The sequence below is a fragment of the Loxodonta africana genome, chromosome 4 (genome assembly GCF_030014295.1).
Source record: "Loxodonta africana isolate mLoxAfr1 chromosome 4, mLoxAfr1.hap2, whole genome shotgun sequence".
NCBI lineage: Eukaryota > Metazoa > Chordata > Mammalia > Proboscidea > Elephantidae > Loxodonta > Loxodonta africana.
This window is the reverse complement of record NC_087345.1, coordinates 168,310,117-168,382,205: the sequence shown is the minus strand read 5'-3', so window position 1 is coordinate 168,382,205 and position 72,089 is coordinate 168,310,117.

Sequence of the window (72,089 nt, the reverse complement as noted above, 5' to 3'; positions counted from 1 at the left end):
TTACTCAGTGAAGATGGGTGTTTGGGGGAGTAGGAAGTAGAGATTTCAAATAATTCCTGAGAAGAAAGTTTTCTTCTATGGAAAGTTAAACTGTCCAGTACTTTCTACAATGGTACGCTATGATAACAGAGATTTCCCAGAGGTGCTAACAATATCTGAATTGAGTCCCAAAATACACCTCTAGTTGAAGGGGGTGGGGGAGACATTCCAGAAGTAGAGAGCTGAATTAACAAAAAAGGAATAGGATTTGTAAGGAATATGGCAAGAACATACAGTGAGATGGGGAAATGCAAGATTATGAGGATGAAGAGGTAGCTAGGAGTTATATCATGGAGGACTTTGTTCTTAGACCTTTTAAGAAGGGGTTGACAAGGCCATTTTAATGGGACTTCAAACTCAAGGGAGTCTCAAATTATGGGCAGTAAGTTTGGGTAGAGGAGGAGAATGAGTTTCTGTTATGTATGTTGATTTTTGCCTTCATCTCTATCATGTTCTTGTTGTTGTTCTTAGGTGCCACCGAGTCGGTTCTGACTCATAGTGACTCTACGTGCAACAGAACGGAACACTGCTCAGTCCTGTGCCATCCCCACAACTGTTGCTATCCTCGATCCTTTTGTTCCAGCCACCATGTCAATCCATCTTGTTGAAGGTCTTCCTCTTTTTCACTGACCCTCTGCTTTATCAAATATGATGTCCTTTTTCTAGGGACTGGTCCCTCCTGACAACATGTCCAAAGTATGTGAGGCATAATCTCACCATTCTTACTTCTAAGGAGCATTCTGGTTTTACTTCTTCCAAGACAGATTTGTTTGTTCTTTTGGCAGTCCATAGTATATTCAATATTCTTCGCCAACACCGCCATTCAAAGCGTCAATTCTTTTTCAGTCTCCCTAATTCATTGTCCAGCTTTCACGTGCATATGAGGCAACTGAAAACACCGTGGCTTGGGTCAGGCCCACCTTAGTCCTCAAGATGACATCTTTGCTTTTCAACACTTCAGAGGGATCTTTTGCAGCCTGTTTGCCCAATGCAATGCATCTTTTGACCTCTTGACTGCTGCTTCAATGGGTGTTGGTTGTGGATCTAAGTAAAATGAAATCCTTGACAATCTCAGTCTCCTCTCCGTTTATCGTGATGTTGCTTATCGGACCAGTTGTGAGGATTTTTGTTTTCTTTATGTTGAGTGTAATCTATAATGAAGGCTATGGTCTTTGATCTTCATCAGTAAGTGCTTTAAGTCCTCTTTACTTCAGCAAGCAAGGTTATATCATCTGCATGATGAATGTAATTAATGAGTCTTCCTCCAAACCTGATGTCTTATTCTTCTTCATATAGTCCAGCTTCTCAGATTATTTGTTCAGCATACAGATGAACAAATAATCTGAGGTATGATGAAAGGATACAACCTTGACATGCACCTTTCCTGACTTTAAACCATGCAGTATCTCCTTGTTCTGTTTAAACAACCGCCTCTTGATCCACATACACATTCCTCATGAGCACAATTAAGTGTTCCAGAATTCCCATTCTCTGCAATGTTATTCATAATTTCTTATGATCCGCACAGCCAAATGCCTTGGGATAGTCAATAAAACACAGGTAAACATCTTTCTGGAAACACTGGTGGCGTAGCGGTTAAGTGCTATGGCTGCTAACCAAAGGGTCAGCAGTTCAAATCCGCCAGGTGCTCCTTGGAAACTCTATGGGGCAGTTCTACTCTGTTGTATAGGGTCACTATGAGTCGGAATCGACTTGACGGCACTGGATTTGGTTTTCTGGTTTTTAAACATCTTTCTGGTAGTCTCTGCTTTCAGCCAGGATCCATCTGACATCAGCAATGATATCCCTGGTTCCACATCCTCTTCGAAATCCAGCTTGAATTTCTGGCAGTTCCCTGTCAATGTATTGCTGCAGCCACTTTTGAATGATCTTCAGCAAAATTTTACTTGCATGTGATATTAATGATATTGTTTGATAATTTCTGCATTCAGCTGGATCACCTTTCTTGGGAATAGGCATAAATATGGATCTCTTCCAGTCAGTTGACCAGGTAGCTGTCTTCCAAATTTCTTGACACAGATGAGTGAGCACTTCCAGTGCTGCATCCATTTGTTGAAACATCTCAGTTGGTATTCCGTCAATTCCTGGAGCCTTGTTTTTTGCCAATGCCTTCAAGTGCAGCTTGAACTTCTTCCTTTAGTACCATTGGTTCCTAATCATATGTTGCCTCCTGAAATGTCTGGATATCAACCAATTATTTTTGGTATAGTGACTCTGTGTATTCCTTCCATGTTCTTTTGATGCTTCCTGCGTCATGTAATATTTTCCCTGTAGAATCCTTCAGTATTGCAACTCAAAGCTTGAATTTTTTCTTCAGTTCTTTCAGCTTGAGAAATGCTCTGCATGTTCTTCCCTTATGGTTTTCTATCTTGAGGACTTTGTGCATGTCATCATAATATTTTACTTCGTCTTCTCAACCTGCCCTTTGAAATCTTCTGTTCAGCTCTTTTACTTCATCTTTTTTTCCTTTTGCTTTAGCTACTTGACATTCGAGAGTAAGTTTCAGAGTCTCTTATGACATCCATTTAGGTCTTTTCTTCCTCTCCTATCTTTTTAACTACCCCTTGCTTTCTTCATGTATGATGTCCTTGATGTCATTCCAGAACTCATCTGGTCTTTGGTCATTAGTGTTCAACACGTCAAATCTATTCTTGAGATGGTCTCTAAATGCAGATGGGATATACTCATAGTCATATTTTGGGTTCTGGTGAACTTGTTCTAATTTTCTTCAGTTTCAACGTGAATTTGCTTATGAGTAACTGATGGTCTGATCCTCAGTTGGCCTCTGGCCTTCTTCTGGCTGATGATATTGAGCTTTTCTATAGTCTCTTTTTACAGATGTAGTCGATTTGATTCCTGTGTATTCCATCTGGGGAGGTCCATGTGTATAATCACCTTTTTTGTTGCTGAAAAAAGGGATTTGCAATGAAGAAGTCTTTGGTCTTGCAAAATTCAATCATGCAATCTCTGGCGTCATTTCTATCACCAAGGCCATATTTTCCAACTACCAATCCTTCTTCGTTTCTAACTTTTGCATTGCAATCATCAGTAATTATCAGTGCATCCTGACTGCATATTTGATCAATTTCAGACTGCAGAAGTTGGTAAAAATCTTCAATTTCTTCATCTTTGGCATTAGTTGCTGGTGTGTAAATTTGAATAATAGTCATATTAACTGGTCTTTCTTGTAGGCGTTTGGGTATTATCCTATCATCGACAGCATTGTACTTAGGATAGATCTTGAAATATTCTTTTTGATGATGAATGTAACACCATTCCTCTTCAGCTTGTTATTCCTGGCATAGTAGACCATACAATTGTTCAGTTCGAAATGACTAGTACCAGTCCGTTTCAGCTCACTAATGTCTAGGATATCGATGTTTATGCATTCCATTTAATTTTTGACAACTTCCAATTTTCCTGGATTCATACTTTGTACATTTCACGTTCTGATTATTGATGGATGTTTGCAGCTGTTTCTTCTCATTTTGAGTCATCCCACATCAGCAAATGAAGGTCCCGAATCCTTAACTCCATGCACTTCATTAAGGTCGGCTTTACTTTGAGGAGGCAGCTCTTCCCCAGTCGCATTTTGAGTGCCTTCCAACCTGACGGGCTCATCTTCTGGCACGTATCAGACAATGTTCTGCTGCTATTCATAAAGTTTTCACTAGTTGATGCATTTCAGAAGTCGACTGCCAGATCCTTCTTCCTAGTCTGTCATAGTCTGGAAGCTTGCTTATCCTCTCTATCATATATATGAATGATCTATATGTATACATAGATAAATTTATTTATGAGTAATAAGACTGCTAAGGAGCCTTGGTAGTGCAACGGTTAAGCACTCGGCTGCCAGCCTAAAGATTGGCAGTTTGAAGCCATGCAGCAGCTCCACGGGAAAAAGACCTGGAGATCTGCTTCTGTAGATTACATCCTGGAAAACTCTATGGAACAGTTCTGCTTTGTCACATGGGGTTTTTTGAGTCAAAAATTAGCCTTATGGCACCTAACAACAACAATATGACTCCTAGCTACTGGTGTTGTTAATAGCTACTCATAGTTACACAAAGGAAGTGAATTAGCATTGTGAGTGAGAAATGATGTTACCTAGTCCTTACTTTAAGGATATTTGGTATGACCATGTTATAAATGTTTCTACTCACAAGGATGTTACTTATCCAGTGCAAACAAACTGGGCTGTTCTAGTTATTAAAATGTCAAAATAAGTCTGTACTGGTTCCATTAACAGCTGTTACCATAAGATTCCTGCTGGCATTTGCTGCCCTTACCCCACTACAGGAAGTCCTCTAGTTCAGTGAATAAAGGGATCATGCCAGGACAATTAGGATCCTCCTGAACCAGCTCCTACACATATCCTTCTCATTGATTGGTTATCATGCCATTGCTAATACTTTTGAACACCACCCCTGCCTACTCATTCCAGAGAGCAGAGTGAGATATTCTTTTGGAAGGTCATCCATACTACTATGTTTATTCGAAAAAGATTGTTTATTAGTTTCTGGGACATGTATATTCTAAGGACATTACCTGATGAGTCACCACTTAAATAATTTCTTCACGATTACTTTGCATTTCTTCATTTCAACCTCTTTCATAAATTGTCCTGGCCATTTTGATATTTTTATGTTCTTCATGTTCATAAGTTTCACCAATCTCATGTAAAATACACGTTGTTTACACTCAGGTATTCAGAACATCTCTCTCTTTTTTTCTTTCATTTTTTAATCAGATCTAATGCTAGTATTTTAAAGATTCATTTGTATTTTTAATGGCCACATTAGTTTTTGGATATTGAGTTTCCTGAAATTAGGCCTTGTTTGGAAAATGGTTTAGATAACATCATAACATTCAATTCATAAATATTTTAATATGTATCTCTAAAAAACAACATACTATAATACTCTTATCACACCTGAAAATAACAATATTTAAAAAAAAAATACAGTCACCTATACAGTCAATGCTCACCTTTCTCCTGATTGTCTCTTAAATGTTTTGTTAAGTTTGATTGCTGGTTTAGCTTGATTAAATTATTTTAGTATCATTATGAACAAATGAATTCTTAATATAGTTTACATGTTAGTATTTTTATTGTTGGTCAAATTGCTCCATCTCTGACCAATGGGAGCCTCTTCAAGTTCTCTTATAAGTGATTTGATATATGGTCAAATTAACTGTATTTTAAAGTCTCTTGAAATAATTTCTCTCTTTGTAAGTCACCAATTTGAAACATACCAAAAACAAACCAGTTGCTCTCAAGTTGCTTTCAACTCATAGAGACCCTGTAGGATAGAGTAGAACTGCCCCACAGGGTTTCCAAGGAGTGGCAGGTAGACTCGAATTGCCGGCCTTTTGGTTAACAGCGGAGCTCTTAAACACTGTGCCACTGGGGCTCCATTTGATACATAAATAAAAAATACATAGCTGGCTTAATTTGTTTCATTTTGCTTTTGATATTTAGAAATGATTGAAATATCTTTATTTGTTTTTAAATTAAGTCAAATATTTACATGATTCCAAAGTCAAGACTGTAACACACGTTATGTTCAGAAAAGTCTAGTTTCTGTCTTTGGTGCTTCCCTCCCCCATATGTAATCCTTTAATTTATAATTGATCTTTAAAAATATAAGTGTGTATGTGAGTGAGTGTGTGTGCACTTACTTATCTATTTTTGTATTCTCTGTTCAATAAATAGTATCAGGCTATACATACTTTATCTTGCTTTTTTCACTTAATGTTATATATGGATGATCACTTCATAGTGAAAACAACGGAAACCCTCAGTGAGATGAACTGGCACAATAGCTGTAACAATGGACTCAAACATACCAACAATCAAGAAGGCAGCACAAGACAGGGCGATATTCTGTTTTTGTACATAGATTGCCATGAGTCGGAGCCAACTCTCAGGCAACTAGCAAAAACAACAATATTCCATTCCGTATAAATGTCAGTCATCTCCTGATGCACATTTGGATAGTTTCCAGTTTTTTGCTATTACTGACGTGCTGCAATAACTAGCCTTATACAGACATATTTTCATGTTTTTGCTAGTGTATCTTTGAGACATATTCCTAAAAGGGGATTCTATACAACAGGCAAAAAAGAAAAGACCAAAATGGATGTCAGAAGAGACTCTGACAGTTGCTCTTGAATGTTGAGTAACTAAGGCAAATGGAAGGAATGATGAGGTAAAAGAGCTGAACAGAAGATTTCAAAGGGCAGCTTGAGAAGACAAAGTAAAGTATTATAATGACATGAGCAAAGACCTGGAGTTAGAAAACCAAAAGGGAAGAACACACTTGGCATTTCTCAAGTGAAGGAACTGCAGGAAAAAAACTCAAGCCTCCAGTTGCAATATTGAAGGATTCTATGGGGAAAAATATTAAACAACACAGGAAGCATCAAAAGAAGATGAAAGGAATATACAGAGTCACTGTACCAAAAAGAATTGGTTGACGTTCAGCCATTTCAGGAGTTAGCATATGATCAAGCACCAATGGTACTGAAGGAGGAGGTCCAAGCTGCACTGAAAGCATTGGTGAAAAACAAGTCCCCAGGAATTGACAGAATACCAACTGAGATGTTTCAATAAAAGGATGCAGTGCTGGAAGTGCTCATTCATCTATGCCAAGGAATTTGGAAGACAGCTACCTGGCCAACCGACTGGAAGAGGTTCATATTTATCCCTATTCCGAAGAAAGGCATTACAACTGAGTGCAGAAATTACTGAATAATATCACACACAAGTAAAATTTTGCTGAAGATCATTCAAAAGTGGCAGCAGCAGTACATTGACAGGGAACTGTCAGAAATTCAAGCTGAATTCAGAAGAGGATGTGGAACCAGAGATATCATTGCTGATATCAGATGGATCCTGCCTGAAAGCAGAGAATATCAGAAAGATGTTTACCTGTGTTTTATTGACTATGCAAAAGCATTCTACTGCGTGAATCATAACAAATTGTGGATAACATTTCGAAGAATGGGAATTCTAGAACACTTAATTGTGCTCATGAGGAAACTGTACATAGATCAAGAGGCAGTTGTTGGAACAGAACAAGGGAATACTGTGTGGTTTAAAGTCAGGAAATGTGTGCATCAGGGTTGTACCCTTTCACTATACTTATTCAATCTGTGTGCTGAGTAAATAATCCCAGAAGCTGGACTGTATGAAGAAGAACACAGAATCAGGGCTGGAGGAGGAATCATTAGGTACCTGTGATATTCAAATGACACAACCTTGCTTGCTGAAAGTGAGGAAGACTTGATGTACTTACTGATGAACTTCAAAGACCACACCCTTCAGTATGGATTACATCTCAACATAAAGAAAGTGGAAATCCTCACAACTGGATCAACAAGCAACATCATGATAAATGGAGAAAAGATTGAAGTTGTCAAAGATTTCCTTTTTGCTTGGATCCACAGTCAGCACCCATGGAAGAAGCAGTCAAAAAATCAAGCAATGCATTGCATTGGGCAGATCTGCTACAAAAGACCTTTTTAAAGTGTTAAAAAGCAAAGATATCACCTTGAAGACTAAGGTGCATCTGACCCAAGCCATGGTGTTTTCAATTGACTCATATGCATGTGAAACCTTGGACAGTGAATAAGGAAGACCGAAGAAGAATTGATGCCTTTGAATTGCGGTTTTGGCAAAGAATCTTGAATATACCATGTGGTGCCAAAAGAATGAAAAAAATCTGTCTTGGAAGAAGTACAGCCAGAATGCTCCTTAGAAGCAAGGATGGTGAGACTATGTCTCACATACTTTGGACATGTTATCAGGAGGGATCAGTCAGTCCCTGGAGAAGGACATCATGCTTGGTAGAGGGTCAGCAAAAAAGGGGAAAACCCCCAGCAAGATGGATTGACACGGTGGCTGCAACAATGGGCTCAAGCATAAAAGGACCAGGTAGTGTTTTGTTCTGTTGTACATATGGTCGCTATGAGTTGGAATCGACTCAATGGCACCTAACAACAGCAGCAATATAGGACATTTTTGAAGAAGAACAAAGTGAAGGTATCTGCTCTACGAGGTATCATGCCCTATAAAGCTATAATAATATAGTATGGATCTGAGAGAGAAATGGACAAGTGGCCCAGTTGAACATCAAGGAATCTAGAAACAGACCCATAAACATATGGAAAAGTGATATATGACCCTTAGCATTGAGAATCTGAGGGAAAAAGATGGCCCCTTTAACAAAAGAAAGCTAGATCCGCAATTGACACCATAAAAATCCGTTTTAGGTAGAAGCAAAGCTTATACATGGAAAAACAAAACAAAACTCTAAACCTTTTAGAAGGCAATAAAGCCAATATTGTGGGTTGACTTGCTCAATATTTATTCTAATCTTCTTCTATGGGGCCTTCCTGTACTGCAGAGTTCGGAATGCTAAAAACATTTCCAGACTTCTCTGCAGGTAGGTTTCCAAATGTAATTCAGAATCTGTTAATGGGACGTACTTTCCCAAAGCTTCCATTTGAAACTGAGTAGAGTAGGAGGAGAGTCAAGGTGCAGGACATCACTTTTGCTGATGGGGATCAGAGCAAAGGCAATCTGGTTCTGGGTCTGGCAGCTCTGATTTACCAGAGGTGACTTTTATCATACAGAAGGCAATGTGGTCCTGGAGTCAGAAACTGCATGAATCGTTTCCAAGTGAGACAGCTAGTTCCCTGATCCTGGAAGCAGCTGTAGCTTCCTTAGGGGCTCACTGCTGGAGCGTGTCTTTGCAAGCTGTAGGAGAAGCTTAACTTGTAATCAGCTTCTTATGTTGTAATAAATCCCTTTATATTTAAATTATATAGTATGGATTCTGTTCTTTTTAACTGAAGCCAAACCAGTAAAAGACCCTAGAACAACTCTTTTTCATATGTGCAACAAAAGACATTAAAAGAATATTCAAAGAACTACTGTTTGTAATGGCAAAACCAAAAACAACCTAAAAATCCATCAGTAGTAGAAACAATAAATACATGCTGGTACAGTCATATGATAGAATACTGCACACCAGTGAAAATCAATGAACTATAGTTATGTGCATTCACGTGAATGACTCTCATAAATATTATGTCAAACCAAAAATGCGAGTTACAGGACACACATGATTCCATTTATGAAGAGATAAAAATATGCAAGATGAAACCATATGTTGTATAGAAATATGACCATATGTGCTAAAATTGTAACTAAAAGTAAGGGAATGAGAAACACAAACTTTAAATGGTGATTACCTATGAGAGTGAAGTGAGGGAGAAACAGAAGCAATGAGATTAGGGAGGGACCTACAGAGGGCTCAGAAGTACAGGTAATGTTTCATTTCTTAAGCTAGGGGTGGGGGGCATGACTCTTTTTTTTTTTTTTAAACTTGTGAGTTTTTATAACTCACTTTGTTGTTGTTGCTTGCTGTTGAGTCCATTCTGACTCATAGTGACCCTATATGACAGAGTAGAGCTGCTTCGTAGAGTTTCCTAGGCTGTCATCTTTACAAAAGCAGATTGCCAGGTCTTTTCTCCTGGGAGCAGCTGGTGTGTTCGAATCATCGACCTTTTGGTTAGCAGCCAAATGCTTAACCATTGAACCACAAGGGCTCCTTTATAACTCATACATATGTTATAAATACTCTATATTTACTCATTATTTAATATATTTTTCTAAAGAATCATATATCAAGTGGTAGTGTTTAGAGATAAGAATATGAACCTATAAGATAAATGAAAAAACTGACAATGTTCTGCAAATGATTATTTGTAGTTTGGAATAAAGATTCCAGAGACAGAACAATATACATAAATATGAGTAACAATAATGTGCTCTGGAAAACTGTGTTAAATGACTCCAGATGTGACTCCAGTGATGATGAAGACAATGATGCCAAAGATAGATGTGAATAATTTGAATACAATTTGTTTATGGAATGCCAGAGTGGGAAAAAGCGAATATTGCTAAATTAAAAGACTTTAAAATAATATATGACACAAATATGTATTTGTAACTAAGTGAAAAATGAATTATTATCAGCTGGTAGACATTTGACTCTTTCATATACGTCCCTAGATGTTTCTGGATTCAAGTTGACAAAAAAGTCTTTGTTAAAAAACCTCTGATGATGTAAGCATGGCATAGGGTTGCACTTATGAGAGAAATCATAACTTCCCTCTTCTTCCTTCCTTTCCTACAAAGCAAAACTTTGTTTCAGGGTGTATTGGTTATTTAGTGCTGCTATAACAGAAACATCACAAGTGGATGGCTTTAACAAAGAGAAATTTATTTTCTCACAGTCTAGCAGGCTTGAAGTCCAAATTCAGGGCTTCAGCTCCAGGGGAACGCTTTCTCTCTTTGTCAGCTCTGGAGGAAGGTCCTTCTCATCAATCTTCCCCTGGGCTAGGAGCTTCTCTGCTCAGGAACCCCGGGTCCAAAAGATGCACATTGCTCCTGGCACTGTTTTCTTGGTGGTTTGAGGTCCCCCGTCTCCCTGGTCGCTTCTCTCTTTTATATCTTAAAAGAGATTGGCTCAAGACACAACCCAATCTTTAGACTGAGTTGTGCCTCATTAAGATAACTGCCACCTATCCCACCTCATTAATGTCATAGAAGTAGGATTTACAACACATACGAAAATCAAACCAGATGATGGGGATCATGGCCTAGCAGAATTGATGCACCTCTTTTGGGGGGACACAATTCAATTCATGACATTCCACCCTTTGGGTCCCCAAATTTATGTCCTTGCAACATGTAAAACATATTCCCCCATCATATTATAGCAAAAGTCTTAATTCCAAGTCCAAAAATCCAAAAATTCTTCTTCATCTGTGAAATCTAGAATACAAGTTACATGCTTCCAGAGGTACAATGCCACAGCAGGCACAAACTAGACATTTCCATTACAAATGGGAGAAACGGGAGGAAAACAAGGGATAACAGGCACCAAGCAAGTCAGCAGAACAAATTACATTAGCCCTCAAGGCTTTGAAAATAATCCTCTGTTCTCTGAGACAATTTACACAATGGCCCTGCCCTCTAGACTCTAGGTATCGGGCACACTCTCTAGATGCTGAGTAGTGGCCCTTGGCTTCAGCTCCACCTTCCAGGCCCACTGGGATGGCAACTCTGCTCCCTTGGCTTTAGACACACCATTCTCCTAGTCCATCTGAGTGGTGACTTCACCCTTAGAAACACCAGAGGCCGTGGCCCCACCCTTTGAAACCTCAGAGGTCCTGACTATACTCTCTGAGACTAAGGCAGCTTGGCTTCCTTTGTTCCTTGTCTCTTCAGCTTCTGCTTCCTGGTTTCTTGTCCTCTCAGCCCTCAGGCCTTCATTGCCTGTGTCAGCCCTGCTGGGGCAAGTGTTCCAAAACTCTGTAGTTCTACTGATAAGTGCCTGGAGGCACCCCACTTTGCCAGTAAACTTTGACTAGAAGACATTCAGTTCTCTTGCTCTGTGGGCCAGCAAGCCTAGCTCCACTAATAAGTATCCAAAGGCACCCCACTCCACCAGGAAGCCTCCTGTGCACAGGAACTCAGCTTTCTTGCTCCGTGGGTCGGCTCCAGTGCTGTGTTGTGCTAGTCTTTTGGTTCTTCTGTGGCTGGTCCTCTGCTTCTGTTTCTCACCATCTGTGCCTTCTGTGGTGTTAACAGTTCTCACTTACTTCTGAGTCTTCTATCCATTCACAGTTTCAAAACTGCTTCCACATTTTCAGTATCTGTTAGAGCGGCACCCTACTCTCTTGGTACCAAATTCTGTCTTGGTTATCTAGTGCTGCTATAATAGAAATACCACAAGTGGATGGCATTAATAAAGAAAAATTTGTTTTCTCACTGTCTAGTAGGCTAGGAGTGCAAATTCAGAGCGTTAGCTCCAGGGGGAATGCTTTCTCCTTCTGCTGACTCTGGAGGAAGATCCTTGTCATCAATTTTCCCCTGGGCTAGGAGCTTCTCTGCTCAGGAACCCCAGGTCCAAAGGATGCACTCTGCTCCTGGCTCTGTTTTCTTGGTAATATGAGGTCCCTCTATCTCTCTGCCCACTTCTCTATTTTATATCTGAGAAGAGATTGGCTCAAGATAAAATTTAATCTTGTAGATTGAATCATGCTTCATTAACATAACTACCACCAATTCCACCTCATTAACATCATAGAGGTAGGATTTACAACATACAGGAAAATCACATCAGATGACAAAATGGTGACCAATCACGCAATACTGGGAATCATGGCCTAGCCAAATTGATGCACGTATTTTTGGAGGACATAATTCAATCCACGACACAGAATAACTGTAATTATTTTTAATTGGTGTCTCTTGTTTTATCACATTATTGTTTGTCATCTGATGCTAACTAAAGATCATAGACTTCTGATACAAGCTAAATCTGAGGATTGGAGTTTGGATATGAGAAGTGGAGAAGGGGCCTCACGATCTGCACACTTCTTAGGCCTACTAAGGCTCTTGGAGGATGTGTCTGCATAGCTTCCTAAAGGGGTACCCCACCCTGAACAATATGGGAAGACACTCAAGGGTCTTCTGAACACTAGTACAAATAATCAATGTCACCAGAGTTTTGTTTCATGTTCCCAAACTATTGGCTACCTTCCCATCCTAGTGCTATGAATTTGCGTAAGATTTATTTTTTAGGCTTCTTAATTTTCCAAGCCACCACTCATCTATGAGTTTGTCATACTATGGTGGCTTGTGTGTTGCTGTGATGCTGGAAGCTATGCCACCAGTATTTCAAATACCAGCAGGATAACTCATGGTGGACAAGTTTCAGCAGTGCTTCCAGACTAAGACAAACTAGGAAAAAGGATGTGGCAGTCTACTTCTTAAAAAATTGTCCAGTGAAAACTTTATGAATAGCAGTGGAACATTGTCTGATATAGGGCTAGAAGATGAGCACCTCAGGTCGGAAGGCACTTCAGATATGACTGGGGAAAAGCTGCCCCCTCAAAGTAAAGTTGATCTTGATGTGGATGGAGTAAAGCTTTCGGGGTCTTCTTTTGCTGATGTGGCATGACTGAAAATGAGAAGAAACAGCTGCAAACATCAATTAATAATTGAAACGTGGAATGTATAAACATGAATCTTGGAAAATTGGACGTTTTCAAAAATGAAATGGAATGCTGAAGATCGGTATCCTAGGCATTAGTGAGCTGAAATGGACTGGTATTGGCCATTTTGAATCAGACAATCATATGGTCTACTATGGAATGACATCTTGAAGTGGAATGGTGTTGCATTCATCGTCAAAAGAACATTTCAAGATCTATCCTGAAGTACAACACTGTCAGTGATAGGATAATATCCATAGGCCTACGATGAACACCAGTTAATGTGATTATTAGTCAAATGTCTCACCAACCATTAATGCCAAAGATGAAGAAATTGAAGATTTTTACCAACTTCTGCAGTCTGAAATTGGTCAAACATGTAATCAAGATAATTACTGATGGAATATGAAAGCTGGAAATGGTGAAGGATCAGTAGTTAGAAAATACGGCCTTGATGATAGAAACAATGCCAGAGATACTGTGATGGAATTATGCAAGACCAATGACCTATTCATTACAAATGCCTTTTTTCAACAACATAGGTGGAAAGTAAACACAATGAACCTCACCAGATGGATCACACAGGAATCAAATTAACTACATCTGTTGAAAGAGACAATGGAGAGCTCAATATCATCAGTCAGAACAAGGCCAAAGGCTGACTGCGGAACAGACCATCAATTACTCATATACAAGTTCAAGTTGAAGCTGAAGAAAATTAAAGCAAGTCCACAAGAGTCAAAGTATGACTGAGTATATCCTGCCTGAATTTAGAGACCATCTCAAGAATAGATTTGAGGCATTGAATTCTAATGACCAAAGACCAGACAAGTTGTGGGATGACATCATACATGAAAAAACAAAAGGTCATTCAAAAGACAGAAAAAAAAAAAAAGACCAAAATGGGTGTCAGAAGAGATTCTGAAGATTGCTAAACCAAATGGAAGAAATGATGAAGTAGAAGAGCCGAACAGAAGATTTCAAAGGGCAGGTCGAGAAGACGAGATAAAATATTATAAAGCAGTGTTCAAAGACCTGGACTTAGAAAACCAAAAGAGGAGAACACTCTTGACATTTCTCAACCTGAAAGAACTGAAGGAAAAATCAAAGCCTCAATTGGCAATTTTGAATGATTCTATGGGCAAAATATTGAATGATGCAGGAAGCATCAAAAGAAGATGGAAGGAATACATAAGTCATTATACCAAAAAGAATTGGTCAACGTTCAACCATTTCAGGAGGTAGCATATGATCAAGAGATGATGGTGTTGAAGGAAGAAGTCCAAGCTGCACTGAAGGCATTGGAGAAAAAAAGTCTCCAGGAACTGACAGAATACCCATTGAGATGTTTTACCAAAGTGATGTAACGCTGGAAACACTCACTCATCCTATGCTAAGAAATTTGGAAGACAGCTACCTGGCCAACTGACAGGAAGAGATCCATATTTGTGCCCATTCCAAAAAAAGGTGATCTACGGAATGCAGAAATTATTGAATAATATCGTTACTATCACACCGAAGTAAAAATCGTGCGAAGATCATTCAAAAGCGGTTGCAGCAGTATGTCTACAGGGAACTGTCAGAAATTCAAGCTGGATTCAGAAGAGAACATGCAAAGAGGGGTATCATTGCTGATGTCAGATGGATCTTGGCTTAAAGCAGAGCATACTAGAAAGATGTTTACCTGTGTTTTATTGACTATGCAAAGGCATTTGACTGTGTGGATCATAACAAATTATGGGTAAGATTTCAAAGGATGGGAATTCCAGAACACTTAATTGTGCTCATGCAGAACCTGTACATAGACCAAGAGGTAGTCGTTCAAACAGAAAAAGGGGATACTGAGTGGTTTAAAATCAGGAAAGGTGTGCATCAGAGTTGCATCCTTTCGTGATATTTATTCAATCTCTACACTGAGTAAATAACCCGAGAAGCTGGACTATATATAGAAGAATGTGGCATCAGGATTGGAGGAAGACTCATTAACAGCCTGTGATATGCAGATGACACAACCTTCCTTGCTGAAAATGAAGGGGACTCGAAGAACTTACCGATGAAGTTCAAAGACTACAGCTTTCAATAAGGATTACACTTCAACATAAAGAAAGCAAAAATCCCCACAACTAGACCAATAAGCAACGTCATGATAAATGGAGAAAAGATTGAAGTTGTCAAGGATTTAATTCACTTGGATCCATAATCAACACCCAAGTAGCAGTCAAGAAATCAAACGAAGTATTGCATTAGGCAAATCTGCTGTAAAAGACCTCTTTAAAATGTTAAAAAGCAAAAATGTCACCCTGAAGACTAAGTTGCACCTGACCCAAGCCATGGTATTTTCAATTGCCTCATATGACTGCGAAAGGTGGACAATGAATAAGGAAGACTGAAGAAGATTTGATGCCTTTGAATTCCCGTGTTGGCGAAGAATACTGAATATACTGTACCATGGACTGCCAGAAGAATGAACAAGTCTTTCTTGGAAGAAGTACAGCCAGAGTGCTTCTTGGAAGCAAGGATGGCGAGACTTTGTCTCATGTACTTTGGACTTGTTATGAAGGAGGACCAGTCCGTGGAGAAGGACATCATGCTTGGTGGAGATAAAGGGTCAGCAAAAAAGAGGAAGATCCTCAATGAGATGATTGACACAGTGGCTGCAACAATGGGCTCAAACATAGCAAGGATTTTTGGGATGGTGCAGGACCAGACAATGTTTCATTCTGTTGTGCATGGGGTCCCTATGTGTTGGAACCAACTCAAGGGCACCTAACAACAACAATTTTCTGAGAACCTTCTTTTTTACTTCCTCTTCTATTTCAGTATGTCTGCTTCCTTTTTCTTGGTCTCATATCTGCTCGTGTCTTCTGCTTTATAGACTCATCAACTTCATTTTCCTTATTGTCATTTTCTGGGAGTGCTCAATGGAATTTTCTTTTTGGTTTCCCAAGGCTGATGTTCCTCCTATTTATTGTTTTAGCAAGGAGGCAGACTCTAAAGGTCAACAGAAGCAGATCAGGAAGTTGGGTCAAAGGAGAGCCAAGTCATAGTTGCAGGAAGAACAGAGGCCAAATAGAAAAGTGTGTTAATATCAAGCAAATACTCAGAGGCATTAGCTAAATGAGGGGCCTGGTACAAGATGAGCAGTTGGGTGGTAAGAAAATGCAGAAACAAAATCCTGCCCCAGCCAAGGAGCCTCTTGTATACTCCTATCTGGTCAGGAACTAATCCCTAGACATGGCTTCTGAGGCCTGTATGCAGAAGAAGCTAACTGGGTGGGAAATATGAGGCTGATATCAGAACATATTGAGAAGTCTTTCACTGAGTGCTATCCCTCTCAGAAACTGGGTATTGATCCCAGGTAAAATGAGTTTTCATTGGAAACTTTCTGATGAACACTACAATGAGATTTGAAAATAGTTGTCTCTGACCATGTAAGTGTAGTAGTAGTTAAAGGTAATTAAACTATTGACTTAGTTATACAACTTAAAAATCCATATTATAAGAAATTTAGGACCAACCACAGCAATAAATTTAAGATGAATATTTTAAATTGTGTAAAATTCTGTGTAGAATTCACATTCCTTTGAACCCACGTCTTAAGGAAACATGGGTTATATTTAAAACTCAGGTGGGTGTAAGACTGAAGGTGCACGTTTAACTGAGCAAGTTTTAAATCAGATCAACAACCATATTTTAGGAGAGGCTGTGCTAGTGTAATTTGAAGTTTTAAAGGAAGCAGAAACAGATGACTATCTTTAAAGACCTTGGATACAAATTGAACCAGGGGTTTAAGTCTTCAGAAATCCCATATAAATGTTTACAAGTGTTTTAAAAGGCAAGAGGAAGAGAAAGTGTGGAGAATTTTTTTTATGACATTTTCATCTCTGAAATTCTCTGTGAAATATTTCTCACGGATAGCTCTGTCTCACAGAAGGCTCGTAAAAATACAGAATGATAAGGAATGTTTATCATCTCTCAAATTTTCAGTGTTGGTTATGGTGAGATAGACCATTTTTGGTCCAATTTTGGAGTACTTTTTTGTTTCATCATACAAAATAGTTTACATAATAGAGACTTCTTCTTAGTCAAGGTCTCCGCAAAAGACAGACTTGGTGTTTATTGCTTTTCTGTTTCCAGAAGAGTGAATGCTGGCAAAGGGAAGGGGATGAGGCATGTAGACTCCCATCTGAAGAAGGGAGAGAGCTGGGAGAGAGATTCCAAGAACTAGAAAAATAGAGACAAGAGACAGGAGAAATTCTAAGTCACAGGATACTTTCCCCCAAAGAACCTTGCTGAAGGACATGTGATACTTAGTCTCTCAAAGCTCTTGACTCACTTGTTTTCCACTGACTACTTGAGAATCCCCAATTTTTTCCATTTTCCATTATCTTGAACACAGAACTCCCCCCCACCCCGCCCCACCTGACATTATCTCTCTCAGTCCTTACCCTTTTGAAAGAGACTTTCACATAGAACCCACACTGATTGCTGGTTGGTCAGTTCCAACTCATAGCAACCCTGTCTGAGGGAGTAGAGCTGCTCCATAGGGTTTTCTTGGCTGTAATCTTCTTTGTTGTTGTTGTTTGTTTAGGTGAAAGTTATTGTTGTTGTTCAGGTGTTTAGGTGAAAGTTTACGCAGCAAATTTGTTTCTCATTCAACAGTTTATACATAGATTGTTTCATGACATTTGTTCCAAACCCCTGAATGTGTCAGCATTCTCCCCCCTTCCTCCCTGGCTTCTCTGTTTCCGTTAGCCCAGCTTTCCTGTCCCTACCGTCCTTTTGAACTTTGCTTTTGGCAAATTCTGCCCTTTAGATCACCTATAGTTGATTCTTCTGAGGTGTATATTCCTTACTGGTGTTATTGTTCATTTTATAGGCCTGTCTATTATATGGCTATAATGTGATATTCGGAAGTGATTTCAGTTCCAAGTCTGAAGGGAGTCTAAGGGCCATAGTCTTGGGGGTTCCACAGTTTCTTCCATGACCTACTATTATGGTCACAGTGAGAGCAGCTGGTGGTGGTAGCTGGGCACCACATACTTCTGGTCCCAGGCTAGTGGAGGGCATGATTCATGTGATCCATTAGTCCTTTGAGCTAATTGTTTCCTTGAGTCTTTGGCTTTTTTCACTCTTCTTTGCTCCAGACAGGAAGAGACCAAGTGTTGTATCCTAGATGGTTGGTTGTAAGCTTTTCAAACTCCAGTTGCTATTCATCAAGGTAGGATGTAGAACGTTGTCTACATGGATTCTGATATGGTCCCTAGCCCTCAAGACCAGCATCTCAGTCCTAGGAGGTGTATGATTATGGCTAAGAAGTTTTCATGACTGTGTCCCCTGGGTGCACTATTGCATACAAGGGTGGGTGTATTTGCAGCATGTACACATATATATGTACGTGGGTGCACTTTTATATTGGCTGTAATTTTTATAGAAGCAGATCACCAAGCCATTCTTCTGTGGTGCTGCTTAGTGGTTCGAACTGCCGGCCTTTAGGTAAGTAGTCAAGTGCAAACTATTTGTGCCACCTAGGGACCTTTCACACATAATAGAACTCTTGATTTAGGACACCCCGTTCCCCTCCAAAAAACAGAATATATCCAAGAGCATAAATAATAACTTTTTTTTTTTCTTAAGGGCCCCTTTCCTTTTCCAATAAGACACGTTACTCCATTGCTGGGACAGTTTAGCCTCATCTGTATGATTTTAACACTGACCGCTCATGCCATTCACTTAGGGACACTCTACTTCTTTCTAAATATTGTTAAAGGTTAGAGAGACCATAGCTATAGGATCACTCCGTATAGGAATGCTCCAAGTGTATTTTTTCTCGGAAGAATATAAAATAGTAAGGTGAACTAAATAATCTTTCATGAAATGAGAAGAATGCAGAAATTTTATCCATACCAGATGTACATTCACAAGCTAGAGGCACAGAATTATACATATAAGACTTCTGACTGACAGCTCAATGAAGAGTAACTGGGAAAGAGAGAAGCAGATGTGCCTGTCTTGGTTGGGTTTTTCCTCACATTTCTCTCCCTTGTCTTGCTCTGCTCTTAATCACTGGCTGAGTTCAATTGATGGGAGGCATTGATGGAAGGGCGGGAAGGAGAGGGAAAAGCCAGGATGTTTCTTCTGCATCCTCTCTTCCTCCTGTCATGGCTGCGGTAGAGGCAGCCTCTCCTATATATCTCCTGTTCCTGTATGGTTATAGTTTCCTGCCAGGGATCCCAACCCCTGGATTCCTCCCATTGTCTCTCCAGCCTAGGGGTGACTTCCTGCTGTTTATAATGGGTTACTCCATTGTCATGGATTGAATTTTGTCCCCCCAAAATATGTGTCAACTTGGTTAGGCCATGATTCCCAGTATTGCATGGTTGTCCTCCATTTTGTGATTGTAATTTCTTGTTAAAGAGGATTAGGGTGGGATTGTAACACCCTTACTAAGATCACATCCTTGATCCAATGTAAAGGGAGTTTCCCTGGGGTGTGGCCTGCACCATCTTTTACAAGAGATTAAAGGAAAGGGAAGTGAGCAGAATGGGGGGACTTCATACCACCAAGAAAGCAGTGGGATCTGCTTTGGATGTGGGGCTCCGGTGCAGAGAAACTCCTAGTCCAGGGAAAGATTGATGACAAGCACCTTCCTCCAGAGCTGACAGAGAAAGAAAGATTTCCCCTGGAGCTAATGCCCTGAATTTGGATTCCTAGTCTACTAGACTGTGAGAAAATAAATTTATTTGTTAAAGCCATCCACTTTCAGTATTTCTGTTACAGCAGCACTAGATGATTAAGACACCCACCATCCCCTGCTTAGCCGTTAGCTTCTCCATCACTCCAGTAACCAGTTCCCTGCATTGACCTCTCTGTTGTAAATGCTTGAAGTGGTTTCTGTTTTCCAAGTTAGACTCTGTCATGGATTGAATTATGTCCCTCCAAAAAATGTGTGTATCAACTTGGTTAGGCCATGATTCCCAGTATTATATGGTTGTCCTCCATTTTGTGATTGTAATTTTATGTTGAGAGGAATTGGGTAGGATTGTAAATACCACCCTCACTCAGGTCACCTCCCTGATCCAAGGTAAAGGGAGTTTCTCTGGGGTGTGGCCTGCACCACCTTTTATCTCTCAAGAGATAAAAGGAAAGGGAAGAAAGCAGAGAGTTGGGGGCCTCATACCAAGAAAGCAGCACTGGGAGCAGAGCGCGCCATTTTTACCTAGGGTTCCTGCGCCTGAGAAGCTCCTTGACCAGGGGAAGATTGAGGACAAGGACCTTCCTCCAGAGATGATAGAGAGAGAAAGCCAAGACAGATTTGTTCATTCTTCTGGCAATCCATGGTATATTCAATCCATGGTGTATTCAATATTCTTTGCCAACACTGTAATTTGAAGGCACGAATTCTTTTAATAGTTGGTGTATTTATCCTTAAGCCAGTAGTTCTCAAACATTTTGCTCTCAGATGCCTTTGCACTCTTAGAAATTATTGAAGGCCCCAAAGAGCTTTTATTTTATGTGGGTGGGTGACAGCTATCAATATTTATCATATTCGAAATTAAAATTTTAAATATTATTTAAATAAAATTCTAGGTAAGTATATATTAGTTTATTTTAAAAATAACAATAATAAACTAATTACATGCTAATGTAAACAACTTTTTTATGTAAAAAACTATATTTTCTAAAATAAAAAAATTAGTGTTAAGAGTGGCATTATTTTAGGGAGGCGAAGCCAAGATGGCGGAATAGACAGACGCTTCCGTGGAGCCCTCTTTACAACAAAGACCCCAAAAAACAAGTAAAACGAGTATATTTGTGACAAGTTGGGAGCCCTGAGCATCAAAGGCAAGCTTAGACAACGAACTGAGGGGCAGGGGAAGGAAGAGGCCATTCGGAAGCAGAGAGGAGTTGCCGGACCCGAACCACGGGGAGCCCTCAGGCACCATTCCTGGAGTGGCGGTGGCGGTGGCAGCGGCGGGCTGGTACTAGCGTTCGGCCGCAGTTTCCTCAGGGAGAAGCAGCCAGCCACACAGCCCACTCACACCTCTGGAACCTGAGGAGAAGGGTGCTCTCAGCAAAAGCTAAGTACTTGCGTATATTTTACCGCACCACCCCACCCCCAAGTCGGCTTCAGTGGCTGAATCCCTGGGCCCGAGATAGACCCTGGTAGCACCTGGAGCCGTTCTCCCGGCCTTGGGGAAGGAAAAAATTTTGAACTGGGGGGAAAAGATAATTTGCTAGCTCCATTAACTGGGAGAGCTTAGGACAGAAGCTGCTCCTGTCCAGGCATAAGCTGTCCGTGGACCTTGAGCACCTTTCCCTTCTGCATGGTCCTGTGTGGGCCTATTTCGGGAGAATAGGCCCTTGATGGCAAACTCCAACCATTTCAGCGGTGCGGTGGAGAGGTGGGTTTTTGACGTTTGACATTGCTTTGCCTATTAAAGTCCTCACCTACCCACAACAGGGACCTAAGGACTGGTGGCTCCACTTGGGTCGCCCAGCCATCCGCGACAGGGGCCCAGGGATAACTGGTACCTCCCAGTCCTTACAACAAAATCTTTGGGTGCCCATGGTCCCTCTGCAGAGCCCACCCACCAGCATGCTGTAGGGAACAGAGATGCGTTTTCCTCAGAGACACTTGGGGGTCGATTCTCAGCCCCCTGCCTTGTTCAGAGCGTGACCCCCTGCTGCAATCAGATACGGGTATATACACTAATCACCCTTGCCCCTCTAAGACTGTAGTACAGAGCCTGTACCACACACTTGATATCAGCTACCTGGAAACCTGAGCTAAATTCATACAAGAAAACTGAATGGACTCCTAGACTGATAGACCTGATAACAGCTCTAGCCAGCTGGGGACAGGACACCAGAGCTCCAAAGGCGAAAATAATCAAGCTAGCTCACTCAAGCAACCCATGGGGGTATACCAAAACAAACAAAGCGAGCAGCTACGACACAGTAAGCAAGCATAAACTAATACAATAACTTATAGATGGGTCAGAGACAACAGTCAATATCCGGTCATATAAAGAAACAGACCATGATCACCTCAACAGGCTCTCAAAACAAAGAATCCAGGGATCTTTTAGACGAAAGTGCATTCCTGGAATTACCAGATGCAGAATACAAAAGTTTAATATATAGAACCCTTCAAGACATCAGGAAGGAAATGAGGCAATACGCAGAACAAGCCAAGGAACACACAGATAAAGCAACTGAAGAACTCAGAAAGATTATTCAGGAACATAATGAAAAGTTTAATAAGCTGGAAAAATCCATAGACAGACATCAATCAGAAATCCAGAAGATTAACAATAAAATTACAGAATTAAATAACTCAATAGAAAGTCAGAGGAGCAGAATTGAGCAAGTAGAAGCTAGAATATCTGAACTCAAAGATAAATCACTTGGCACTAATATATTTGAAGAAAAATCAGATAAAACAATTTTTTAAAAATAAAGAAACCTTAAGAATCATGTGGGACTTTATCAAGAGAAATAACCTACGAGTGATTGGAGTACCAGAACAGGGAGGGATAACAGAAAAAACAGAGAAAATTGTTGAGAATTTGTTGGCAGAAAACTTCCCTGATATTGTGAAAGATGAGAAGATATCTATCCAAGATGCTCATCAAACTCCACATAAGGTAGATCTTAAAAGAAAGTCACCAAGACATATTATAATCAAGCTTGCCAAAACCAAAGATAAGGAGACAATTATAAGAGCAGTGAGGGATAAAAGAAAAGTTACCTACAAGGAGAGCCAATAAGAATAAGCAGGCAAGAAGGCAATGGGATAACATATTTAAAAAATTGAAGGAAAAAAATTACCTGCCAAGAATCATATATTCATCAAAACTGTCTCTTAAATATGAAGGTGAAATTAAGACATTTCCAGATAAACACAAGTTGAGCGAATTCGTAAAAACCAAACCAAAACTACAAGAAATACTAAAGGGAGTCCTTTGGTTAGAAAATCAATAATATCAGGTATCGACCCAAGACTAGAACACTGGGCAGAGCAACCAGAAGTCAACCCAGACAGGGAAATCCAAAAAGAAAAAAAAATAAAAAAAACAAAGCAAGATTAAAAAAAAAAAAAAGCCCAACACAGGGTAATGGTGATGTTTTTACATAAAAGAAGAGAACATTAAAATAATAAAGAAGGACTAAGAAATGTAGTCATACACCTTCCATATGGAGAGGAAGATATGGGGATACAAAGAAATAAAAGTTAGTTATAAATTTAGAAAAATAGGGGTAAATAATAAGGTAACCACAAAGGAGACAAACCATCCTACTCATCAAAATAAAATACAAGGGAAAAATACAGACTCAGCAGAAACAAAATCAACAACAACAAATTATGAGGAAAGGACAATATATAAAGAAAAGCTACTCAACACATAAAATCAAGTGGGAAAAAGAAGCTGTCAACACACGAAAAAAGACATCAAAATGATAACACTAAATTCATAAAAAAAAAAATTACCCTGAATGTAAATGGACTAAATGCACCAATAAAGAGACAGAGAGTGGCAGAATGGATTAAAAAACAAGATCCGTCTATATGCTGCCTACAAGAGACACACCTTAGACTTAGAGACACAAACAAACTAAAACTCAAAGGATGGAAAAAATATATCAAGCAAACAACGATCAAAAAAGAGCAGGAGTAGCAATACTAATTTCTGACAAAATAGACTTTAAAGTTAAATCCATCAGAAAGGACAGGAAGGATACTATATAATGATTAAAGGGACAATACACCAAGAAAATATAGCCATATTACATATTTCTGCACCCAATGACAGGGCTGCAACATACATAAAACAAACTCTATCAGCATTGAAAAGTGAGATAGACAGCTCCACAATAATAGTAGGAGACTTCAACACACCACTTTTGGTGAAGGACAGGACATCCAGAAAGAAGCTCAATAAAGACACAGAAGATCTAAATGCCACAATCAACCAACTTGACCTCATAGACATATACAGAACACTCCACCCAACAGCAACCAAGTATGCTAACTTTTCTAGTGCACATGGAACATTCTCTAGGATAGACCACATATTAGGTCATAAAGCAAGCTTTAGCAGAATCCAAAACATTGAAATATTACAAAGCATCTTCTCTGACCATAAGGCCATAAAAGTGGAAATCAATAACAGGGAAAGCAGGGAAAAGAAATCAGACACTTGGAAACTGAATAATACCCTGCTCAAAAAAGACTGAATTATAAAAGATATTAAGGATGGAATAAAGAAATTCAGAGAATCCAATGAGAATGAAAACACTTCCTATCAGAACATTTGGGACACAGCAAAAGCGGTACTCAGAGGCCAATTTATATCAATAAATGCACACATCCAAAAAGAAGAAAGGGCCAAAATCAAAGAACTATCCCTACAACTTGAACAAATAGAAAGAGAGCAACAAAAGAAACCCACAGGCACCAGAAGAAAACAAATAATAAAAATTCGAGCTGAACTAAATGAAATAGCAAACAGAAAAACAATTGAAAGAATTAACAAGACCAAAAGCTGGTTTTTTGAAAAACTCAACAAAATTGATAAACCATTGGCCAAACTGACAAAAGAAAAACAGGAGAGGAAGCAAATAACCCGAATAAGAAATGAGATGGGCAATATTACAATAGACCCAACTGAAATTAAAAGAATCTCAAACAAATTTGAAAACCTACAAGACGTGGATGAATTCCTAGAAACACACTACCTACCTAAACTAACACAAACAGAGGTAGAACAACTAAATAGACCCAACAAAAGAACAGATTGAAAAGGTAATCAAAAAACTCCCCCCCCCCAAAAAAAAAGCACTGGTCCGGATGGCTTCACTACAGAGTTCTACCAAACTTTCAGAGAAGAGTTAACACCACTACTACTAAAGGTATTTCAGAGCATAGAAAAGGATGGAATACTACCAAATTCATTCTATGAAACCACCATATCCCTGATACCAAAACCAGGCAAAGACACCACGAGAAAAGGAAATTATAGACCTATATCCCTTATGAATGTAGATGCAAAAATCCTCAACAAAATTCTAGCCAATAGAATTCAACAACATATCAAAAAAATAATTCACCATGATCAAGTGGGATTTATACCAGGTATGCAGGGATGGTTCAACATTAGAAAAACAATTAATGTAATCCACCACATAAATAAAACAAAAGACAAGAATCACATGATTTTATCAATTGATGCAGAAAAGGCATTTGACAAAGTTCAACACTCATTCATGATAAAAAATCTCAGCAAAATAGGAATAGAAGGAAAATTTCTCAACATAAAAAAGGGCATTTATACAAAGCGAACAGCCAACATCACCCTAAATGGAGAGAGTCTGAAAACATACCCATTGAGATCGGGAACCAGACAAGGATGTTCTTTATCACCACTCTTATTCAACATTGTGCTGGAAGGCCTAGCCAGAGCAATTAGGCTAGATAAAGAAATAAAGGGCATCCAGATCGGTAAGGAAGAAGTAAAAGTACCTTTATTTGCAGATGACATGATCTTATACACAGAAAACCCTAAGGAATCCTCCAGAAAACTAATAGTTCAGCAGAGTATCGGGATACAAGATAAACATACAAAAATCAGTTGGATTCCTCTACACCAACAAAAAGAACATCGAAGAGGAAATCACCAAATCAGTGCCATTTACAATAGCCCCCAAGAAGATAAAATACTTAGGAATAAATCTTACCAGAGACGTAAAAGACTTAGACAAAGAAAACTACAATACGCTTCTGCAAGAAACCAAAAGAGACTTACATAAGTGGAAGAACATACCTTGCTCGTGGATAGGAAGACTTAACATTATAAAAATGTCTATTCTACCAATAGCGACCTACAGATTTAATGCAATTCCGATCCAAATCCCAATGACATTTGTAATGAGATGGAGAAACAAATCACCAATTTCATATGGAAGGGAAAGAGGCCCCGGATAAATAAGGCATTACTGAAAAAGAAGAACAAAGTAGGAGGCCTGACTTTACCTGATTTTAGAACCTATTATACTGCCACAGTAGTCAAAACAGCCGGGTACTGGTACAACAGATACATAGACCAACGGAACAGAATTGAGAATCCAGACATAAGTCCATCCACACATGAGCAGCTGATATTTGACAAAGGCCCCAAAACTGTTAAATGGGGAAAAGACAGTCTTTTTAACAAATGGTGCTGGCATAATTGGATATCCATCTGTAAAAAAATGAAACAAGACCCATACCTCACTCCATGCACAAAAACTAACTCAAAATGGATCAAAGACCTAAATATGAAATCTAAAATGATAAAGATCATGGAAGAAAAAATAGGGACAACGTTAGGAGCCCTAATACATGGCATAAACAGTAAAGAAAACATTATAAAGGACGTAGAAGAAAAACTAGATAACTGGGAGCTCCTAAAAACCAAACACTTATTTATGCTCATGCAAAGACTTCACCAAAAGAGTAAAAAGACTACCTACAGACTGGGATAAGGTTTTTAGCTATGACATTTCTGATCAGCACCTGATCTCTAAAATCTACATAATACTGCAAAAACTCAACCGCAAAAAGACAAATAACCCAATTAAAAAATGGGCAGAAGATATGAATAGACACTTCACTAAAGAAGGCATTCAGGTAGCTAACAGATATATGGGAAAATGTTCATGATCATTAGCCATTAGAGAAATGCGGATCAAAACTACAATGAGATTTCATCTCACCCCGACAAGGCTGGCATTAATCCAGAAAACACAAAATAATAAATCTTGGAGAGGCTGTGGAGAGATTGGAACACTTCTACACTGCTGGTGGGAATGTCAAATGGTACAACCACTTTGGAAATCGATTTGGCGCTTCCTTAAAAAGCTAGAAATAGAAGTACCATACGATCCAGCAATCCCACTCCTTGGAATATATCCTAGAGAAATAAGAGCCTTTACATGAACAGATATATGCACACCCATATTTATTGCAGCACTGTTTACAATAGCAAAAAGATAGAAGCAACCAAGGTGCCCATCAATGGATGAATGGATAAATAAATTATGGTATATTCACACAATGGAATACTACACATTGATAAAGAACAGTGAGGAATCTGTGAAACATTTCATAACATGGAGGAACCTGGAAGGCATTATGCGAGCGAAATTAGTTGCAAAACGACAAATATTGTATAAGACCACTACTATAAGAACTTGAGAAATAGTTTAAACTGAGAAGAAAACATTCTTTTGTGGTTACGAGAGCGGGGAGGGAGGGATGGTGGGAGAGGGGTACTCACTAATTAGATAATAGATAAGAACTACTTTAGGTGAAGGGAAAGACAGCACACAGTACAGGGGAGGTCAGCACAATTGGACTAAACCAAAAGCAAAGAAGTTTCCTGAATAAACTGAAAGCTTCGAAGGCCAGCGTAGCAGGGGCAGGGGTCTGGGGACCATGGTTTCAGGGGACATCTAAGTCAATTGGCATAATAAGATCTATTAAGAAAACATTCTGCATCCCACTTTGAAGAGTGGCGTCTGGGATCTTAAACGCTAGCAAGCAGCCATCTAAGATGCATCAATTGGTTTCAACCCACCTGGATCAAAGGAGAATGAAGAACACCAAGGATACAAGGCAATTATGAGCCCAAGAGACAGAAAGGGCCACATGAACCAGAGACTGCATCATCCTGAGACCAGAAGAGCTAGATGGTGCCTGGCTGCAACCGATGACTGCCCTGACAGGGAACACAACAGAGAACCCCTGAGGAAGCAGGAGAGCAGTGGGATGCAGACCCCGAATTCTCAAAAGACTAGACTTAATGGTCTGACTGAGACTGGAAGGACCCCAGTGGTCATGGCCCCCAGACCTTCTGTTGCCCCAGGACAGGAACCCTTCCCGAAGCCAACTCTTCAGCCATGGATTGGACTGGACAATGGGTTGGGGAGGGATGCTGGTGAGGAGTGAGCTTCTTGGATCAGGTGGACACTTGAGACTATGTTGGTATCTCCCAAGTGGAGGGAAGATGAGAGGGTGGAGGGGGTTAGAAGCTGGCAAAAAGGACATGAAAAGAGAGAGTGGAGGGAAAGAGCAGGGTGTCTCATTAGGGGGAGAGTAATTGGGAGTGTGTAACAAGGTGAATATGGGTTTTTGTGTGAGAGACTGACTTGATTTGTAAACTTTCACTTAAAGCACAATAAAAATTATTTTTAAAAAAGTGGCATTATTTTCTGTTTTTGCAAAACTATTTAATGTCTGGCTTAGAGGACAGCTGGATTTACTTATTGTCATAAATAGAATTGTGTCCCCCCCAAAATATCTGTTGACTTGGCTAGGTCATGATTCCCTTGTATGACTGTATGTTTGCCTACCGTTTTATCATCTGATGTGATTTCCCTATGTGTTATAAATCCTATCACTATGATGTAATAAAATGGATTAGCAGCAGTTATACCGATGAAATCTACAAGATTAGGTAGTGTCTTAAGCCAATTTCTTCTAAGATATAAAAGAGAGACGTGAGCAGAGAGACACGGGGATCTCATACCAGCAAGAATGCAGCAATGGAAGCAGAGCGCGTCCTTTGGACCCGAGGTTCCTGCACTGGGATGCTCCCAGACCAAGGGTAGACTGATGACCGGCACCTTCCTCCAGAGCTGACAGAGAGATAAAGCCTTCTCCTGGAGCTGGCACCCTGAATGCGGACTTCCAGCCTCCTGGACTGTGAGAGAATAAACTTCTCTTTGCTAAAGCAGTGTTTTTTTTTTTTTTTTTTGTTGTTGTTAAAGCCATCCCCTTGTGGTATTTCTGTTATAGCAGTACTAGATGTCTAGGGCACTTATCCACTTCTGTATTCACTCTGCTATGGTATGTTGTCTTTATTAAAGTTTATGAACAAACTCAGCCTCACATAGATATGCAGATGGAAGAGAAAGGAGCATTTTAATAGCCTTTTAAGGTAGTTGTGGACATTCTTATTTGATACTACACCAAAAGTTGACAAGTGGTAGTTCCTTAAGAATTAGTTGGAGTGGTGAATCTGAAAATATATGAGTAAAGCTTCAGTACTCTGTTTTCTTAAAAGTCATTCATCTAGCTTCCACTCTGAATTAGTCTTTTAGCTGTGCCTGATTTTGTAACATCATGCATTGGTCATGTGGAAATATTAATTCATTGAATAATGCAGATATTCCAGATATTGACATTACATTACATAAAGTATTTTAAAAAATTGCATTCATTAAAATCATCACTGATTTTATCAGAAAAACCGTCAAGTTCATAGTAATAAGATACAAATTTTCCAAGATTCTAATTTTTGCTGGAAAGCTCAAATTTTACCTCTGGCAACAAATACTGTCAGTGGTTTTCCTAGAAGAGACAGACACCTTTACCCAATTAGGAAAAAAAGTCTGCTACGTATCCTCGGTTTGTCTGTGAATCATTCCTTGAAGTAAAAATAGTGTTCCATGAAGAAAAAAAAAAAAAGTGGCTAATTCAGCTTGCAACAATAAATTGTACAAATATTTTTCCTGAGACAACTATTGTTGTCAGCTGCAGTTGAGTTGAACCCCTACTCATGTGGCCCCTTCCATGATGGGCCTAGACTGTTACGATTCGTAGGTTTTTCCCTGGGTGATTTGTCAGAAGATCACCAGGCTTTTCTTCCTACTCTGTCTTCTGACACTATGGTATACAGAAGAAGTGTTTTACGTGTACTTCCTGTTTCATTACCTTGTACTCAAGGATAGAAATTATTTAATAAAATTAATCATGCTCACGCTTCATCAAGGACAATCTTCAGTGAAATTGGATTTTTTTTTTTAAACCATGAGGATAAAATGATGACCAGTATAGATTGGTGTCACTGCATCCATTCATGCTAAAGCATCTACAGTGGAACTTACCATTATTTTTGCACCAAAATGTCAACACGGTGGGAGAAAAGGCAGACAACATTTTGGACAATAAAGAAAACAGTTTTGACCCTGGGGTCCCCAGGAAACAGGCTTGGAGGTCCCCGTGGTTCAGAGGACCACCCTTTGAGAAGCACTGTCCTAATTAGCATGTCACACAGTTTTTCATGGTTTCAAACCTGCACTTTGCCACCCATGTTTCCACTACTGTCCTCTTTGCCATAAATGCAGGGCTTGCTCCCTGACTTCATTCAGGTCCTTCCCTGCTTTGTGTGTTCTCCTTAGTATTATTACTATCATGCTGTATAGTTTACCTGTGTATTATCTACCTTGTTTATTATCTGTCTCCCTCACTAGAATGGAAGTTATACAAGGGCAAGGGTTTTATCTGTTTTGTTCACTGGTATATTTCCAGCATCTAGAATTGTGCATAACCCATAGTAGGTGCTCAATAAATATTTGTTGAATGAATGAATGTTACATAGCTGGTCTCTTTCTTCAAGTATGTTTTTGCAACTAGCAAAACAAGATTCAAGCAAAAACCCTGTTTCTGAGATTTCACAATGTGATGGGTAGAGCTGTAGTTCATTCATTTGCACCATTACATAGTATTCTAGTTTATGAATGTAACAAAATGTATCTAACCATGCCCCTGGTTGTCCACATTTAGGTTGTTCCCAGCTCTTTTATATTCATTTCTTTTATATTAAAAACACTGCTGCTGTGAAAAATCTTATGCATGTCTGCTCTGTCCGTGTGTGAGAGATTTTTTAGGATTGAAAGCCGAGTGCTTAACCATTGCACCACCTGGGCTCCTTATACCTAAGAGTAGAAGTGCTAGTTGTAAGGCACGGGCGTTTTCACTGTAGTAGGCAGCGTGCTAAAATAACCCCCATGATCTCTACCCCTTAGTGTTATACCTGCGATTAGGTTACATTAGATGGCAAAGGTGATGAATGTCACCATTAAGAGTGTTACAAGTAAAAAGATTGCCTACTTAGTAATATCTATGTATTAGTTGTCTATTACAGAAAAATAAATTACCACACACTTTGTGGTTTAAAAGGGAGCCCTGGTGGCTCAGTGGTTAACTGCTTGGCTGCTAACCAAAAGGTCAGCAGTTTGAACCCACCAGTGACTCCACTGGAGAAAGATGTGGCAGTCTGCTTCTGTAAAGATTTTCAGCCTTGGAAACTCTATGGGACAGTTCTACTCTGTCCTATAGGGTCGTTGTGAGTTGGCATCTACTTGGCGGCAATGGGTTTGGTTTTGATTTAGCAAATTAAAACAACACGCGTTTATTACCTCACAGTTTTCTTGGGTCAGAAGTCTAAACGTGGCTTAGCTGGGTCTCACAAGGCTGCAGTCAAGGAGTATTCATCCAGGACATTCTCACCTGGAGCTCAGGGTTCTCTCCCAAGCCCATTCAGGTTGTTGGCAGAATTCAGTCTCTGGTAGTTGTGGGACAGAGGCCCTCAGCTATCAGATGCCACCCCTCCCCACAGGAAGTCACATCATGGCTAGTTTCTTCTTCAAGGCCATCAGGAGAGCATGTCTTCTGAGTTCAGTCTCTGACTTCCAGATTCTGTTTTAAAGACCTTGCCTGATTAGGTCAGTCTCACCCAGAAGAATCTCCTTTTTGGTAAACTTAAAGTCAACCTAATGATAACCTAACCACGGGAGTGTTACTCCATCATTTTTACAGGTTCTGCCCACACGGCGTGTATGCCAAGGGAAGCAGTCTTAGGGGCCATCGTAGAATTCCACCTACCACAACATTGCTGCTCTTGCATGCCATTGAGTCAATTCTGGCTCATAGCAACTCACATGACAGGGTAGAACTGCCCCATAGGGTTTTGTTGGCTGTAATTTTTACGGAAGCAGATTGACAGGTCTTTTTCCCACAGAGCTGCTGGGTGGATTTGAGCTGTCGACCTTTCAGCCAAGTGCATAACCGTTGCACCACCAGGGCTCTTTACCACAACGTTATTCCTCACTAATTCTCTCCAAAGCTTTGTCTTTTCTGGTGTTTAAAGTGCCTGCAGGGTTTCTAATTATATTATTTTTGAATTCTAGAGATTCTGTTTAGCTTAACTGTTGCTTCCTTAGTCATTCTTTGAAATTCCCTTAAAGATATCACACACAGTTCTCTTGCTTTCTGTACACAATAGTTCTAACGTGTATGGGGTGTGTAGGTTCGATCCTGCTGCCTTGTTGTTTCAGCTGACCCTCACTCACAGAGCCTGTTTTCTCATGAGCTTTATGATGTTTTGATTGAGAGATCATATTTTTTGGGAACTTTAAATGTGGGAATTATTTAAGGTCTTAGTTAAAAATGCATTCTTTGAGACAGGATTTGGCTTTACATCTGCCAGGCATCCTGGATGCTATTAACCTGAGAATAATTCAATGGAAAGTCTCAGCTTGCTATTTTAAACTCATTTCTGTCAAGTTGATTCTAACTCATAGTGACCCTATAGGAAGAGCAGAACTGTCCCATAGGTTATCCAAGGTTGTAAATCTTTACTGAAGCAGACTGCCACATCTTTTTCCTGTGTTGTGGCTGGTGAGTTCAAACCACCAACCTTTCGCTTAACAGCCAAGCGCTTAACAAGTGGGGCCACCAGGGCTTCTTTCAAGTTGCACAGGTAATGTTAATTCCAGCCCCCAAACCGTCTCTCAGGCTGTGTTCGGACTGTGAAATTCTCAGGGCAGGCTTATTTTCCTTCCATGTAAATTTTATTACTTCCTCTGTGTTGGCAGTTCAGCCCTTTATCACTGCCGCTCACGTTTGGGGCCACATGGCTTTATGCAGAGGTTTGAATTCAGCTTCCTGCCTTGCACCAGTCCTGCCTTTGTCACATGACCCAGCAGGTGGCCTACAGGGTTCTCCATGAGCCCCAGGACAGCTGCTGGCCTCAGAACTTGATTATTGTTTTGGATTTGTGGGAGTTGTTTTGGTCACTATTGGCCTCTGAGGATTACTTTCTTCACAGCTCAGCTATTCATTTCCAAAGATTATTTTAAAAGAAACCTACTTTCTGTTTTTAATTTAAAATTTGTTATTGTTGAAAAAATACGTATAACACAACATTTGTCGATTCAACATTTTTCAGGTGTACTATTTAGTGATATAAATTACCTTAATCGTGTGCAACCAAGGAACTTTACTTTCTATAGTTTCCTGTGTCATTGACAATCTAAGTCATTTCTTTCAACTCTCAGACCCAAAGACCCACCTCCTTTAAATATGGGTTTTGTAATATTCCGTCTGTATCTTATAATTAAACATAGAACACAGTTTATAGAAAAACTTCTGAAAGAATCAACAATGCATTCTAACTGAAATATAAAGGAAAAATAAAAGTAATATTGTAATAAAGAGTCTGACTCCATTTTTTGATGTTGATGGCTGACAGTTTTTTAACTTCACCCCACCCTCTTCCTCTTTTACCCCGCATCTGGATAAGCTGGTGAGAAAGCCAAGGTTCCTTCCTTTGGCACCCCTGGGAAGTTCAAACCAAGTTCAAACCCCAGCCCTAACCCCTAATCACCATAAAAATCCCAGCCAGTCTCCTTGCCCGGCTCTCTCAAGCCATTTTCAGACCAGCTTGCACTGATCTTCCCCAGAAAGCCTCCTTATGTGAGTAATAAACCTTTTCATACCCTCTTGGGGTATGTAAGGTGTCAGCAGTCTTAACACCTGAACCAAGTTTTGGGTAGAGAGTCCATGCCGTACATGCAGAATGACTATGAACCAACATATAACTGTATTTATTTGAATATATAAATCCTTGGAAACTGTTACAGGTCCCTGGGTGGTGCAAGCAGTTTGCCTTCGGCTGGTAACCTAAAGGATGGTGGTTTGGAGCTTCCCATTTGTTCTGCAGAAGAAAGGCCTGGAGGTCTGCCTCCTAAAGATTAGAACTGAGACAGCTCAATGGAGCTCATTTCTACTCCTTCACACGTGGGGTCACCTCGAGTTGGAATCGACTTGAGAGCAACGAGTTGGGTTTGGTTTGGTTCGGGAACTATGGTACAAGAAGATGTCATGAAGTAGTCAGATGTTTGTCCCTGTGTGTAGAATTACCATGTCAGTGACAGCTACAAATTCAGACTGAGACAGATGAAAGGTTTTGACGACTTCCTTCGCTTCCAAGAGCTGCCGTAACAGACTATCACAACATGGGTAGCCTTAAGGAAAATAAACTTATTTTCTCACAGTTTTGGAGGTGAAAAGTCCAAGTTCAGGGCATCAGCAGGGCTATGTGCTCTCTGTTGGCTCTAGGGGAAGATTTTTCCTTGTCTCTTTCAGCGTCTAGTTGCAGTCAGCAGTCCTTGGTGTTCCTTTCTGCTTGTGGATGGATCCTCACTTGCTGTCTTTCCCCTGCATGTGACTCTGCTTCTGTGTCTGTCCTTTTCTTTGTTAAAACACCACTTAGAAGGGATTAGGACTAGGACCCACCCTATTCCAGTATGATTTTTTAAATTTGACTGATAACATTGCAACGAAAAACCCTATTTCACCAATTTCATATAATCATATTCACCAGCGGAGAGATTAGGACTTCAATACACCTTTTGGGGGGACAAAATTCAATCCATAACAGTGACACAAATGCCATTAGCAGCGTTGCTGTTGGGTGACATACTTTTCTGAAATACTGAACACTTTGATAAATTTCCATGTAAAGGAACACTATTTACACAGAATGGTATTCCTGGAAAATTCAGTGTATGTTAAAATAAAAAATGATGAAAAATTACTTGTGTTTATATGTACAATTGAAGTTGACTTTAATTTCATATAATTATTTGCAGGTGTTTTACCCACATGCATGTCCAGAGATTCAAGTAAAAGTTGCACAGTACTCTGTTGTCCAGGAGGGTACCATGTATTTGAGGATGTCTAGAGATGGCGGAGCCCTGTTGGTTAAGTGTTCAGCTGCTGAGCAATAGGTCAGCAGTTCGAATCCACCAGCTGCTCCTTGGAAACCTTATGGGGCAGTTCTACTCTATCCTATAGGGTCACTATGAGTTGGAATACACTTGAGAGCAACAGGTTTTTGGTTTAGAAATGGTACTGCTCCCTTTAAGAACAATGGTGTAATCTTATTTGATGTAGTGTGGTGCTAGGGAATCCAACTTTCATTGAAGAACTGCTAAGGAGGGCTTCTCTCTAGCACTGTGGTGGTAGCTATGGTGGTGAACCAGTTGTCACCAATATCTTCTGGGCTGTTCTTAGGGACAGCTTGGATGTGAACAATCTCTCTCCTTGAAGTTAATGTTGGCTTCCTCGAGACCCCACCACACTAGCATTCCCAGTATGGGCTGTGCCCTGTGAGCAATGCCAAAATCCAGAAGCTGAAAACTCAGTGTTCAAAGCAATCTAGGGTTTTCTGTCATGCTCCTTGAAATTCTTCCAGCCCCTACCCACTGCCCAATTTCAAAGCCACTTCCACACTTTTAAGCAATACTTCACTCTTGGTACCATAATCAGAATTAATTTCCCATTGCTGCTATAACAAATTTCCACAAACTTGATGGCTTAAAACAACAAATTAATTATCTTACAGTTCTCTATGTCAAAAGTCCAAAATGGGTCTCGCTTGTCTCAAATCAAGGTGTTGGCAGAACTATGTTCCTTCTAGAAGCTCTAAGGGAGAAGATATTTCCCTGCCTTTTCCAGCTTTTAGAGATTGCCCACATTTTTTGACCCATGGGCCTTTCCTTCATTTTCAAAGCCTGTGGTTCAGCATCTTCACATCTCTCAGACTCTGGCCCCTCTTCTACTTCTCTCTTCCCCTTTTAAGGACCCTTGTGATTACACTAGACCCATTCAGATAAGGCAGGATGATCTCCCCAATTAGCAGTCAACTGATTAAAACATCTCTCTGCTCCTGAGTTGACCCCATGTATATCAGAGTAGAACTAAACTCCACTGGGTTCTCAATGGCTGATTTTTCAGAAGTAGATCACCAGGTCTTTCTTCCAAAATACCTCTGGGTGGACTCGAACCCCCAACCTTTCGGTTAGCAGGTGGGTGTGTTAACTGTTTGTACCACCCAGGGACTCCGTCAGCTAATCTGTAACCTTAATTCCTCTTTGCCATGTAACCTAACGTATTCACATGTTCTAGGGATTAAGATTTAGACATCTTTGGGGCCATTATTCTGCTTACCGTACTCTGCTACATTATAGTCATGAGATGCTAGGGAAAGTAGAAATTTTAATTCTAAATTCCCTGGCCAGTTTGGTGGAGTGACCCCTCTGAGCACAGCCTGCGTGGGATGTGGGGGAAGGGGAGGCCCAGTGGTAAGCTGTTGCAGAGGCCCCGCACTGCCACCATGACAGAAGCTGGGGGCCAGCCCCAGATTCCCCAGTTCAGATAGGACTCCCCAAGGCAGCTTCCTGTACATCATCAGGGGTCCTCTCCTGCAGTCAGCACACTGGGGTATGACTGAGCCAGCTGTACTCCCTGTGCCCCTCCCCTCAAGATTCTCAGAAATCCTAAAGGGCCCCCGATCCTGTAATGAGGAAGGGGTCAGGATCCTTGGAGGAGCAATGGAGTGGGTTTCTAGATTCCTGGTTAATGGTAGTTGGAGGCAGAAAAAGTACAATTTGTATTTTTCTAAGTTATCAGGACCAACCAATTCCCCACTCTAACTGACACGGTCTTTCTTCAGATATTAATTAGTCAGTATATTCAATCCTTTTATAATCAATTTTTTGGCATAGGGACCATGTTGATTTTTAAAAAATGATTCTTTGGCATATATCTACGTATTCAGATTCACCGTATGTTGATTTTATGTTTTATGTCTTCAGAGGGAAATCCTAGTTCTCTTATTTTCACGTTCTTGGTATACCGATGACAGAACTAAACCCTGAACGGAGTGGTCGCTGCTCAACCTTCTGGTTAACATGCGTGCCATTCTTCTGAAATACATCTTGGCTCTTAATTAGAACAAGGCAATCCCTTTTTAGGGGCCATTGGTGGTTCAGTGGTAGAATTCTCGCCTTCAGTGCAGGAGACCTGGGTTCAATTCTCAGCCACTGCACCTTATGCACAGCTACCACCTGTCTGTCAGTGGGGGCTTGTGTGTTGCTATGACACTGACCAGGTTTCAGCAGAGCTCCCATATTAAAAAGGACTAGGAAGAAAGCCCTGGCAATCTAATTCTGAAAATTAGTCGATGAAAATCCTATGGACTACAAAGATATGATCTGCAACTGATCACGGGGATAGCCCAGGACCAGGCAGCATTTTGTTCCATTGTGCACAAGATCCCCAAGAGTCAGGGGCCGACTTGAAGCAGATAACAACGATAACAACAATCTCCTTTGGAAGCCGTATCTGAAATTCTCCTCTCTGATATCTTAGTGGAGCCTACATTTACAGAGCAGGGTGTTCTGTACAACCATCCCAAGCACAGTACTTGTTTCAACTGAGTTTGCAAGCAACAGAGTTCAATGCAGACTGGTTGAAAGTAAAACTAAAAGGCAGTGGTGGGGAATTTATATATGGACACAGGGGTGTCTCATGGACCCCAGCAGCAGAAACGCACCTGGGCTCAGTATGGAACTGGAGCTAGTACTCAACTCAGTGAACTATTTACATGTCCGTACACACCCTCCATATCACACCCTTTTAACACATTATTTTATTTTTATTTTTAGCTGTGTGTACTGAGAATGACACCACCGGCATGGGTGGAAGGATATGCTTTATCTTTTGATTATTATTAAAACCCTATATATACGCTCAAGAAGACCATAACGGAGGACTGAATTCTGAGTTTCCTTGAATTGTGAGAAATGTAGAACTACTTCATCACAGTTAATTGCGATGAAAAATTGAGTCAAGTCTCTGAATAATACTGGAAGCAGAGTGCTGATTTTATCAAAATGAGCAGAAATAGCAACGCATTCACATGCAAATATACAATTTAATTTCAAACTCGTTTTTCTAACGTAATTTTTTTGGGCACCTTCTAAAGATTTGTTTCTCTTTAAAAAGGGGTCATACATATCCTTTCAAAAAAATTGTTTAAAGAGAGTCACATAATTTGCAAAGCTCATGCTGTGACTCTAGAAATAGAATATTAAAAACCTGTGCACGCCTGCTTTCATATTTTACCCTAGAGAAAGTTAAAACAATATGTAACTCCTGAACAACAATTAGTGTTACCATCTGTTACTACAGAGAGGTGTAGTCAATAACGTTGTGCTTTTGGCTTCCTGATTTTTGGAAGTGTTTTTCTCCTTAAACCCACATTTCTTTTTTGGAAGGGCCACTGAGCCTTCTGTGATGCGTTGTTAGGAAGCCAAATTTCTGCTTAAAATGTTTTTATAAGTGATCTGGATAAAGGAAAACAAGAACATACCTCTCAGATTCACATATAATCCTGAATTGGCTGAACTTGCAAAAGTACACTGGTTAATTATACTGGTATTTCGTAATGTTAGGGCTAATTTTAAATAGGAATGGAAAAATTAGAAAATAGTCTCACGACAAAAGGGTAGAATTTGGGATAGAGAGGCCAGTCACTTCCTTCACATCCACACCTCCTTCTCAGAAAGCCCCCTTGTTCCCATAGCTGTCCTACCTCGTATATGACCTTGACACTTGCCCACAGTTATGGACTGAAGGTGGTCACCGAACCCTCATAATGAGCCAACCAGAGTGTTTCTTTCATGGGAATCTGGAATTTCAACACAGAGACTGAGGGGATTTTGCTTCATACTGTTAAAAAAATATTTCTGGGACATGATGTCATCATCAAAGATGAGTTCCATGATAAGTCAGAACCACATGCAAGACATTTAAAGGGAAAGAGCAGGAATGGGGAGTCTCACAGAGGAAGTAGGTGTGGAGTGGAACCAATGTGTAGAGAGAAAAATATGAGAGATCATTTCTCCATCTACTCATCCACCTATTCCTTTATTTCATCAGTTTTCCTTTAGTAAACCATTTATTCCTCAGTGGTGAGGAACAAGGTTGAGTGAGATGAGGTAGGTGGGTATCTAGGGATTGACTATCAACGTGCTCAAAAACCAAGTTAAGAGTTCTGAAACTGTATTGGGAGTGGCTTTACTCAATTTGCTCTGAGACAACCTATCTGGCTGCATTGTAGAAGGTATTGCAGTAAGCAGAGTAGACACATATGGCCTACAGAAATACTGTGAGAGTTGAGGAGATGAATAACAAGGAGAGTAATTTTCTGACGGTTTTCATTTCCTGTGGGTCAGCTTCTGGTATCCTTAAAATAACCCTCCCTCGCCCTTTTCCTTGAGATTCTTCTTTTCTTTTTTGTTCACACAACTAAATAATCCAAATTTCCAAGCCGAACTGCCAGCTAAACATCTCCAAGTATACATCCCACAGTCATCTCAAATGTAAGATGTCCAAAGTGGGACTTCAAGTAGACTTGCTCCTTGCCCTTATTTCAATGATCCTTCAATCTCATAAAACTGGAATTTATTGTTGGCTCCTTTGTTTCCTTCAATTCCTTGCATCTAGTCAATCACTAGGAGCCCTGAGTGGCACAAAGTGCTTAGCCACTAGCTGAAAGGTTGATGGTTTGAATCCACTCAAAGGTTCTTTGGAAGACAGGCCTGGTGATCTGCTTCCAAAAGGTCACAGCCTTGAAAATCCTCTGAAGTAGTTCTGCTTTGCGCACATGGGGTCACCATGAGTTGGAACTGACTCAATGGCAACCAACAACCACCACAGTTAGTCACTAAGTCCTAACACTTCTTCCTTCTAACCTATCTTGTCTGTGCTCCCTCCACTCCCTCTATTCCCATTACCATTACTCTATCCAGGGCCCTCACATCTCTTTTCTGAGCTGTTATCTCTGGTCTCCTGATCTCATCTCTTCCACCTTTACAACACTTTCCTCACGGATGCCAGAGGAGTTTTTCAAAACAGAAATCTGTCGGCGTCACTTCCCTGCTAAAAACAAACAAAAAAATGAAATAAAATCATCATGGTTTTTCAAGCTCTGCACACTTATTATCCAGCTTTACATTCCTTCATTCTCCACACCAAACCTTAAGAAAAAAAAACCTTACAAACCCATCAATTTATACTATTAACTTTTCATTGAACTTGCTTTCTATTTTCCTGTCTCTCTCCCTTTATTCATTCTATCTCCTTTGTCATGAAATACTTTTCCTTTCCAACCTCTGTCTTCCCTTCAAGCTCAGGAAGGAGGATGTTTTTCTGAGTAACACCAGAGCATAGAGCAGGGGTGTCCTAATTATTTAGGGCTGCTATAAGAGAAATATCACAAGTGTGTCACTTTAACAAACAAAAATTTTTTTTCTCACAGTTTAACTCCTTGCCGTTGAGTTGATTCTGACTCATAGCGACCCTAAAGGACAGAGTAGAACTGCCCCACAGGGCTTCCAAGGAGCAGCAGGTGGATTTAAACAGCCAACCTTTTTAGTTAGCAGCCAAGCCCTTAACCACTGCACCACCATGGCTCCACAGTTTAGGAGGCTGAAAGTTTGAATTCAGAGTGCCAGCTCTAGGGGAAGGTCTTCTCTCTCTGTTGGTTCTGGGGGAAGGTCCTTGTCTCTTTTCAGCTTCTGTTTCTTGGTTCCTTGGAGATTTTATGTGGCATGGCACCTATTTTCCCCCATCTGTGCTTGCTTGGTTGACTGCCCAGTTTGCTCTTTTTATATCTCAAAAGAGATTGATTTAAAACACACCCTACGCTAATATTGCCTATTAATATAACAAAGAAAACCCATTCTCATATGGGATTTTAGTCACCTGCATAGGCGTTAGGATTTACAACACATATTTTTTGGGGACATAATTCAATCCATAACAAGGGGTGATTCAGATATAATGTGAAAACGTTTTTATTAATGGCTAACATGTATCACTGAGATTTGAAAGGGCAGACAAAAGCCTAAAGAAAATTAGAAAATTACTTTTGGGGTTATCAGGTGCTCTATAGAGCTTTTAGAATTACATGAGACCTGGAGACCTCAAGAAGATTATCATCTGGCAAGTAGATAATTTTCTAATACAGGGAACATTTTTGGAACTACTACATTTTTAAGAGCTAAGTGAATTCAGGACACACCCCAGACTGGTTTAAAGGTTTCTGGCATGACCCAGTAGATCCTGGAAAATTGGCCATTGTTCTGGTTCCCAGAATTTACCAGAAGCAATAGGCTGCCATTGCAGACTGGGACACCGGGGAGTAATGTAACACTTCGTATAGAGCACTTAGAGATTGTAGGCCATTTCACTTTAAAACATGTATTATTAATTATTATTTGCTAGACTTACCCTTAGCATTAATCAGCATGCAGACACTGTGGCTCAGAACACTTTCTCTTGATTTAAATGTGTTCAGTTCCTCTCTCTGCTTGTGAAAGGAAATTGAGGGTTCTAATTATATATGAAGAAAATATAAATGGCAAAAGACAAGACTTGTCCTCTAACAACCACAACAGAGAATTGGAAATGGCAGATGAAAACATGGCAAGAATACCAAATAGTTACTTTCTACATGTCCTTAGAAATCGAGGGGACTGACTTGCAGAAGTCAGAAGTCTATACCAATGATGAGAGACCTCACAGAAGCTGCCAGTTATTGAGGGAAGAGTATCTGTTCTAAGGAAAAATATTGTTGGGCTCTGTATTTCCTTCAGTGGGTAAGGAGCAGAAGAAAATAAAAGTGGGGTCCCAGAAAACAGCTTTCCTTAAACACACTTATTTCTGAAGCAGCTATGGTAAGAGAGTCCATTCTTTTTAAAAGAACTTTGGAGGGAAATAATGTAAATAATGTCTGAATTAAAAACAAAACAAAACAAAACAAAACCTGTTGCTTTCCAGTTTATTCCGACTCATAGTGACCCTATAGGACAGAGTAGAACTGCCCCATAGGGTTTCCAAGGCTGTAATCTTTATGGAAGCTGGCTGCCACATGTTTTTCCCATGGAGCGGCCAGTGAATTTGAACTGCTGACATTTTGGTTAGCAGCAGAGCGCTTAACCACTGAGCTACCAGGGCTTCTTTCTGAATTAAAAAGCACATGCAAAACTGAGAAAAAAAAAAAACACACAAATTCTTTAGGAAGATACTGCCACTGCCTGGCATTGCCGTTTTAAGAGTTGGAACTATAGAGGTGGCAGAGAGATACTAGATTCTAGAACATGTTCCTTGAGATAATAATATTGGTACTACTTTCTGACCATCAGTTAGGTGTCAGACGTGAGCCATAAAGATGCTGATGAAAAAGAGACGACTTTAGGTGGCTTCATCCCACATTGAAGGGGGAGCATGAGTTGAGTGACTGAGACTATTGCATGTGGATATAGAAATTTTACAAGCTGATTATGGGGTGGAGGAAAGGTAAGAGGTGAAATGATTGGGAAGGAACACCCAGATTTTTAGCTTTCAGTTCAGTGTTGAATTCCTGCATCTTCTTCAAATATCTGTTGTTCAAGTACATAATAGTTCAAGTACGGTACTTCATAAGTGTTCTGTTTTTTCTTTTTTTACCTTCTGTTACATTGTTCACTAAAGCAAGTAAGTTCATGGAGCTGGACTGAGTAATAAAAATCCAGCTCTATCAGTATATTTTTATCCTCCTATCTTTAATTTCTGAGTAAATGAAGCCATGTATTGTAGGTGATTTTGAATCGATGCATTAGAATTACGGTGTTGGCAAAGAATATTGAAAATACCACGATCTGTCAGAAGAATGAACAAACCTGTCTTGGAAGAAGTATAGCCAGAATGCTCCTTAGAAGTGAGGACAGGGAGACTTCATCTCGTGTACTTTGGACATGTTATCAGGAGGGACCAGTCCCTGAGAAGGACATCATGCTTTACAGGAACATCTTGAGTACTTGGGCCTTGCTTCAAAGAGAGTAACCCCATGTTTCCAGTGTAAGTCTCTGGTGTCATCCTCAGGCACACAATCTTGGGAAAAATCAGGGGCCAGTTTTTGTTCCAGTCAATATGTGTGATAGTTTCTCCATGGTTCTAAATCCATGTAGTGTCTAACAGTGCACATTTGGCAAAGCTGAGGTCATGAGAGGGTGAGGAAAGGGATGAAAGAGATGGCAGGAAGAGGGTTGGAAAGGAAATATGTTACCATTACTTTCTTACTGTGAATTCCTTTGCACATTTGGTGGAACTGACATAAACTGAGAGGTATCTATGGAAATATAGATACTTGACTAAGATTTTTCTTGGAAGCCAGGAAAGAATTTTAACTACCAGCTGCTCCATGGGAGAAAGATGTGGCAGTTTGCATTCGCAGAGATTTACAGCCTTGGAAATGCTGTGGGGTCACTATGAGTTGGAATTGACTCAATGGCTGTGGGTCTGGTTTGTTGTTGTTAGGTGCTGTCGAGTTGGTTTTGACTCACAGTGACCCTGTGTACAATGGAATGAAACAGTGCCTAGTCCTGCACCATCCTCACAATTGTTGCTATGCTTGAGTCCAGTGTTGCAGCCACTGTGTCAATCCGTCTCGTTGAGGGTCTTCCACTTTTTTGGTGACCCTCTACTTTACCAAGCATGATGTCTGTCTTAGTCATCTAGTATTGCTATAACAGAAATATCACTTTAAGAAAGTGGCTTTAACAAAGAGAAAGTTATTCTCTCACTGTCTAGTACGCTACAAGCCCAAATGCAGGGTGTCAGCTCCAGGAGAAGGCTTCCTCTCTCTGTTGGCTCTGGAGGGAGGTGCTTGTCATCAGTCTTCCCTTGGTCTGGGAGCATCTCAGTACAGGAACCTCAGGTCCAAAGGATGAGCTCTGCTCCCAGCGCTGCTTTCTTGGTGGTACGAAGTTCCCATGTCTCTCTGCTCACTTCTCTCTTTTATATCTCAAAAGAGGTTGGTTTAAGACACTACCTAATCTTGTACACCTCATCAATATAACTGCTGCTAATCCATCTTATTACATCATAGTGAGAGGATTTACAACATATAGGGAAATCACATCAGAAGATAAAATGGAAGACAATCATACAACCATACAAGGGAATCATGACCTAGCCAACTTGACAGATATTTTGGGGGGACATAATTCAATTCATGACATTGTCCTTCTCCAGGGACTGGTCCCTCCTGATGACATGTCCAAAGTATGCGAGATAAAGTCTCACTATCTTTTTATCCTCACTTCTAAGAGCATTCTGGCTGTACTTCTTCAAAGACAGATTTTTTCTTCTGGCAATCCAGGGTGTAATCAATATTCTTTGCCAACACCATAATCTAAGGGCATCAGTTCTTCAGTCTTTATTCATTGTCCAGGTTTCACATGCGTATGAAGCAATGGAAAATGCCATGGCTTGGGTCAGGTGTACCTTAGTTCTTAAAGTAGTATCTTTGTTTTTTTAACACTTTAAAGAGGTCTTTTGCAGCAAATTTGCTCAATGCAATAACGTCATTCGATTTCTTCACTGCTGCTTCCATGAGCATTGCTTGTGGATTCAAGTGAAATGAAATCCTTGACAACTTCAATCTTTTCTCTGTTTATCATCATGCTGCTTATTGGTCCAGTTGTGGGGATTTTTGTTTTCTTGATGAGGTATAATCCACACTGAAGGCTGTAGTCTGTGATCTTCATCAATAAGTGCTTCAAGTCCTTCACTTTAAGCAAGCACGATTGTGTCATCTGCATATCATAGGTTGTTAATGAGTCTTGCTCCAACCTTGATGTTGCATTATTCTTCATATGGTCCAGATTCTCAAATTATTTGCTCAGCATACAGATTAAATAAGTATGGTGAAACGATACAACCTTTCCTGATTTTAAATCATACAGTATTCCCTTGATCTGTTTGAATGACTGCCTCTTAGTCTATGGACAGATTCATCATGAGCACAATTAAATGTTTGGGAATTCTCATTCTTCATAATGTTATCCATATTTGTTGTGATCCACACAGTCAAATGCCATTGCATAGTCAATAAAACGCAGGTAAACATCTTTCTGGTATTCTCTGCTTTCAGCCAGGATCCATCTGACATCAGCAATGATATCCCTCATTCTATGTCCTCTTCTGAATCTGGCTTGAATTTCTGGCAGTTTCCTGTCGATGCAATGCTAAAACTGCTTTTGAATGATCTTCAACAACATTTTACTTGTGTGTGATATTAATGATGTTATTCAATAATTTCCACATTCTTTTAGATCACCTTTCTTTGGAAAGGGCACAAATATGGATCTCTTCTAGTCGGTTGGCCAGATGGCTGTCTTCCAAATTTGTTCGCATAAACAAGTGAGCACTTCCAGTACTGCATCCGTTTGTTGAAACATTTTAATTGATACTCTGTCTTTTTTTCACCAGTGCCTTCAGTGCAGCTTGGACTTAATGGATGTTTGCAGCTGTTTTTTCTCATTTTGAGTCATGCCACATCAGCAAGTGAAGGTCCTGAAAGCTTGGCTCCACCCACGTCATTAGGATGGCTCTACTTTGAGGAGGCAGCTCTTCCCCAATTGCTATTTTGAGTGCCTTCCCACATGAAGGTCTCATCTTCTGGCACTATATCAGACACTGTTTCGCTGCTATTCATGACGTTTTCACTGGCTGATTTTTTCAGAAGTAGACCACCAGGTCCTTTTTCCTAGTGTGCTTAGTCTGGAAGCTCAGCCAAAACCTGTCCACCAGGGGTGATCCTCCTGGTATTTGAAATTCTGGTGGCATAGCTTCCAGCACCACAGCAACATGCAAGCTACCACAGTACAACAAATTGACAGACACGTGGGGTTTTAGTAGGTGGCACCAGAGAATTTGTGAGAGTCCCATTGAGCAAGCAAAGGTCTGGAGCAGGGATCCTGGATTCCACATGAGCCTGGTTTCTCTACTCCTTATTTTTATTTTTGAAAAACATTTTTTTCTTCTTAATTCCCATTCATTTTTTTTCTTTGCTCAACTTTATTGACCAATTTCCTCATTTAACAGAATTCTGAATTCTTATAGCTTGCTGGCCAGTCTCTCAACTTTCATTTTGGTTTCTATTGTAAACTACTCACCATGGTTTCAATTTTTAAGCTGAGATTATTGGTAAATATATTAAAGGACTCTCTGCTTAGGAAATGCTGCTGACTGTGGATTTCTCTTACTATACTCAGGGTTGACAATGCTAACATACTTAAATGTCAAAAAATACTTCTTGAATACACATTTGCTAGATATTTCTAGAAGCCACAGGATTAATTCTATGTTCTGAGGGCTAACTGGACTGAGACCATAGTCACAGAAGTTGCAGAATGGGGCTACAAAATTTATCAACCTGAGTGATGGTCTGCTGAGATTTTTAATGTACTTTAAAATTTTTTTTTATCATTTTAATCTTTATAATAACTCTAGGAATCAAGCACTACTTACTATCCCCATCTTATACATGAGGAAATTAAGGTATATAAAGGTTAGTTTACTTGTCTAAAATCATGGTTTTAATAACTGAAGTAGTTGGGATTTGAATTCGGGCAGCCTGACTCCCCAATTCATGTTCTTACATTACTCTCAACTGCTGTGTGAAAGTGCTTGGTGTAGTGGAGGAACTCTAAAATTTTCAGTGTTGCTAGAGCATAGGATACTTGGGAGGCTGATGATCTGCTCCTATAAAGATTATAGCCTAGAAAATCCTATGGGGCAGTTCTATCCCGTCACATGGGATTGCTATGAGTAAAAATCGACTCAATGGCACCTAGAAACAATGACAACAAAGATGTCCATCTTCTAATTCCCTGAACCTGTGATTTTTACCTTATATGGCAAAAAAGTACTTCACAGATGTGATAAAATTAAGGATCTTGACTTGAGATTATCCTAGATTATCCAGTGGGCCCAAGATAAGCACAAGGACCCCTATACAAGAGAGGCAGGAGGGCCAGAGTTAGAGACAGAAAGATTGAAAGATGCTACATGACTGGCTTTGAAGATGGAGGATAGAGTCAGAAGCAAAGTAAAGTGGGAAGCCTCAAGAAGTTAAAAAAGTAAGGACATGGATTCTCCCCTAGAGCTTCCAGAAGCACTGCGGCTCTGTAGACATCTCGATTTACCTGGTGAGACTGATTTTGGACTTTTAACCTCCAGGACTTTAACATAATAAATTTTGTTGTTTTAAGCCACCAAGTTTGTGGTAATTTGTTGCAGCGGCAATGGGGAACTAAGGCAGGATACATATATGAGTTGAAAGGTAGGTTGTGGAGGGGCAGCTAAAAGAAAGCTGGAACGGCAAGTTGGGTTAAATTGTGGAAAAGCCTTATAGGTTCTTCTAAAAAAAGTTCATTTTACTCTGGGGCAATGGAAAAACAGGGAAGATTTTCAAGCAAGCAAGTGACATGACCAGATCTTTATTTTTTCTCAGATAATAGCTCTGAGACCAGTGTGGAATCTTAATTGAAGGGGCATGCAGAGTAGAGGTGGGGAGATGAGCCTTGAGTTAGAAGCCCAGAGGAAAATGGCTGCATGGGGCCTGGTTCCTTACTAGCTGGAGATGAGTGTTCAGAGTGTGAACTATTTGGAGGGATGAGGGGTAGAATCTCCTGACTGTTCTGCAGTGTGGACTAAGGGTTCCCAACCTGGACAAGAGGGTAGATGTTATTACTCATGATTTGAGGCAGGAGGTGGGAGAGATAATGATGTTGAGTTTTTAAGTGCCAGCAGGTTTTAGGAGTGGAGATGACCAGAAAGAATTTGAAAATATGGATTTAGAGGTGAAGTTTTTAATTCCTCAGATTTTGAAATTAAATCATTGGTAGTTAAATCCTCAGAAGTCCAAGTCTCCAGGGATAGTGAAGAGTGAAAAGGAAAGGAGGCAAAGAACCCTAGAGAACATTTAAGTGTTGAGTGAAGGAAGAGACACTGGGGAGTCAGTGTGTTACAAGTGTGAGCTCTGGCATTAACTATACTGAATTCAAATTCCAATATCACTAATTAGGAATTGTGGGTGACCTTGGGACAAATTAGTTAAGCCTCTATGCCTCAGCTTCTATATTTTCTTATAATAATAGTACTTATCTCCTAGGGTGGTTGGAGAGTTAAATGCATGCAAGGAAAATGCTAAATAGGTCTAGCACGTGGTACACACTATAAAAATGTTAGTTATTATTAGTATTGGTAAAAAATATTGAGAGGGTTAGGAAGAGAATCAAGATAATCAAGTTTTAGGGAAACCAGAGGAAGAAAGTGTTTTAGGACATAAGATAATCAGGATTGGTTGTAAGATTCTCCATAAGTCTGAAAGATACAAGCCCAAGCCCGTTGCAGGGGAGTTGCTTCTGACTTAGGATAATCCCATGTGTTACAGAGTAGACTGCCCCACAGGGTCTTCTTGGCTGTAATGTTAACAGAAGCAGATCACCAGGCCTTTTTTCTACAGAGCTACTGGATTGGTTCAAATCACCAACCATTCAGTTGACCATAATTTCTAACACAACCTGGCAGAGCAAGCATATTTGACCAGGTCTCATTCAGGCAACAGTCTGTCCACGAAATCCTTCCTTATTTTGGTTCCAATTTTTACCTTTCCAATTTGTATATGACCCTCCAGTGCTCTATTTGTTTTTCTTCAATAAAGAGAAGCAAATATCAAATGCTTCTGTTTTTTGATGCCACCTATTGTTCTGCCTCACCTAGTTAAGAGGCAATAATTTTCTTTGTTAATGCCTCAGATATCGATGTTTATACTTTCTGTTTCAATGTGTATGCTGAGCAAATAATCTGAGAATCTGGACTATATGAAGAAGAACTCGGAATCAGGATGGGAGGAAGACTCATTAACAACCTGTGGTATGCAGATGATACAACCTTGCTTGCTGAAAGCAAAGAGGACTTGAAGCACTTACTGATGAAGATCAAAGACCACAGCCTTCAGTATGGATTGCACCTCAACATAAAGAAAACAAAAGCCTCACATCTGGACAATATGCAACATGATGATAAACAGAGAAAAGATTGAAGTTGTCAAGGATTTCATTTTACTTGGCTCCACAATCAACACCCATGAAAGTAGCAGTCAAGAAATCAAAAGACACGTTGCATTGGGAAAATCTGCTGTAAAAGACCTCTTTAAAGTGTTAAAAAGCAAAGATGTCACCTTGAAGACTAAGGTGCAACTGACCCCAGCCCTGGTGTTTTCAATCACTTCATATGCGTGCAAAAACTAGGTGATGAATAAGGAAGACTGAACAATTGATGCCTTTGAATTGCGGTTTTGGAAAAGAATATTGAACATACCATGGACTGTCAAAAGAACAAATAAGGAGGCAGGGCCAAGACAACGGAATAGACACACACTTCAGGCAATCCCTCTTACAACAAAAACCTGAAAAAACAAGTAAAATGATTATATTTATGACAACGTAGACAAAATTAGAAAATGGACTGAGAAGCAGGGGGTGGGAGAGTCGGTTCAGATGTAGAGAGGAGTTACAGGACGTGAATGGCTGGGATCCCTCAGGCACCATTCCCTGGAGTGGCTGCAGTGAGCTGGTGGTAGCGTTCAGCCATAGTTTCCTCAGGGAGAAGCAGCCAGCCACACAGCCTACTCACACCTCTAGACACAGACAAGAATGGTGCTCTCAGCAAAAACTAAGTCCTTGCATATACTTTAATGCACCCCCAGCCCCCAAGCCAGCTTCAGTGGCTGTTGATTTCCCTGGGCCTGAGATAGGCCCTATTGAGCACCTAGAGCCATCCTCCCAGCCTTGGAGTAGGAATAAATTCACATTTGGGGGAAAAGATAATTTGCCAGCTCTGCCAACCAGTGGAACTCAGGGCAGAAGAGGCTCCTGTCCAGGCATAAACTGTCTGTGGACTTTGAATACCTTTCCCCACTGCATGGACCTGTGTGGGCCTATTTCAGGAGAATAGGCCCTTGTTGGCAGACTGCAACTGTTTCAGAAGTGCAGCAAAGAGGTGGGTGTTTGATATTTGACATCAATTTGCCTATTAAACAGGGTCCTCACCTACCCACATCAGGGGAATAAGGACTGGTGGCTCCACGCATGTCACCAATCCATCCGTGACAGGGGCCCAAGGATAGCTGGTACCTCCCAGTCCTTACATCAACAGCATTAGGTGTCCATGGTCCATCTGCAGAACCCACCCACCTGTATACTCTAGGGAAGAGGGACACACTTTTCTCAGAGACACTCAGCCCCCTGCATTGTTCAGAACATGATCCCCTGCTGCAACCACATACCGGTACCTACACCAATCACCCCTACCCTTCTAAGACTGCGGGACAGAGCCTGTATCACACACTTGATGATCAGCTACCTGGACACCTGAGCTGAATTCATACAAGAAAAATGAATGGACTCCTAGACTGATATACCTGATAACAGCTCTAGCCCTCTGGTGATAGGATGTCAGGATTTCAAAGGTGAAAATAAGCTAGCTCACTCAAGCAACCCATTTGGGCATATCAAAACAAACCAAAGCAAGAAGCTAGGATACAGTAAACATAAAATGAACTAATACATTAACTTGTAGATGGCTTGGAGACAACAGCCAATATCAAGTCACATAAAGAAACAGACCATGATCACCTCAACAAGCTGTCAAAACAAAGAATCAACAGATCTTCTGGATGAAGGTGCCTTCCTGGAATTACCAGATGGAGAATTCTAAAGATTAATATACAGAACTCTTCGAGACATCAGGAATGAGATTAGAAGGAGATCAGGCAATATGCAGAACAAGCCAGGAACAGACAGATAAAGTAGTTGAAGAAATTTAAAAAGTTATTCAAGAAAATAATGAAAAATTAATAAGCTGCAAGAATACATAGAGAGACAACAATCAGAAATTCAGAAGATTAACAATAAAATTACAGAAGTAGACAACTCAACAGAAAGTCAGAGGAGCAGAATTGAGCAAGTGGAAGACAGAATTTGTGAACTTGAAGATAAAGCACTTGGCACCAATATATTTGAAGAAAAATCAGAAAAAAAGAATTAAAAAAAATGAAGAAACCTTAAGAATCATGTGGGACTCTATCAAGAGAAATAACCTATGAGTGATTGGCGTACCAGAACAGAGAGGGACAACAACAACAACAAAAAAACAGAGAGAATTGTTGAAGATTGGTTGGCAGAAAACTTCCCTAATATCGTGAAAGATGAGAAGCTAGTTATCCAAGATGCTCCCTGAATGCCATATAAGTTTAGATTTTAAAAGAAATCCACCAAGACATATAATCAAACTTGCCAAAATGAAAGACAGACAGAATTTTAAAAGCAGCTAGAGATAAACGAAAAGTCACCTACAAAGGGGAGTCAACAAGAATAAGCTTAGACTTCTCGGCAGAAATCATGCAGGCAAGAAGGCAATGGAATGACTTACATAAGGCATTGAGGAAAAAAATTGCCAGCCAAGAATCATATATCCAGCAAAACTGTCTCTCAAATATGAAGGTGAAATTAGGACATTTCCAGATAAACAAGAGTTTAGGGAATTCGTAAAAACCAAACCAAAACTACAAGAAATACTAAAGGGAGTTTTTTGGTTAGGAGATCAATAATATCAGGTATTAACCCAAGACAAGAACACTAGACAGACCAATCAGATGTCAGCCAAGAAAGGGAAATCACAAAAATAAATCAAGATAAAAAAATGCTCAAAACAGGGAAACAGCAATGTTATTATGTAAAAGAAGACAACATTAAAACAATAAAGAGGGACTAGGGATGTAGTCATAGATCTTTCATACAGAGAGGAAGACAAGGTGATATAAAGAAATAAATGTTGGATTTAAACTTATAAAAATTGGGGTAAATATTAAGGTAACCCCAAAGGAGACTAATTATTGTACTCATCAAAATAAAATACAAGAAAAAAATAGAGACTCAGCAGAAACAAAGTCAACAACAATAAATAAGCAGAAAAGACAATATATAAACTACTCAGCACAAAAAATTAAGCGGGAAAAAGAAACTGTAAACAACACACAAAAAAAGACATCAAAATGACAGCACTATACTCATAAAAAAATACTCATACCTATCTGTAATTATGCTGAAAGTAAATGGACTAAATGCACCAATAAAGAGACAGAGAGTGGCAGAATGGATTAAAAACCACGATCCGTCTATATGTTGCCTACAAGAGATACACCTTAGACTTAGAGACACAAACAAACAAAAACTGAAAGGCTGGAAAAAAAATATATCAAGCAAACAACAATCAAAAAAGAACAGGTGTGGCAGTATTAATTTCTGACAAAATAGGCTTTAAAGTTAAATCCACCACAAAGGACAAGGAAGGACACTATATAAATGATTAAAGGGACAATATTTTTTTTTTTATACCTGGAGGATATAGCCATATTAAACATTTATGCACCAGATGACAGGGCTGCAATATACATAAAACAAACTCTAACAGCACTGGAAAGTGAGATAGGCAGCTCCACAGTTATAGTAGGAAACTTTAACACATCACTTTCGATGAAGGACAGGACATCCAGAAAGAAGCTCAATAAAGACAAGGAAGATCTAAATGCCAGAATCAACCAACTTGACGTCATAGGCATGTACAGAACACTTCACCAAACTGTAGCCAAGTATACTTTCTATTTTAGTGCACATGGTACATTCTCTAGAATAGACCACATATCAGGTCATAAAGCAAGCCTTAGAATCCAAAACAGCAAAAATTTAAAAAGAATCTTCCCTGACCGAAACGCCATAAAAGTAGAAATCAGTAACAGAAAAAGCAGGGAAAAGAAATCAAACACTTGGAAACTGGACAATACCCTGCTCAAAAACGACTGGGTTATACAAGACATTAAGGATGGAATAAAGAAATTCATAGAATCCAATGAGAATGAAAACACTTCCTATCAGAACCTTTGGGACACAGTGAAAGCAGCGCTCAGATGTCAATTTATATCAATAAATATACACATCCAATAAGAAGAAAGGGCCAAAGTCAAGGAATTATCCCTACAACTTGAACAAATAGAAAGAGAGCAACAAAAGAAACCCTCAGGCACCAGAAGAAAACAAATAATAAAAATTAGAGCAGAATTAAATGAAATAGAAAACAGAAAAACAATTGAAAGAGTTATCAAGACCAAAAGCTGGTTCTTTGAAAAAAATAACAAAATTGATAAACTATTGGCCAAACGGACAAAAGATAAACAGGAGAGGAAGTAAATAACCTAAGAAATGAGATAGGCAATATTATAAGAGGCCCAACTGAAATTAAAAGAATCATGTCAGATTACTATGAAAAGAATCATGTACTTTTCATACATGATTCTTTTCATAGTAATGAAACAACTTTGAAAACCTAGAAGAAATGCATGGATTCCTAGAAACACACTACCTACCTAAACTAACACAGAAGTAGAACAACTAAACAGACCCATAACACAAGAAGAGTTTGAAAAGGTATTCAAAAAACTCCCAAGAAAAAAAAGCCCTGGCCCAGATGGCTTCATTGCAGAGTTCTACCAAACTTTCAGAGAAGAGTTAACACCACTACTACTAAAGGTATTTCAGAGCACAGAAAAGGAGGGAACACTACAAAACTCATTCTATGAAGCGAGCATATCCCTGATAACAAAACCAGGCAAAGACTCCACAAAAAAAGAAAATTAAAGACTTAGATCCCTCAAGAACTTAGATGCAAAAATCCTCAACAAAATTCTAGCCAATAGAATTCAACAACATACCAAAAAAATAATTCACCAAGTGGGATTTATACCAGGTATGCAGGGAAGGTTCAATATTAGAAAAACAATCAATGCAATCCATCATACAAATAAAACAAAAGACAAGAATCACATGATTTTATCAATTGATGCAGAAAAGTCATATGACAAAGTTCAACACCCATTCATGATAAAAACTTTCACCAAATAGGAATAGAAGGAAAATTCCTCAACATAATAAAGGGCATGTATAAAAAAAAAATTTTTTTTTTTTTATACAAAGCCAATAGCCAATATCATCCTAAATGGAGAGAGCCTGAAAGCACTCCCCTTGAGAACGGGAACCAGACAAGGATGCCCTTTATCACCGCTCTTATTCAACATTGTGCTGGAAGTCCTAGCCAGAGCAATTAGGCTAGATAAAGAAATAAAGGACATTCATATTGGTGAGGAAGAAGTAAAAGTATCTCTGTTGGCAGATGACATGATCTTATACACAGAAAACCCTAAGGAATCCTCCAGAAAACTACTGAAACTAATAGAAGAGTTCAGCAGATATCAGGATACAAGATAACCATACAAAAATCAGTTGGATTCCTCTACACCAAAAAAAAAGAACATCGAGGAGGAGGAAATCACTAAATCAATACCATTTCGGTAGCCCCCAAGAAGATAAAATACTTAGGAATAAATCTTACCAGAGATGCAAAAGACCTATACAAAAAAAACTACAAGACACTACTGCAAGAAACCAAAAGAGACCTACATAAGTAGACAAACATACCTTGCTCGTGCATAGGAGGACTTAACATTGTAAACATGTCTGTTCTGCTAAAAGCCATCTGTAGATACAATGCAATTCCGATTCAAATTCCAGTGACATTTTTTAATGAGATGGAGAAACAAATCACCAACTTCTTATGGAAGGGAAAGAGGCCCCGGATAAGTAAAGTGTTACTGAAAAAGAAGGACAAAGTGGGAGACCTCACTCTACCTGGTTTTAGAACCTATATACTGCCACAGAAGTCAAAACAGCCTGGTACTGGTACAATGACAGATACATGGACCAATGGAACGGAACTGAGAATTCAGACACAAATCCACTCACATGTGAGCAGCTGATATTTGACACAAGCCCAAAATCAGTTAAATGCGGAAAAGACAGTCTCTTTAACAAATGGTGCCGGCATAGCTGGATATCCATCTGCAAAAAAATGAAACAAGACCCATCCCTCACACCATGCACAAAAACTAACTCCAAGTGGATCAAAGACCTAAACATAAAGACTAAAGCGATAAAGATCATGGAAAAAAAAAACAGGGGCAATGTTAGGAGCACTAATACCTAGCATAAATAGTATACAAAACATTACTAACAATGTAGAAGACAAACTAGATAACTTGGAGCTCCTAAAAATCAAACACCTATGCTCATCCAAAGACTTCACAAAAAGAGTAAAAAGATTACCTACAGACTGGGAAAACATTTTTAGCTATGACATTTCTGATCAGCGTCTGATCTCTACAATCTACGTGATACTGCAAAAACTCAACTACAAAAAGACAAATAACCCTATTAAAAAAAAGGCAAAGAATTTGAACAGGCACTTCACTAAAGAAGACATTCAGGTAGCCAACAGATACACGAGGAAATGCTCACAATCATTAGCCATTAGAGAAATGCAAATCAAAACTACAATAAGATTCCATCTCACTGGCATTAATCCAAAAAACACAAAATAATAAATGTTGGAGAGGTTGTGGAGAGACTGGAACACTGCTGGTTGGAATGTAAAATGGTACAAACACCTTGGAAATCAATTTGGCGCTTCCTTAAAAAACTAGAAATAGAATTATCATATGACTCAGCAATCCTACTCCTTGGAATTTATCCTAGAGAATTAAGAGCCTTTACATGAAAAAAAAAAGTTTTTTTTCTTCTCCACATGAACAGATAAATGCACACCCATGTTCACTGCTGCACTGTTTAAATAGCAAAAAGATGAAAGCAACCAAGGTGCCCATCAATGGATGAATGTATAAATAAATTATGGTATATTCACACAATGAAATATTATGCATTGATAAAGAACTATGAGGAGTCTGTGAAACATTTCATAACATGGAGGAATCTGGAAGGCATTATGAGAGTGAAATTAGTCAGTTGCAAAAGGACAAATATTGTATAAGACCACTATTATAAGAACTAGAGAAATAGTTTAAACAAAGAAGAAAATATTCTTTAATGGTTACACTAGGTGGGAAGAAGGGACAGAGGGAGGGGGTTTTCACTAATTAGATAGTAGGTAACAATTATTTTAGGTGAAGGGAAAGACAATGCACAATACAGGAGAGGTCAGTACAACTGGACTAAACTAAAAGCAATGACGTTTCCTGAATAAACTGAATGCTTCAAAGGCCAGCGTAGCAGGGGTGGGGGTTTGGGGACAGTGGTTTCAGGGGACACCTGAGCCAATTGTCATAATAAAATCTATTAAGAAAACATTCTGCATCCCACTTTGGCGAGTGGCTTCTGGGGTCTTAAACACTGGCAAGTGGCCATCTAAGATGCATCAATGGGTCTCAACCCACCTAGAGCAAAGAAGAATGAAGATCACCAAAGACAAAAGGCAATTATGAGCCCAAGAGACATACAGATCACATAAACCAGACACTGCATCAGCCTGAGACAAGAAGAGCTAGATAGTGCCTGGCTACCACCAGTGACTGCCCTGACAGGGAGCACAAAGGAAAGCCCTTGAGGGAGCAGGAGAGCAGTGGGATAAAAAAAAATTGCAGATCCCAAATTCTTGTAAAGAGACCAGACTTAATGGTCTGACTGAGACTAGAAAGACCCCGGAGGTCATGGTCCCCAGACCTTCTGTCAGCCCAAGACAGGAACCATTCCCAAAGCCAACTGTTCAGACAGGGATTGGACTGGACTGTGGGATAGAAAATTATACTGGTGAAGAATGAGCTTCTTGGATTAAGTAGGCACATGAGACTATGTTGGAATCTCCTGTCTGGAGGGGAGATGAAAGGGCAGAGGGGGTCAGAAGCTGGCCGAATGCACACGAAAATAGAGAGTGGAGGGAAGGAGAGTGCAGTCTCATTAGGGGGAGAGAAATTAGGAGTATATAGCAATGTGTATATAAATTTTAGTATGAGAGACTGATTTGTAAACTTGCACTTAAAGCACAATAAAAATTAAAAAAAAAAAAAAAAAGAACAAACAAATCTGTCTTGGAAAAAGTACAACCAGAATGCTCCTTAGAAGCAAGAATGGCGAGACTAAGTCTCACATACCTTGGACATGTTATCAGGAGGAATCAGTCCCTGGAGAAAGACATCATGCTTGGTAAAGTAGAGGGTCATTGAAAAAAAGGAATACCCTCAATGATATGGATTGTTACAGTGGCTGCAACAATGGATTCAAGCATAACAATGATTGTGAAGATGGCACAGGACCAGGCAGTGTTTCTTTCTGTTGTGTATAGGGTTGCTATGAGTTGGAAGCAGCTCAATGGTACCTAACGACAACAATTTCCTATATAAGGAGCCCTGGTGGCGCAATGGTTAAAGTATTTGGCTGCCAACCAAAAGATCAGTGGTTGGAACTCACCAACCTCTCCGTGGGAGAAAGATGTGGCAGTCTACTTCTGTAAAGATGTACAGTCTTAGAAACCCTATGGGGCAGTTCTACTCTGTCCTATAGGGTCATTATGAGTCAGAATTGACTCAAGGGCAGTGGTTTCCCCCTGCCCCCCCCCCATTTCCTTTATAGTTCTCTCATTATCAACATACCATAGAAAGCTTACTTGCTTTTCCTTTTTCTTTCCTTGAAAGTTGCTTTTCATTCCTGTGCTAGAAGATTCAACCTTAACGTTATAGTCTTTATTCCCTTTGTACCTGTTTAGGATTTGATGAAATATGATGCAGCAGTAAAGGCAGCTGGTAATTATTGGCCACAGCTGGGAGTATGCATTAATCAGGTAAGACAGCAAATAGAAGCAAAAAAAAATCACATGAATATTATTTCAGAACGATAGAAGCTATTTGGGCAAAATAATATGTTTTAAGAATTTTTAAAAATCTTTTTAAAGAAGGGGATTGTAAGCTTGAAAGAATGTCTGCTGAGTTGTGCCAACTAAGCTTGCTCAGGGAAACCAGGGCTGTCAGTTCTCTGAGACTGAAACTGTAGGAGGAGAGGCTATTCAGGAAGACTGCTACAGGATTAAGTATTCCTAGCAGTTCCCAGACCAGGGAGAGTTGCAGACCCAGAGCTATGCTCCTGTCAAGAGAGTTTTCTGTCTGATATTTCCACCCCAGGGATACTTTTGAGACATGTGAAATGGAGTTGAAAGCAGCCAGCAGTCCAGAACCCAGGCCAGCCAATCCCAGCCAAGTCTGGCAAAGCCACAGTTGACTTGCAGGACTGTGGGCAAAAAATAAGTTTACATGCAACATCTAATTTCAATTTTTCCCCAGCCAATGAAAAAAAATTTTTTTTTTTTTTAATGACACCTTGATCACACTCCATGGTGTTGAAGTTTTAGGACTTCGTTACTCTTTAATTTATGCGCTGGCTTTGATCCAAAATCGTACAATAAAAGAAATTCCATTTTTGCCACAAGGTGTTCATAAGTCTGCCTCTGTGTAGAAGTAAGATGGTCAACAAGGTAAGAGTCTTGGTTCTCCTTAATGACTGAAAGAGGAAGTTAATCTAGCCATGCTTCCAAGTTAGGTTCTTTATCCTGGGCTTCACATCAGAATCACCCATGGAGCTTTTAAAAAATGCACTTGCCTGGTCTCTATCACCTGGTGGGTCCAGTGTTTGGAACTTCAATGACAAAAAAAGAGGTGCTGCTCGGGTGAAGATATCTTCCTAAAGCTGCTGTCACAGAAATAACACACCAAAAAACCCGTTGCCATCGAGTTGATAATGACTCGTAACGACCCTGCAGAACAGAGTAGAACTGTCCCATAAAAAAAAAATTGGGGTTACAAAAAGCAGCTGGTGGATTTGAACTGCAGGTGGATTTAACAAACAAAAATTTGTTTCTTCACAGTTCAGGAGGGTAGGAGTTGGAATTCAGGGCACCAGCTTTAGGGTAAGTCTTTCTGCTCTGGGGAAAAATTCTTCTCTCAGCTTCTCTAGGCCAGCACTCCTTGGTTCCTTGGTGATCTCCACATGGCATCTACCTTCCCCTTTTTGTGTTCATTTGTCTCTGTGTCTATGCTGCTCTTTATATCACTCAGCCGTGATTAGGTTTTAGACCTACCTTATACTGATACGTCTTCCTTAACATAACAAAGAAAACTGTATTCCCCAACACAGTACATCCACAGGTATAGAGGTCAGCACTCCAACACATATTTTGGGGGGACAATTCATAACAAGAAAAGAGGCAGGAAGGGGCCAGGGTTTGCTCTGGGACATGTAAGATATCTAGATGGAGATGTCAACCACAAATCTGGGGCTCAATAGAAGGTCAAGAGTAGGAATATTGGGTGAGAATTAACTTTGTAGAGCTAATCTTTGAAGCTGATAAAGTGGTGGAAGGAGCATGTTTGGAGAGATGAGAATAACTGGGATTTAAGTACCTACAAGAAGAGAAGTCAGCGAACAAGTGAGAGAAGCAGCAGTCAAGTGGGTGTGGTTTAATCAAAACGGTCTTGTGTCATGGGAGGCCAGAGAAAAGTGAGTTTGAAGGAAAGGCACATTTAGTGTGGTGGATTGAGCACCACACATTTCTCACCGCTCCTTTCTGAGACTCTATTAAAATGACAGTGAAGAAATAGAAAATGGGTAACTCCACAAGTGTAAAAGTAATAGGAGTGGAGACAAAAACAAACGAGAGATATCAACAAAAGTTGATAAGATGGAAAGTAGATAATGAATGATAACTGACTTGGCATACTGGAAAAAGCCAAAACCTAACTGCCTGAAGAGAGGAAAGCCAATAGGAAGTGAGAAGTTCTTGCTTTGGAACCCTGGAAAATCCCAGGAAATGGAGGCACTGCTGGTAGCTGGGGAACAGGGAGGCTGAAATCAGGAGGATAAGGTGTATGAGGTGCAGACAAATGCACAGATGCCCATCCCCAGTGCATGCAGCCGGTATGGTCATTATGTGCTCTGTCATCCATTATTATTCTCTCAGAAATTCCTTTCATCACCCCTTCCCTATCCTCCAGGGCCCATTCATTTCAGTTGGTCAAGTTTTACATGCCCACATATTTTATGTCTGAATCTAGGTATACTATTTTGGAAGCCCCCATGGGCCCACATCTCCTGTGTATAGAAATAGAACCCTCAGTTGCTGTAATTAAGAGGCAGCAGCAGAGCTGGAACACAGACCAGTAAGAGCCAAAGTCTGGCCCTACATAAACGGCTAGAGCATTGGTAGCCCAGAGTCCTGAACTCATTTCATGTCCAACATGAGTCAAAGTCACCTCAAATTAGTATGTGAACATCATTCTGGTGTTCCAGTGTTGAGTGATCCCATGAAAGGATATCACGGTGGTCAGCAGGAGCAATCTGCTCCTCAGACTGCCCTTTTGGAATTGTGACCTGGCCCTACGACCCTGGGATGAGCCCATAAACATGAGTCTTGGAGCTCCTTAGGGCATTTGGTTGACTCTACATGAGTCGTCGAGGGTCTGAGAGTGCCCTGAAAGAGGGAAGGGAAACTGAGGCCCATGTGGGTCCCAGTGGAAGCTTGGGGTATCCTTCCTGGGCTGTATTGCTGGCCTTGGCTGGTCCCAGCCACGAGGAGGAGGCTTAGAAAATGTTGATCAATGTTATCCAAAATGTGGGGACCCCCTAAAGGCAGGTCCTTGAGTTGGGGCCTTGTTTGCCCAAGTCTGAAGGAGGTACTGACCTCAGTAATACAGAACACTAGTAAGCCTATATTACCCATTCTATTTCATTCATTGATTCAAATATTTACTGAATTGTATTAAGAGGCAGTGCTGTGTTAGTCTACCAGAATAGTGATATAAATTTATTATAGCCCCTCCCCTACAGGATCTCAAGATCTAACTAATATTTTAGTACAATGTGTAGATGCTGGAGTAAAAGTATGTACAAAGGGCTGTGGAAAGCCAGTTCAGAAGACTTCACAGGAAAGGTAATATTTAACCTAAGTCTTGAGTTTATTAGGTAAGAAAGAAGATCTAAATAATCAGTTCTGTTCTGTCCTGACACTGACTGCAGTGCAGTTCTTTTTCTGGCCATAACTACGTGGACTTAGGTCAGATTTCAGAGGTTAAGACTGCTAAATCTGGCCAAGACTTTAGACACCAGCTGCAAGTTTGGAGGCACCCAGGGCCACCCAACTTCTCACCATCTGGCTACAAATTCAGGGGTTCTCACTATGCCTCAGGTTTGATAACTCACAGTAGAATGACTCATAGAACTCAGGAAAATGTTATACTTACAATTACAGTTTTAATATAAAGGATACAAATCAGGATGAACATAAAGAAGAGAAGCAGAGGGCGAGGTCTGGGAGGTCCCAAATGAAGATCTTCTGTGTCCACAAGGGTGTGTTACCCTCTTTGTGCATTGATGTCTACTACAGCCAGGAAGCTCAGATAAGCTTCAGTGTCCAGAGTTTTTACTGGGGTGTCATTATGTAGGAATGGCTGAATCATTGGCCATGTCATTCTCCATCTCCCCTCCCTTTCTTTCTCTGGTGGTCAGGCTGATATTACACATGGTTCTTTCTGGCATGACCAGCCTCCACCCTGACTCATCTGGTGAGCATAAACTGCCAGTCTAGTACCTCTATGAATAACAAAAACGTTCCAATCACTTGAGAAATTTCAAGGCTTTAGAGATTACCTCCCAGGAACCAGGACAAAGACTAAATTATCTGGGTAAAGAAATTCTTCACCCAACGGGAGAAAGGATGTTTATAGCAATAGCGTCTAAATTACAAGTTCCTTGATAACAGAAACTATCTTGCATTTCTCTTTTTCCCCAAAAAGCCTATTCCAGATTCATACAAATACTACACACTCAGAGTGTGAAGATGAGGAATTTTTCTTCTAGTTTATTTCCCTGGCTCCCTGGCTAGAGCAGAGCATTATAAGTGGGGAATTGTTACGCGAGATCATGGGGAAGAAGCATGGGAATAGAGTCAGGTAAATAAGGTTCTAGACTTTGTGACTTTGGGGGAGTTAATTTATCTTTCTGTGATTCAGTTTTTATAGCAGACATTTGTTCTTTGCCTTTCTAGCATCAAATCCCTACTTTTGGAAATGGTATCCTACACTGACTCTTACACACTCCCAGCCTCTGTACTTAGAAAACACTGACTTCACCCTCAGACTTTTGTGATGGATCACATAACCTACGCCAGTCCAGCCAACAAGCCAATTTAGTCACTCTGGTTCATGTGTGGACACGTAATCACATGAAAACCACCGAGGTCAAAACAGGCTTTCTCTGGGATTCCTGGAAAAACAATTCTAACTTTTCCCCACTGGGTTGCAAGAAAGAGGGTATTTGGCTTGGAACCGTTCTACCACCACATGGAGCCAAAATAGCAGAAAGCAGAGCTGAGAGCTGAGGCAACTGGTTCTAATGACATTATTTTAGTTCAAATATAGTTGAAACCAGGTGTTCTCCCTGGACTGTTAGGTTATGTGACTCAAAATACCTTTTATCGCATAAGCCCATTTGAAGTGCCTCTTCTATTCCTTGCAAATAAGAGTCTAACAGGGTTCGCTATGAGTTGGAATCAACTCAATGGCACACAACAGTAACAACAACAGATACATTGTTCTACCTCACCAAATGATTGTGAGAATCATATGAAATAATTTATGGAAAAGTATTTGAAAGTATAAAGCATTACGCAAATACAAGTTGGCACTATCAAGGAAGAACCCAGAATATCTCTTCTTCCTCTACCAGTTTTTGGGACATTCTATTTGCTGACTGCTTGAAATTTGACTCCTCTGTAGTAGCTGGAGCTATGGGCAATGCCCTGGCTTCTCTTTGTTTACCTCATGCACCAATGTAATCCTTATAAACGGTTATAGTCCTGTTTATTTTCTTTGCACGCTTTTAGCACAATCTAATTTATTTAGAAATTTTCTGTGATCTTCTTATGGGAAATACACTCTCAAAACTGGACAATTCCAGACACAAGGATAACATTAGCCCAAAGGACTAAAGGATCACATGAACTAGATTCTCCACCAGCCTGAGACCAGAACTAGATGGCTCAGCTATCACCAACGCCCACCCTGACAGGGATCACAACAGAAAGTCCCAGACGGAGCAGGAGAAAAACTTAGAATTCAAATTCATGTAAAAAGACCAGACTTACTGGTCTGATAGAGGTTGGAGGAACCCCTGAAACTGTGGCCCCTGGATGCTCTGCTAACCCAGAATGACAGTACTCCTGAAGCCCACTTTTCAGACAAAGAGTAGACAGGCCTACGAAACAAAAAATAACACATGTGAGGAACATGCTTCTTAGTTCAATCAAATGGGTGGCTCCTGTCCAAAAGGGAGACGAGAAGGCAAGAAGGAGGAGAAACTAGACGAAAGGACACAGGGAACCGGGGATGGAAAGGGGGAGCACGCTGTCACATTGTGGGGATTGCAACCAATGTCAAAAAACAATACGTGTATAAGTTTTTGAATGAGAAATTAACTTGAGCTGTAAACTTTCACCTAAATCACAATAAACAAAACAGAACAAAAAACTAGAGAACTCTGTTATAGATTTAATTGTGTCCCCACAAAATATGTATTAAAGTCTCGGTCCCTGTACCTGTGGATGTGATCCTGTTTGGAAAGAGGGTTTTCTTTTGTTGTGTTAATGAGGCCATATCAGTTCTGAGTTATAAAAAGACCAGAACAGACACAGGGACATAGGCATGGGGGAAGACAGACACCATGTGAGGATCGCCTACAAGCCAAGGAATCAAGGAACATCCAGGGCCACCAACAAGGGAGGAACCTTGGCTGAAACCCTGATTTGGACTTTTAGCCTCCAGAACTGTGAGAAAATTAATTTCTGTTCTTTGAAGTCACTGACTCGTGGTATTGTGTTACAGCAGCAAGGCCAAAGTCAGTATGTCCTTTAGACTTGGGCAAACAAGGCACTGCTCAAGCGCGCTGGGAGCACTAGGTAACTAAGGCACACTAAATGTTAAAGCCCTACCTTGTGAATGACAGTTGCAATATTGCTATTTTTTTCCTTCTCCTGAGATTGCCAACTTGTAGGGCCTTTGGGCAAACATTTAATGCAAGCCTGAGGAAGAGAGATCTGGTATACAGAAACTGAAGAAAAGTAACTCCTATTGAACAAAAAATTTTTTGAATGCTCTGCCTAAATATTATTCTCTATTTTCAAAAATTCTATGAAATGCACACACACACACACCCCACATGATTTTACTGTAAATTAATCTCTTATTTTTTAAAAATGTATTTTTTTGATAAAGAAACAAACCCATTGCTGTTGAGTAGATTCGGACTCATAGTGACCCTATAGGATGGAGTAGAACTGCCCCATAGGGTTTCCAAAGAGCAGCTGGTGGATTTGAACTGCCGACCTTTTGGTTAGCAGCCTGAGCTCTTAACCACTGCTCCACCAGAGTTCTTTTGCTTTTTTTTTGGAACATTTTATTGTGTTTTAGGTGCAAGTTTACACAGCAAATTGGTTTTCCATTCAACAATTTATACACAAATTGCTCTGTGATGTGGATTGGTTGCTATCCCCGCAATGTGTCAGCACTCTCTCCCTTTCCACTCTACCTTCCCCATTTCTTTCTTTTTTAATTGTGCTTTAAGTGAAAGTTTACAGCTCAAGTTAGTTTCTCATACAAAAATTTATGCACCCATTGTTATGTGGCCCTAGTTTCTCTCCCTACAATGTGACAGCACATTTCTCCTTTCCACCCCAGATTTCCCATGTCTGTTCAACCAGCTCCTGTCCCTTTCTGCCTTCTCATCTTACTTCTGGACAGGAGCTGCCCATTTAGTCTCATGTATCTACTTGAACTAAGAAGCACAGCCTTTGTGATGTCATTTTATGCCATATAGTCCAGTCTAATCTTTGAAGAGTTGGCTTCAGGAACGGTTTTTGTTCTGGGTTAACAGTCCCAGGGCCATGTCTTCCGGGATCCCTCCTGTCTCAGTCAGATCATTAAGTCTGGTCTTTTTACTAGAACTTGAGTTCTGCACCCCAATTTCTCCTGCTTTGCCAAGGACTCTCTTTTGTGTTCCCTGTCAGGGCAGTCATTGGTGGTAGGTGGGCACCATCTAGTTCTTCTGGTCTCAGGCTGATGGAGTCTCTGGTTTATGTGGCCCTTTTTCTTTCTCTTGGGTTCATATTTTCCTTGTGTCTTCGGTGTTCTTCATTCTGCTTTGCTCCAGGTGGGTCGGGACCGATTGCTGCATCTTAGATGGCTGCTCCATAGATTTTAAGACCCCAGATGCCACTCACCAAAGTGGGATGCAGAACATTTTCTTAATAAACTTTGTTATGCCAATGGACCTAGTTGTCCCCTGAAACCATGGTCCCCAGACCCCCACCGTTGCTACTCTGTCCTTTGAAATGTTTGGTTATATTCAGGAAGCTTCTTAGCTTTTGGTTTAGTCCAGTTGTGCTGACTTCCCCTGTATTGTGTGTTGCCCTTTGCTTCACCTAAGATAATTCTTGTCCATTATCTAGTTAGTGAATACTGTTCTCCCTCCCCTCAACCCTGGTAGCCATCAAACAATGTTTTCTTCTGTGTTTAAATCTTTTCTTGAGTTCTTATAATAGTGGTCTCATACAATATTTGTCCTTTTGCGACTGACTAATATCACTCACCAGGGCTCCTTTTTGATAAAAAGAAATATATATATTTTATAATAAATTTACAAAATGTAGAAAACTGTTAGGAGAAAAGAATATAAATTCTTTATCATCTAAAAATAAGTGCCACCACCAAATGTCAGTTTCTTAATATTACATGTTATTTTAGTGAAAAAGCTGTGGCCCATAGTATGAAGGTAACAATTTATTTAGCCCTAACCTTATTGTTAGACTGTTTATAAACCAAGTTTTGATGAACATCTATACCTATACCTCTGCCTCTACCTCTGCCTCTGCCTCTGCCTATACCTATCTGTATCTGTATCTATACCTTTGTGCTCATAACTGATTATTTTCCTAACATAATATTTCAGGAATTTATTCCCTTAAAAATGCTCACATTCACATTTTTAGTTGTATAAAACAAACTGAAAAAGTTTTTTTTTTTTTTAACTCACTTTCAATCTGGCCATAAATTTCTTATAGAATCCTGTAAAATGAGTACATGGCTTCTGGGTTTTATTGCAGAACCAATGAGCTGACAAAGGTTTAACAAAGGCATCCATTTTAGGAGGACTTCAGTAATAAAATATTTCGTTGTTTTTTATCGATTGTGCTCTAGTTATATGGGGGACTTTAACAACTTTTTATTCCATTATGCTATTTTCAAATAATCTTACATTTATGTATATTTACTTCATTGTTTTGAAGAGTAAGTGGTCTGAAAGCAATTTTCCTTAGAACAAAAACCAGATCATAGCATTACATTATAAAACATATCCATAATAACCCATGGGTGATAAAAAGAGTAGAAAATGGAACTTTGGTATTCATCTGCTGAAATAAGAACGAGGAATGAGATTTAAGAAATGTTCCTAAGATATTTGCACATTAGTTTTCTGAAGATATTTGTGTACAAATATAAAACTTAAATTTCTACGTGATCTGGATCGACTAAAATTTCAACACCTATGTTGGTCAGCATTAACTTATCCGAAGTGGTTCTGTCTGGAGCTGGACATTTGCTTCTAATTGCCTCTCCTACTCCCCTCTCCCCCTCAGCGTCTTCTGGGTTCCCTGGACTGGCTTGGCTGTTCTGAATCTATAAGTGGGTTTCAGGGACTTTCAGAGACCTTGTGAAAGTCTGCTGAGTCAAGGACTATAAAAAGAGATAAATAATAGAGCTATTTGATAGAACACTTCCACCATTAAAAAAACCACATTTTCAAATAACATTAAATAAATAAGGAACCTTGGTGGTGCAAATGGTTAAGTGCTTCACCGCTAATTGAAAGGTCGATGGTTCGAACTCACCCTGCAGCTCCGTGGGAGAAAGACTTGTTGATCTGCTTCTGTAAAGATTATTTAAAAAAAAAACCTTATGGGGACAGTTCTGCTGTGTAACATGGGGCCACTATGAGTCAAAATTGACTCGACTGCACCTAAGAACAACATCATTTAATAACATGGGTATGATTCATCCTCTCGTTTCCTCTTCCTAGACACACAGGAAGGTAAAATTTTCCAGCCTCCCTTCATGTTATATTAGAATCACGTGACTGGATTCTGGTCAACGGTATCTAGGAAGAAGCAGTTTTGCCCGTAGACCTAAACAAAAGGGACCTTTATCTGACCCTGAGCTTTAGAGGGCCCTGCATATTACAAACACAAAAAAACAAATGTATTAAAGAATACACAGGTGCTTCTGTCACTCAGGTACTGATGGAGCAGGGACTTCATCAGAGCAGAGCAGGGACTCTGACTGCTTGAACAAGAAAGAGAATATTACAAGTATCATACCCAGGTTCCAGGCTTAACCAGGAATAGTGAAATCTTCCAGAATAGAATCAAATGGTCATGGTATCAAAATATGTACAGACAGTCTTGGAAACCTTTGGTAACTTTTTTCTCTTCTACATTCTTCTAGAAAATTCCACATAAATCATTGATATCAACTTCATTCTGATAGCTGTCAAGCATAGCCATGGTTCTTTTGTAATTTCCAAGAAATCATTCACTTTGAAAATTCCTTAGAGAAATGGTTTAATTTTGTAGGGCTAGTTTCTGAGCAGGGTCAAGGAGCAATGATTGGGGTCAGTTTTCTAGCTATTGAATTACTCATTGGAGGTTCTTCCAAGGTCAGGTTTCCACAGAGCTATAGAAGTTTACTACTTATTGATCTGGAACACATTAAGGGATTGAACTCCCCTGACTTGTGACAGACAGTCCTATATAAGATTTGCACACAGAAGTTTTTCATTGCAGATGTGCGGGTTTTGGACTATTGTTGAAAGTACTGAGCTAAATAGCCCCTGGAAAGAAGAACTTTTGCTGCCAAAGCAAACCTGCCAACACGTTAAAGATCATTCATGGTTGTAATGATAAAGAGAGAGGTGTACCTGTGTGTGTATGTATGTATGTTTTTTGAGGAGGTGGGCAGGAGTGAGGGCAGGGGAATTTATGCCTTAAACATCATGATATATAGAATTGCTGGACCTCATAGTACAAGCCACTGGGCCACCAATAGGTCTGTTAAGCATCTTTGAGGGCAGGCATAGTCAGGGCTCTAGCAAATAGCTGTGTAGGAGTGCCCTGCATAACTCCAGGGGGCAACACTCGCATAGACTCTGATGTGAATGACATGATGTCTCATTCTTCTTGGTGCTGGGGATGCAGTAAGACAGGCCCGTTATAAGGTGATCATTGCAGTTCATGTGAAGGATGGTGGTGGCTTGGACTTGGGTGTTATCAGTGGAGGTGTGGAGAAATGCTGGAATATGGTAGGTAGAATGGATTTTTTTGGTAGGCAGAATGGGTGGAATTACTGACGTACTGGGAGAGTGGGTAAGGAAAAGAGGAAGAATCAATTACTGCTTGATGACATTTCCATGAAGCGAAAGCCAACCAATGTGATATTTAAATCAATCATTTGTGATTTACACGTTTTTCCCCTTTAACTGAAAAGAAAACCTGTTTCCAACTGAAGGAATTTCAGGCATCAGCAAGAAAATGAGTAAAAAATGAGTGGGGAAGGGTAGAAATAATATTACATTCATTTATAAGACCTATCCTGAAATAACAACCAAGAACCAACCAAGAACCACTTGCCATTGAGTCAACTCTGACTAATGGCAACCCCATGTGTGTCAGAGTAAAACCGTGCTCCAGAGGGTTTTCAATGGCTGATTTTTCAGAAATAGATCACCAGGTCTTTCTTCTGAGGTGCCTCCGGGTGGGCTCGAACCCCTAACCTTTTGGGTAACAGCTGAGTGTGTTAACTGTTTGTGCCCCTTAGGAACATCCTGAAATAAACCGGGCTTATTTTCATTTTTTCAGAATGTGATATAGTCTTAGTAGCCTGGGAGGTAGGAATTGGGTGGGAGGTGAGGGGTGGGTGTTGGCTGAGAAGGAAAGGAGGTGTCAGAAGAGCTGGTGCACCATCATGCCCCTTCTCCGTTCTCTGTACTGCTGATTTAGGGGTTTACCCAGCTGTGGCTGTCTAAGAAGAAGTAACTGTGAGCAGCTTCCTGTGTGGGGTCTTCTATGGGTTTTCCCTTGGTACGGAGCCCTTCTGGATGAGGGCTTACTTAAGGCAACTTCCCCCTGCCTGCTTTTTCTGCCTCTTGTCCTTGTTCTTTATCTGAACACTTACTAGCCACCTGTTCTTCCAGGCCTCTCTCCTCCTTCACTCCTTCCGCTTCTCAGATTCATACTCTGTTTTCTTGTAAACCCACATTATTTTAACTGGTATTAATAATTCTCTTCACTATAACCTCACTGAAAACTTTGCAAGAAATGACATGGGGTACTAGTTCAGATGTTCTCACCCACTGGCTTGGTGACGTTGTTTGTCTTCCTGTGCCTCAGTTTCTTCCTCTATTGATTATGAAGTTGAACTAGGTGACCTCTAAGATCTCTCCTAGCTCCATTGCTCGGATTCCCATACGATACCATACCTGGAATAGACCCTCTCAGTAAAACACACGTTACCTAAAATTGCAGAAATGTATATGTTTGTTTGTGGTTTCCTCTTTCCCTAAAGAAGGAATAACTGGGGGGTGCATTCTTGCCAAACTCTCACTGTGACTATAACACATCCTTATGTGTAAAGTGAAGTTGACTCTTAGGTGCTTTCCACTGAACAAGACAGGAACAACAGATTGTCCTCGGCTTCCAGGAGCTGCTGGAGAAAAAGAAATAAACTACAGCCTTTATTTACTTAGCAGTCCCTGGGTGGTGCAAACGATTACTAAACAAAAGGTTGGCAGTTTGAGTCCACCCAGAGGCACCTCCAAAGAAAGCTGTATCTACTTCCAAAAGGTCACAGCCATTGAAAGCGCTATGGAGCACAGTTCTACCCTGATACACATGGGCTCCCCATGAGTCAGAATCAATTCCGCAGCAGCTGGTTTTATTTATTTACTTAAGATATTAGTTGAAAGGATGGCTGGAAGTCACAGTGATAAAGAGAAGAAATGATACTTTAACTCAGCTTAAGAGTTCAAAAAGTGTCAATTTCTTAATCTTCTTAGATTCTTTGTTTTTCCAAAAGCACAAATAGGGAAAAATAGAAATATTTATTTTTACAAAGTATATCCTTTGTTAAAATTAGAAAATGTAATGTTTGTAGTGGCTCTTAATCATTCTTTTGTTATTTCACTGACATTAAAGAGTTTTAATTCTTTTTAGCTAAAATTTCACAATATAAATAGCATAAAATGCTGCATCTGGTTTTAATATATGGTTACATGAATTTGGTGTGTAATGAAAACTTTTGGCACCTCTTCAAATATAGGTTAGGGAAATGAACTGACACCAGAGTTTAGCTTGAAGGTAAAAAGAAAATTCAATTGGAGATTCCCAGATGCTGGGGAAAAATGAGAACGGGAGTTACCATTTGAGGAAGAAGTGGGAAGGGTGACTTCTAAGTGGGCATAGGTCCCACGTAGTGGTTGAACATGTGCTAAGCTCTCCATTTGTATTCTTTAGCCCCATCAGGATAGTGTGTGGAAAATGCAGCCAGGGAGGTAACCCAGGAGGGATGCCATCCATACACCAGAAACTCCAGGAGAATTATTATAGAAGCAACCAGATTGCAGGAGGTACTGACATACTTATGAAGGGCAAGAGTCCCCGAAAAGCAAGAGGATGCAATATTCAGAGGGTCATCATTAATGTTTCCAAGTTTGGATTTGAAGGGGTTTGAAGTGAGAATGAGACAAGCAGGAGCCGGCAAGTATCAATCTTCAGCATCTATTAAGAAGCACCGCTGCTGAGACATAAAATGGTGGGGTGCAACTGTAAGGGGAAGGGGGAGAGCTCAGAACACCGAGAGCATCAACATCAGTGCAGAGGAGCCAAGGGTCACCCTAGACATAGTGGGAAGGTCCATAACTTTTCTTTTGGACACAGGAGCCACCTTTTCTGTACTAACCTCCTATCGAAGACCCCTTTCTTCTAACAAAAGCACGGTTCAGGGGGTAGAAGAGAAACCCATGGTAAAATATTTTACTCCATCACTACACTGTCTGTGGGGTACAACAAGCTTCTTACAACAGTTTTTAATCCTACCAGAATGTCTTGTCCCACTTCTCGGGAGAGACATATTAAGTAAGGTAAAAACTCGAATTATCTTCTCAACAAAAGATCTAATTCTTTTATTTTTTTTTAATAATTTTTATTGAGCTTTAAGTGAACTTTTACAAATCAAGTCAGTCTGTCACATATAAGCTTATATACACCTTACTCCTTACTCCCACTTAATCTCTCCCTAATGAGTCAGCCCTTCCAGTCTCTCCTTTCGTGACAATTTTGCCAGTTTCTAACCCTCTCTACCCTCCTATCTCCCCTCCAGACAGGAGATGCCAAGACAGTCTCAAGTGTCCACCTGATACAAGTAGCTCACTCTTCATCAGCATCTCTCTCCCACCCATTGTCCAGTCCCTTCCCTGTCTGATGAGTTGTCTTCGGGAGTGGTTCCTGTCCTGGGCCAACAGAAGGTTTGGGGACCGTGACCGCTGGGATTCCTCTAGTCTCAGTCAGACCATTAAGTCTGGTCTTTTTATGAGAATTTGGGATCTGCATCCCACTGTTCTCCTGCTCCCTCAGGAGTTCTCCGTTGTGCTCCCTGTCAGGGCAGTCATCGGTTGTGGCCAGACACCATCTAGTTCTGGTCTCAAGATGATGTAAGTCTCTGGTTCATGTGGCCCTTTCTGTCTCTTGGGCTCATAGTTATCGTGTGACCTTGGTGTTCTTCATTCCCCTTTGATCCAGCTGGGTTGAGACCAATTGATGCATCTTAGATGGCCGCTTGTTAGCATTTAAGACCCCAGACGCCACATTTCAAAGTGGGATGCAGAATGCTTTCATAATACAATTATTTTGCCAATTGACTTAGAAGTCCCCTTAAGCCATAGTCCCCAAACCCCCGCCCTTGCTCCGCTGACCTTTGAAGCATTCAGTTTATCCCGGAAACTTCTTTGCTTTTGGTCCAGTCCAGCTGAGCTGACCTTCAGTGTATTGAGTATTA